We start from the raw sequence: 71,475 nt of genomic DNA on the forward strand, positions 1-71,475 counted from the left end.
ATATTTCAAAATGCTGACGTTCTAACTAGTAAAATAACCCGTTTGGTAGGCGAGAAAACGCAGGAAAGTTTCTTCAACCGTATAAACCAGGTTCAACAAAAAAAAAAAAAAAAACTGAAACTTAGAGATTATAAAGAACCCATTGCTCTGAAATATTTGCAGTTTCTTTATACAAAACCAGGAAAAATGAAAAAAGTTAAAAGGTTTACCTACGAGTGACTTTGTTCGTAGATGAATGGAAGAACCCTGGGGGGGTGGGGTGGGGGGGGAGGAGGGGGAGAGATGATTGAAGAGAAAAGAAAGACGGGTTTGTTAGAGTTGCAAAGACGAAGGAGGGAAGAATTTGAAAGAGAGTTTGAGTAGAATTTGGAGAGTGGTGAGTTTGAAATAAGTTTTTGGAAGAAAATGGAGTTTATTTGGAAAGAAAGAGGAGACGTCTGCAAAAATTAAGGCAAAATAGTTTTTGAGATTGACGGGTCAGACTGTGACACGTGGTGTGTCAGTGAATTTCTGATAACGTGTTTTCATTTCAAATCTTGGTAAATTCTGGGTATGCTCATGTTTTGACTTTTGAGTCATTTAATTTTAAAATACCTTTATACCCCTAATCTTATCTTGGATAAATGGGATAATTTTATCAAACCCCATGTTAATCGCCTAATCACTCAAACCCCCACACATAAAGGAAATGCGACCTCAGCTCCCATTTTGTTAGATTCTGTTAAAAAAAATATGTTGAGTGCAAAATGACAACTTTGCCACTATTCAAACTATTGTAAATTTCAAGAGATAATTACATATACCCCGTGTTGATTGTTTAATAACAATTAACCCTCGTACATATGATAAATGCGACCGTAACCGCTATTCTGTTAAAATTTCAAATTTAAAACAACCTCAAAAGAGAAATTACTCATTCTTATCTTACATTAAAAACCTTACGTCAGAATTCATCACCCAAATTCAAAATCAAATCTAACATCCAAAAACAATCAATAATCTCACCAATTCAACCTCTAAATTTAACAACAATCTCATGAATTTAATCTCCATAAGAATATATTAATTGTATAAACAATTTAAAACCCTAATTCTATTAAATCTAAAGCTGCCAGGGAGAGAAGAGGGAGAAAAGAAAGGTAAGAGAGGAGAAAGAACAAAAGAAGGAAAAGAAGAAGAGGAGGTGAAAGGAAGGAAAAGAAGAGCAAGAAGAAGTGGAGATGAGAGGAAGAAGAGAGCTGAAAAGAAAGAAAAAAAAATATGAGGGGGAAAAGATAATTTCACTTATGAGGCGTTTGGTTGCGGGTTATATAGGATTATTGATGTCATGTTATCTTATAATACTGTTGTCAAGTAATATAAGATTATAGTAATCTTCTAATATATTGTTAGTAATATTGGAAGTAATCGGATAATCTAAAATTTTATTAGGTATTGTAAAATTACTTAATTATCTTATTTTTATTACAATTTTATCTTTTATTAATAAAAATTTTAGGCAATAATGTCCTTATTTTAAAATCAATTTACATTAGTCTAGCTTTTACAATTTTACCCTTATTTAATTAAGTTTTTGAACAAAATTACCCTTGAATTCAAAACAAATTGCAAACCACCACTGCCACCCACCACCATTGCCGGTAGTTGGCTAATCACCGCCGCCAAAAGTCATCGAGAGTCCCTAAGAGTCATCGAAGGCTCCGATATAGCCGTTTTTTGCCATATTGATGGCTGAAAACAGCCATATCGAAGTAGATCTTGCTGGAAATGGCCAGAATAATCTAGCCATTTGCGGGTAGATCTTTGGCCATATTGGCACACTGTAATAACTACTTCTTACTCAAATACTCATAAAAATATGCATAATAAAATACATATATAATAACATAAGTAGTTGGGCTCAAATTTTTCTTTTATAAAACATATACATTCTTTATACAAAATTAGTATCATAAACAAAAACTATCAAAAACTATGTAGACAGTGTAGCCATTCCTCCTTGCGTGTTGACGTCCATCCGACCGTGTCCTCACTTAAATCCTGCAAAAACATAGAAAGGCAATGGGGTGAGCACAAATAATGCTCAGTAAGTAAACCCTCTAGTCATCTATCCCCGTAACTCTCTCTCTCTAAGTCTTTCCTTACAACTCTTATTTACTCTCTCTTTTATACTTCTCTCTGTTTTCTCCTTCTGTTTCTCTCTCTCTGTTTTCTCTTTCTTAGAACTCTTTTCTACTAACTCTCTTTAGTAAGTCACGGCCCCATCTTACCGGGGGCAAGGCCGGGACTCGCTCCTGCTCTTTGTGACTTCTACTTGTTCTTAGCCGATCGGACTCGGTTATGGATGGATTCGGAACCCTTGGCCATGTGAGTATATAATCTCTCTCTCGGGTACTCTCGGGTATAGCCCTCATCCGCATGCACTCTCACGGGCTACACCGCTTCTCTCTCTCATACTTATGCCGCTCTCTCATACTTATGCCGCTCTCTCAATGCGGCGTACATGCGGGAATACTCTACCCATTACTTACGAGTTCCCCATCGCACAACCTAATCTATTCTCTTTTTCTCTCTTTTCTCTTAATAAAGTTCACACTCAAAGTTCTCTACTCTTTTTCTACTCTTTCTCTAATGCATAATTAATGTATATGGATGATTCATGCTCATTAATGCACTCATGAAATGCACATATGCAATGTTGCATCAAGATAATCATTCTACACAGGCCACACTCAAGAAGGCATAACTTGAGTTATACATATCGGATTACTATGATTTTGGTCTCGTTTTAAAGCTTAGAGACAGGGCTACAACTTTTATGTTTTTCTCTCAACCCAATTCAATCTATAAGATTCTCAAAAATCACTCAGAAGGTCACAGCTAGGACAGGGTAGTTTTCACTTAGGCATTTTATCAAACATAATGCATGCATGCTTTAATTCTACTTTTGATAAATCTCTACTTCTTTCTTTAACCATCCATTCATGGAGCAAAACTCCTCCACAATAAATCTAAACATCAGGGCCGGCTTAAGGGGTAGGCAGGTGAGGCACTTGCCTAGGGCCCCCAAAAAATGGGGCCAAATTTTTTATAATTTTTTTTTTTTTTTTAATATCTTTCAAAATGAAAGTGGTTCATAATTTCTTATTAAGCCAAGGGGCCCCTCCCCCCAAAAAAAAAAAGCCAAAAAAAGTCCAAATTTATTATAAACTTTTTACATATATTTCCACCCAAAGTTTGATAAAATAGTAAGTTTGTACCTCTAGTTTCATATATTCTAATTTATACACCTAAATTAACACATTGAATATCTTTTAACAATGAAAGGCTAAAATAGTCATTTACATATCTCAAATTACTCATCCCTAATTCAATCCCAAAATTTGACATTCAAATAAATCATCTTTAGCCCTCTCCTGCCACTAGTGGTTTGGAGTTGATTTCGGTCGATTTTCTTACCAAAATCGATCGAAATCATCATTTTATCATTTCCCAACCTTGATAGCCCTTGATTTGGCTGATTTTTGATGAATCTCGCAACCCAACTCCACCACACGACAGCCATTTCCAGCCTTTTCGACATGTACCCAACATTATTGGCCTTTCCCGACACCACCATCTTCCTCCCCTTAGCCCTCTCACCAAAACCCCTATCATACCTCATCCGTTTACTCTGCGAATCGCCAGCCACTGATACCTTTTGGGCCGTGACTTCTCAAGTCTTTTCTTATCAATCTTGGCATTGGAAATCACCCATTTCACCACCCATCACTTCTCCAACATTTACTCTCCAAAACCCCCCACCAACCTAACCTTGTTAGCCTGTCGATTGCTATCCACCTCTGTTAGTGATTTTTCATCTCAAAAGGCAAAAAAAAAGAAAAAATAAAAAAATAAAATAAAATTAATATATGCTTATATTATTAGAGGCCCCAAAGTAACTCCTGTCTAGCGTCACAAATGTTGTAGAGACGGCCTTGTAAACATGGCCAAGAAAACACTTCAAAAATTCTACTTAAATTCTTTCTAAATGTAACCAAACTTCACTTGGTTACCACAACTTGATTTCTACTTCTCATAGCTCAAATCTTCTCATCAAAAGCCATCAACTCATCAATAATATCATTCTCAACAATCAATCTCAAGTTCATAAATGTGAGCATACATATCAATCATTTGATTGCTTGAACCTTATGGGTAAATGGCTTCTCTAGCACTTCTCCTTCCCTTTTGTATCTTGTATTCTATCTACAACTTTAAACAATAACAACATAAGACTTTAACAAATTATCAGCAAATTCTTATTTAAAGCAAGAATCCTTACCTTAGGATGCTTTAGATTAAATCTCTACTAAAAACTACCCCAAAAATCCTTAGAAATTCTTGGAAGATTGAGTGGAGGATTGAGAGAAATTAGGGAATGAGAATGGCGGTGGAGATGGTGAAGAATGAATGGCTTTCAACACTTAAAACCCTTTTTAGCTCAACTTACATACAATCATTCCCATTTTGCCCTTGCTCTTTCTTGAAAATTTCATCTATGTCCCTTAATCAATTACAATAATGCCCTCATTTTTATTACATTCTCCATGAAATTCTATCTCTTTTCACTACCCAATTTTTCAACTAATTTTGAGTGAAAAGACAATTTTACCCCTAATGAAAGTTTAAGGGATTTTCTTCACATTTTTCTCAAAAAGACTTTAACAAAATTCAACTAAGGGCCAACCAACAAAAAACAACAACATGCAAGCTCAAATGAGAACAAATCAGTAACCATTCAAGCAATGCAACAATAATTTAACTACATACCTCAAGTGGGGCATTACACACACGGCCATTTCTAACCTTCCATGCACCGTTAGGTTGCCAGCTGGAGGCGGCTGGCGGTGGTTACCGATGACAGACAGTGGTTGGGTTGGTGGGGTTGATTTTCCAAACTTTTTATTATATGGTTGTTTTTGCTAAGTTTTTAAATGTAGGGGGGTTATATGAATAATCTAAAATATTAAATAATAATATTTAATTTGAGGACAATTTAGTCATTTAAATAACATCCCCACAAATTTATTCCTTTCAATCAGACATATTAATATAACATACCTACAAATTTATTCAAACCAACCAAACACATTTCTCTAAGGGGCGTTTGGTTCGCGGTAATGTCAGATTATTGGGGTAATGTCATCTTATATTACTTGATTACCACGTTTGGTTGTCAAGTAATATAAGATTCCGGTAATCTTCAAATACCAATAATAGTTACTATTGGTAATATTGGAGGTAATCTAATTACCTCAATTTTCTTAGGTATTCTGAGATTACTAGGGTTATCTTTTTTTCTTATAATTTTATCCCTTATTAATGAAAATTTTGGACAATAATGCCCTCATTTTAAAATAAATTTACATTAATATCTAATTTCAATTTTACCCTTGTTTAACTAAAATTTTAGACAATAATGTTCTTATATTTAAAACAATTTACAGACCACCACAGCCACCCACCTCCACCGTTGATAGCGGCCAAGCACCACGGACAGCCGTCGAAAACTCGTCAGAGTCCCTAAAAAAGAATGAGTTTTGGTGGGAGGCTCTGGGAGGCTTCAATATGACCGTTTTCGGCCATATTGATGGCCGAAAACGACCATATTATGCTAGATCTAGCCGTTAATGGCCAAATCTGTGACCATTATCGGCCAGATCTATTCTGGCCTAAATAGATCTGGCCGATAATGGCCAGAGATCTGGCCATTAACGACTAGATTTGGCTTGATATGGCCGTTTTCGGCCATCAATATGGGAAATTATAAAAATGTTATCAAACAATAATTCTGTTAATCATAAGAAAATAAAATTATAAAAAATGGAAAATTTTCAAATAGGTAACTAATAATAACCAGTGTTATTATCAGATTTTACCAGATCTTACTACTTCGATCAAATTTTAGGGATGAAAATGACGAGTTAAAATGTTGAAATTGTGGAGCAGTCAAATTGATGATTTGGCATACACCATTTATTTTGGACAGCCCATATGATAAAGACGGCTTAAATTTATTGTTGATGGGAAATTCGCTATAAAAGCGTAGTTCTAGTAGTAAAGGGGGAAAAATTGTATGGGCTACATATTAGCGGCCTAATTATTAAGGCCCATATGAGGTTGTTTTATGAATTCGATCAAATTCAAGATTTAAAAGACCAAACCACCCTCATAAAGGGTTTCGGAAATTTTAAGTTATCTTTGAAAAAAAGAAAAAGAAAAGGTGTTATGTACAAATAAACAAGAAGAATGTTACATGTACAAACTAAATTTATAAATTATTCCTTATAAACTGATATAACCATCTTGCATATTTAATAAATCATCATCTTTAGTTTATTAAATTTATTCCTAATTTAAAATCATCAAATCACATTAAAACACGTAAATTTGTGTGTGTAAAATGAAACAATGTTAAAAACCCAAATTATTGAAGATATATGTATTTATTTTAAAATTAATGATAATTAATTAATTTATGATTACCTAGATAAGACCACACGACATCCACGTGACACGATGCTATTTCTAAATGCATAGGCCCTGCACCAAGACCTGTGGAGCGGACCCCATTGTGTTCAAGCCTGAGGGATTCCAAGGGGATCAGTGAAGGTGATAAAGTAGGGTGGAGATTTGTCCCATTTGGTTCAGGTAGAAGGTAATGTCCTGGGGCAGGCTTGGCCTTGAGAGTCATGGCATTGTCAGTTGGGACCTTGATTCAATGCTTTGAATGGGAAGAGGCCGAGGAAATGAAAGCCGACGTGATTGGGAAACTAATATGAACAAGCAAGAGGAAAGGTCAATTAAGATCAAAATTTAAAGCTCGTAAAACAATCCTGGAGACTCTTGCTAAAGTTGTCAGTAATAATATAGAAAATAGTGAAATATCCAAGTCTAGATTCATTCTGTTTTTTCTTTGAATGAAATCCTTCATTTCCAACAGGGAAAATGAAATTTAATATAGAAATTGAGTTGATAGTGATTTTATAGCCTTTTAAGTACGGTCCTGAAGACAACATTAATGTGGTGTCGGTTCTGCATAATAGTAGATCATGTAAGGAACCGTTCAGATGTTAAGACTAAGACTCAATATGTTAAAGAGTCCTGAGAGAGTGAAGCCAAGAAGATGAATAGGAAATATTCAGGATCTTTGATGTGAAAATAGAAAGATCCTGGAATGTCTTGTTCCTGGGGAAAGAACCGACAAGATTAATTATTTCCATGTAAATGAAAGTTCGTAAAACCTTTTTCTACGTTGAGTGCAAAACGTGTAGTGAAAGGAGCAAAGCCTTGATACTCGTACTAATTTCACTGTCTTACTATAAATATGGAGTTTCTGGATTCAATTCTGCATTGCACAAAAATAACTAGTTTAAAAAAATGGGATTCTCATCCCTTAAGAAATTACTCTCCTTTGTTTCCCTGATCCGTTTTCTTGTGTTACATTTTCAACTCCACGTTGCTTTTGATTCTGCTCAAGAAGCACAAATCAATCATCAATAATATCATTCTCAACAATCAATCTCAAGTCATAAACGTGAGCATACATATCAATCATTTGATGCTGAACCTTAAATTGGGTTGGATTTATTACCTTATGGGTAAATGCTTCTCTAGCACTTTCCTTCCCTTTTGATCTTGTATTCTATCTACAACTTTAAACAATACAACATAAGACTTTAACAAATCATAAGCAAATTCTCATCTAAAGCAAGAATCCTTACCTTAGGATGCTTTAGATTAAATCTCTACTAAAAACTACCCCAAAAATCCTTAAAATTCTTGGAAGATTGAGTGGAGGATTGAGAGAAATTAGGGAATGAGAATGGCGGTGGAGATGGTGAAGAATGAAGGGCTTTCAACACTTAAACCCTTTTAGCTCAACTTACATACCTCATTCCATTTTGCCCTTGCTCTTTCTTGAAATTTCATCTATGTCCCTTAATCAATTACAATAATGCCCTCATTTTATTACATTCTCCATGAAATTCTATCTCTTTCACTACCCAATTTTTCAATAATTTGAGTGAAAAGACATTTTACCCCTAATGAAAGTTTAAGGGATTTTCTTCACATTTTCTCAAAAAAACTTTAACAAAATTCAACTAAGGCCAACCAAACAAAAACAACAACATGCAAGCTAAATGAGAACAAATCATAACCATTCAAGCAATGCAACAATAATAACTACATACCTCAAGTGGGGCATTACACACACGGCAATTCTAACCTTCCATGCACCGTTAGGTTGCCAGCTGGGGCGGTTGGCGGTGGTTACCGATGACAGACAGTGGTTGGGTTGGTGGGGTTGATTTTCCAAACTTTTTATTATATGGTTGTTTTTGCTAAGTTTTTAAATGTAGGGGGGTTATATGAATAACTAAAATTAAATAATAATATTAAATTTGAGGAAATTTATAGCATGCCGACGTCCATCCGACTGTGTCCTCACCTAAATCCTGCAAAAACATAGAAAAACAACGGGGTGAGCACAAATAATGCTCAATAAGTAAACCCTCTAGTCATCTATCCCCGTAACTCTCTCTTTCTAAGTCTTTCCTTACAATTCTCATTTACTCTCTCTGTTATACTTCTCTCTGTTTTCTCTTTTTGTTTCTCTCTCTCTATTTTCTCTTTCTTAGAACTCTTTTCTACTAACTCTCTTTAGTAAGTCACGGCCCCATCTTACCGGGGGCACGGTAGTGACTCACTCTCGCTCTCCTTGACTTCTACTTGTTCTTAGCCGATCAGACTCGGTTATGCATGGATTTGGAACCCTTGGCCATGTGAGTATATAATCTCTCTCTCGGGTACTCTCGGATATAGCCCTCATCCATATGCACTCTCACGGGCTACACCACTTCTCTCTCTCATACTCATGCCGCTTTCTCAATGCGGCGTACATGCGGGAATCCTCTACCCATTACTCACGAGTTCTCGTCGCACAACCTACTCTATTCTCTTAATAAAGTTCACACTCAAAGTTCTCTACTCTTTTTCTACTCTTTCTCTAATGCATATGGATGATTCATGCTCATTAATGCACTCATGAAATGCACAAATCCAATGTTGCATCAAGATAGTCATTCTGCACAGGTTACACTCAAGAAGGCATAACTTGAGTTATACATATCAGATTGCTACGATTTTGGTCTTGTTTTAAAGCTTAGAGATAGGGCTACAACTTTTCTGTTTTGTTCTCAACCCAGTTCAATCTGTAAGATATCCAAAAATCACTCAGAAGATCACTATTGTGACAAGACAGTTTTCACTTAGGCATTTCATCAAACATAATGCATGCATGCTTTAATTCTATTTTTGATACATCTCTACTTCTTTAACCATCCATTCATGGAGCAAAACTCCTCCACAATAAATCTAAACATGGCCAAGAAAACACTTCAAATATTCTACTTAAATTCTTTCTAAATGTAACCAAACTTCACTTGGTTACCATAACTTCATTTTTACTTCTTATAGCTCAAATCTTCTCATCAAAAGCCNTGCACTGCACAGTAAGTCATTTACACGGACCAATTCCTGCTTCTAAAACAACCTTTCAGGTTCGGCGAAACGGTGAGCCAAAGTTGGTGTGAAAAATAACATGAACAAGCCAGAGGAGAGGCCTATTAGGATCAAATGTCAAGCTCGTGAGACAATTATGGAGGTCCTTGCCCTACTTTGAATTAAATGTGAATTGCTTCTAGGATTAAGTAATATTCTTAATTTATAAGATGTTTCTGTAATGTTTGAATCAAATCATTAACATTGCAATTCTGGACATGGACAAATTAATTGAAACTTCTTTGTTCTTTCATTTGTAGTACGGTAGTAAGGAGTGTTCAAATGAACCGATTGGAATTAGAACCGACGGATACCCGGGATTTGGTTCCGGTTTCTACTCGGAATCGGCCGTCAATGGGTAGGTTCCGGTTCCAAATTTTTGGAACCATTATTGTGCTATTCCGGTTCTGGTTCCTGTAGTTAGGAACCTGAATCGGAATTAGGAACCGAGACTAATATAAATAAAATTAAAGAGTAGAGAGGTTAATAAAAACTTTTGTAGAAAAAATAATGTGAATACATTTATATTTATATTTCATAACATTTAAAGTAAGTTGGTTTGAGTTTTGAGAATCTATCTTTACAAAGTAATGGAGTTTGTAATTTGTAATTTTATTTTTGTTAATAAGTGCCAGGTGGGGGGTATTTGTAAGTTTTTAAGAGTTTTTTTGTCATTTTAAAAACTTTTGGGGGGTCACAAATTTTACAGGGTACCTAAAACCGAAATCGGAGCCGTTGTTACAGGTTTCGGTTTTAGGTACCTAGGAACCAAAACCGTCGGTTCTGATTTCAGTTTCAAATTTTAAGGAACCGTCGGTTCTGGTTCTAGCAAAAAATATAGGATACCCAGAACCGAACACCCCTAGACTAGTAGTAGTGACTTCATTGACATGAAACTAAAATTAAAACAGGAGATGTTAGAGGGAAATTTTTCTAATTAGTGGCAATTATGAATAAAAAAAATATTGTTAAACATTATAAAATACAAGATGAAACCGTGACTACATAATAATAAGGGTAAACGACATGTTCCCACTCAAGGTTTCACAAATCTACAATTCCCACCCTAGTTTCATAAATTCTAGATGCTCACTCTTAAATCAATACTTCAATGAATTTTGGGTTCTAACACAGTATAGAGAATTGTATCACCACCACCTTGAAATAAATTAATAAATAACTTTTTAACCATGAAATTAGTAGAATTAAAAATAACCCATATTATTTTCAAATTGATTTCAATAACACCCTTAGCATAGTTTAGAACAGATTCCAGCCAGTATTCGCACCGGAAACGATTGGAATCACCACCCTTAGCCCATCCTCACAAGTCTCAAGCCGATTAACTATCCATTTGACCGGATTTTGGCCATTCCCGCAACCATTTCCAAGCTGTGCGCCACTTCCTTTTTCAAGCCGATTTAGCCCTTTTTTGGAGATGGCGACCTTCCCCAACACCACCCACAACACCTTTGTCCATCCACCACCAAAACCTCACCCTCTTCCCTCACGAACTCACCCACCATTCATCGGCCACTGCCGATTTTCTTTAGCGCAACGCGCAACTGTCCCAATCCGAATTCTAACTGATTTCGACAGCCTTAACCCCTCCCACCACCAACCCTTGACTCACCGACACCCCCTCTCCAAAATCCCCATCATTCCCGACCACAGTATCTCGTTGCTCACGGGCTACACCGACGGTTGATTTCATTTGATTGTTTTATTTCTGGGTTTTTTTCTTTTGATTTGTTGATTGATTGTTTGGTTTTGTGAGGAAGTTTGATTGTTTGGTTGAGGGTGACGAATCCTGTCGATTTGGGTGAGAAATCAGGTAGGGATCCACGGAATACGGCCGACAACAGTGACGACAATGGTGGTGTGTTGAGAGAGGGTGCTTGTGAGAAATTTGAGATGTAGGAGGGTTATTTTAAAATTTTATTTTCATTTCAAATTTAATTAATGCAAATGACCACTTTACCCTTTCAACATTACATTAAAAAAATTTCTATTAATTTAAGGCGAAAATCTGAAATTTAAGAAACTAGGAAAGGGAACATGTCGTTTACTCTATTAATAATAAAAATAATTTTCCAAGAGATATAGATATTTAAAATTCTATAGACCAAAAATATGACTTTGAAATCTACCGAAAAGCCACCATAAACTAAGTTTTTTGTTACAAATTTATTCTCATAATCTACTAAAATTTAACAATAATTAAATTTTAAAAATTCAGCTATGACGTAAAAATCTCATGTATGGTTTTGAAATAGCGATGGAAACAATAATATTATCACTAACTATGATTATCTAACCATTCAAGTATAGTTGATATAGTTGGCGCACAGTCAAAAATTTTTTGGATGGAATTTGTGGCATTAACCCATAGAGTTTATGGCATCTCTAATTTCTTCCCTAATGGAATACGAGAGATTGCCTTTTGATTTACCAGAAACCGAAGAATAATTAGTAGCAGGTTATAATAACAAATTGGAAATGATAGAAGAAGACTTGACTCAAGTCTTTTGAGTCTCGCAAATCAGTTATAATTCCATAATGTTGAGCCCCGTGTCTTACGGAAAGATAAATGTTTTCAAACACGCATTTGGAGAAAATGTATACAGTACGAAAAAGACCCAGATTGACTAGACCGTGAACTAAGCAAGTTTAAGTACTTTCTTTACATTAATATCTTATTTTATGAAGAAATCAAGATGTTATCTAGTGTGAAAATATAATCGAGAAGTGTTATTTTCTTGATGAAAGAAAAATTGCATAAACCTTCTTGTACGTTGAGATGACTCAAAAAATCAACAAAAACTTGGAGTGAAAGATGGTGCAAAGACTTTTTTTTTCCAAGCCTTGACAGTTCTAGATTCCATTATCTTGTATATAGATATGGAGTTTCTGAACCACTCTGTGCGCTGCACAAAATTAACTAGTTTAAACAATGGCATTCTCATCCCTCAAGAAATTATTCTCCCTAGTTATCCTGTTTCTTGCGTTACATTTTCAACTCAATGTTGCTTTTGATACAACTCAAGAAGCTCAAGCTCTTCTCAAATGGAAAGCCAACCTTCAAAACCAGAATATCCTCTCTTCATGGACTCTATATCCTGCTGATGCCACCAATAATTCTACCCACCTCAAAACCAAAATGAACCCTTGTACTTGGTTTGGAATTTCTTGTGACCATGCGGGAAGAATCCATAGATTTAACCTGTCTAATTCAGGTTTAAAAGGTACGCTCGATGAATTGTCATTCTCATCATTTCCCCATCTTGCATATCTTGATCTCTGCATTAATGAACTCTTTGGCTCCATCCCATATCAAATTGGTGTCCTTTCCAAACTAAAGTACCTTGACTTGTCAACTAATCAGTTTTCCGGGAAAATACCCTTAGAAATTGGTCTCTTAACACATCTGGAGACACTTCACTTGGTTGAAAATCAGTTGAGTGGTTCAATTCCTGAAGAACTAGGCCAGCTAAGTTCTCTTAATGATCTTGCACTGTATAGCAACCGTTTGGAAGGTTCAATTCCTACTTCTTTGGGTAACTTGAGTAACTTGTCTTGGTTATATCTTTATAATAATTCACTTTCTGGTTTCATTCCTCCAGAGATAGGAAACCTCTCTAATCTAGTTGAACTATACATGGATACCAATAATTTAATTGGTTCCATCCCTTCCAATTTCGGGAGACTTAGAAAGCTAACCGTGTTGCACATGTTTGAGAACCAGCTTTCTCGTTCCATTCCTAAGGAATTAGGGAATTTGGAATCCGTCATTGATATTAGCCTTTATAGCAACAATCTTTCAGGTTTAATTCCAGCTTCTCTATGTGGTTTAAGAAATCTCAACTATCTTTATTTATATAGTAATTAACTTTCTAGTTCTATTCCCATAGAAATACGAAACTTGAAATACCTTATTGATTTAGACTTAAGTGAAAATAAACTTAATGGTTCAATTCCTGCTTGTTTGGGAAAGTTGACCAACTTGTCTCTATTGAGTCTTCACCATAATTTATTTTTTGGTTCTATTCCACCAGAAATGGGAAACCTTTCTAATCTAGTTGTACTTTACATGAGTGCCAACTATTTAACCGGTGCCATTCCTTCTAGTTTTGGGAAACTACGAAAGCTAAGCGTGTTGTACATGTTCAAGAACCAACTTTCCGGATCTATTCCTCAAGAATTCGAAAATTTGGAATCTCTCACAGATATGAGTCTTTATGACAACGATCTTTTAGGTTCGATTCCAACATTTCTAGGTGGTTTAAGAAATCTCAGATATCTTTATTTATATCACAATCAATTTAGTGGTTCAATTCCCTCTTCTTTGGGAAATTTGAGTGACTTGTCTCTATTGATTCTTAATGAGAATGCACTTTCTGGTTTCATTCCTCAAGAACTTGGAAAATTGAGAAACCTCAAAGTTCTTCAATTGTATGGTAATCAACTTAGTGGATCTATTCCCACAGAAATAGGAAATTTGAAATCTCTTCATATTCTGTTCTTAGGTGAGAATCAACTTAATGGCTTTATCCCTCCTTCTTTTAATAATTTGAGCAACTTACATAAGTTGACTCTTCGTGATAATAATCTTTCTGGTTTTATTCCTCAAGAGAGTTGAAATTATTCATTGAAGATGCAGGACTTGTTGGAACTCCATCTAGTCAAAGAAGGTAGTATCATTTTAACATCTGAACTGTCTTCAATCATGTACTTCATAAAACTAAGTTCCATGTTCTTATTATTCAAGGATGATGCTAATAAAACTTTAAGCTGATGTTATTCTTATTATTACAGTTTTAAAATTATGCTTCTTAAGTTTATATTTCAAATCTGATAACTTGTTTTGATTTAAAAATCTGGGGAAATGTTTGGTATGCTCAGTAACGTTGCTCAAGTTAATATGTTGGAGTAATAAAATTGTTGACGTGGCATGCACCGTTTACATTGGACAATCCACATGATAAATTGAGAAGGCTCAACTCATGAGTCACTGTTGAATGAGCATTTTTTGCCATAAAAGCCTAATTGCAGTAGCAAAGGGAAAATGTATTTTATGGGCTACATGTAAGAGGCCTAATAAGGCCCATGTGAGATCAAGCATTTTGAAAAAAAAAAAAAAAAAAAGTCTGCATGACATTTTAACCCCCAAATCTTTTGTAAGAAAACATTTCCAGGGGTTAAAATTTAACCATGAAAGGGAAATTTTGACAATTCATAATGTTAGACTAGGTTTTCTGTTTTCATAATGTGATATATATATAAGGTGAATTGACAATATTATCTTTTTATAATATAGTTTAACACTTAAATTCAGAAAATAAAGATAATGTTGAGTATTTCAGAAACTAAAGAGGAAATGTTTTTTTACGATAAATTAGGGGGCGTTTAAATAAACTGACAATTTTGTAATACCAAACCACCTCCACTAAGGCTTATGGAATTTTTAAATTATCTTTGAAAAACAAAAATCATGAACAGATAAAATAGTTGAGACAAAGTCCACAACCCAAATTAGAAGTCTCAGCCACCCTAGAAATCTGGATAGCTCCAAACTTTGATACTATTATGTATTTTTGTCATAATGTATAATATAAATTAATTCATTTAAACTAATTTAAAATTCGAGAGACAATTATGGAGGTCCTCTTTCAACTTTGATTGTAAAAATTTTCTTCCAGGACTAATCCTAATAAGACGCTTTTTATATTAGAAATTATAAGTTCTGGTCTTCACTTAATTGCATGGCAATACCAATCACATTGTAAATGTATTAATTAGTTGCACCTCCGTTTACATTAAAGTAAAATTTTAAACAAATCCAACCAAAAGCTGCGATTCAACAATTTCTTTTTTTTTTTTTTTTTTGGTTACAAACCCATTCTTATAATTAAATAATTTTTTTTTTTGTTGACAATCCCATAAAGATTTTTCAATATAAAGAATGCTCTAAACATACCCATAATCTCTTTTTATTTTTATTTTTAATTTCTATTTTAAGTAAAATATTAATTAAAAATGATAGAAGAAGCCTAAAGTTGACCCAAGTCTTTGGAGTTTCTAAAAAGTTAAAATGCCACAGTACAAAAATATTGAGCCCTACCTTAATTATAGGGCAGAGAAAATTCATCCTACGCACACTTAATTCACACCTAATGCCACAATTCGATATGTAATCTTAAGTCAAGTCTTAAGAGGCAGCATTCACATTGCACTAAATCTTACTCGTATTGAAATATATAGTAACGTTGAGTTCCCACTTGATAGCTCTGAATTCCATTAAATTGTTTATAAATATGGAGTTTCTCAGTTAAACTCTGCATCGCCAATAATGTTGAGAATATCGTAAATTTGTCTTAATATATATTAAAAGTTGCTAAACAATTTTAATTATAATTTCGTGTTTTGAAATACGAAATTGAAATATAAGATTTCAGAATTGATGCCTAGCTATTAGCCGGTAAAATTTCAACACAACAATGTAAATTGAAACCAAATGTTAAAAGAGATTATATGGGCCTCCATAATTCACCATATTTTCAACATAAAGAAGAGTCATTTACCAAGAGGAACATAACAATCTCTTTACGATATTCAACATGCATTTTGAAGATGTTTAAGTAAAAGACAAAGACCTTATATTAATTGACTTAATAGTGACCATAAGGTTTTAAGTCATGACGGCAACGTTTGTGGTGTTGCATAAAGTAGATCAATATGAAAGCATCCGTTTAGTTTTGTATAGGTCAATGACCTTAATTGACTTGACAGTTCCAAGCCTTGTTTATAAAATATGTGAGTTCTGAATTAGGCTCTGCATTGCATAAAATTAAGTAGTTTCAACAATGGCATTCTCATCCCTCGAGAAATTATTTCCCCTTGTTCTCTTCATGCTCTTTATTGTGCTACATTTTCAGCTTAGTATTGCTTTTGATTCCACTCTGTAGGAATTAACTGGAAGGGGTATTTATGTAATTCAATAGTTATCAGTTAGCTGGTTTGTTAAGTTGTTAATTAGTCAGTTTTAATTAGTTGGATTAGTTGCTTAAGTAGTTAGTAAGTCAGTAATTAGTCAGCAAAGACTTGTATATAAACTCTCTTGTAAATAAATGAAAGTTAAGAGCATTATTCAGAAAAACTCTCTCTTCCTCTGTTCGTTCACACTCAAGAAGCACAAGCTCTTGTCAAATGGAAAGCCAGCCTTCAAAACCAAAATCGTTCTCCCCTGTCTTCATGGACTCTTTCTCTTGTAAATGCCACCAATATTTCTCTACTCAACTCGGAAACAGAACAAGCCCTTGTACTTGGTCTGGAATTTCTTGTAACCTTGTCGGAAGAATCTATAGATTTAACATGTCTATTTCAGGTTTAAAAGGTACGCTCATGAATTGTTGTTCTCATCATTTCCCCATCTTTTGTATATTGTTTTGGCATAAATGAACTCTTTGTTGTTATCCCGACACAAATAAGTGATCTTGCAACACTTTATCTCCGTAACAACAATCTTTCCGATTCAATTCCTCAAGAAATTGGAAATCTCAAGAACTTGTCTGTATTGACACTTGATGACAACCACTTCACTGGTTTTTTACCCAAAAATATTTGCTATAGTGGTTTACTTGAGAACTTCACAGTGAAAGGCAACCATCTTCGAGGTCCAATCCCTAAAGGCTTGAGAAATTGCACAAGCCTGAAGAGACTCCGCCTGAAAAAAAAAATGAATTTGTCGGTGATATATCAAAAGATTTTGGCATCTATCCACACCTTGATTACTTAGATCTCAGCCAAAATAAGTTTCATGGTGAAATCTCGTCTAACTGGGCAAAGTGTCAAAAATTAGGCATCCTAAAGATTGCAGCTAATAAAATTATTGGTAGCATTCCAACTGAGCTTGGAAACTTAACAAAACTTGGTAGAATTGATCTTTCTTCAAATCTTCTAGCTGGAGAGATTCCAAAAGAACTTGAAAAGTTGAGCCTGCTAGAGGTGCTAGTTTTGAATGGAACAAACTTGTTGGAAATATATATGAAGATTTTGGCATCTAACCAAAGCTAGAAATGTTAGATATCAGCAATAATGAATTTTATGGTGAAATCTCAAAATTACTTATCCTACAGACGCAGGGAACAATATTGCTAGCAGCATACCAGTTGAGCATGAAACTTAACTCATCTTTCGGGAATTAAATTTTATGGTGAAATCTCATGTAGCTTGGGAGAGTGTATTACTTAAACTTTTTGTATTTTCTAAATTACCTATTAATGAAAGTATCATCTTTTGAGAATAAATATTGTTAAGACTTGAGAGGGACTAGCATCCCAAATTCCCCATTAGTTATTCATTGGAAGAATGCAGTTGACACTAGATACAAAGTTACTAGATTTTATTTTAAAAATTGTTTTCGTATGAAAGATTTTTAAGGCCCCATTTGGAGTTGTTTCTCATAATTTAAAAGTGAATTCTCAAAGAACCTAAAGTTGATTAGGCATTTAGTAAAATATTTTAACAGCCATTATTTTATAATGTAATATTCCAATTGTCTATTATTATATTGGAAATGGAGATCTAGTAATAAAAACACCAAAATGCCTTTTTTTATATGTACAACCAGACTAACTTAAGTACCAGTAAAGATTCCACATGACAGTTGATTGTGAACCTGTGACTGACTCATTGTGCTGGCTATACAAGCTGACTATGCTAATTAAATTTTATATTTAAGAATAAATCTTATGATAAATTAAATATTTTAATCATACAATATAAAAGAAAGAGTAAGAAAGGAGAGGTATGTTGCAGACATTAACCTAAAGTAAAAAAGTTATCCGTATGCAGAAAATCCAAAAATTGCCTGCTTTATTAATGCAATCAAGAAAATTTCTGTTAATTTATTGTCATAAACTTTCTTTATAAAGGAGATCACTGTCTACTTTTCAAGCCGATTAGACTGTGTAAGTGGGATGAAAAGAAATTGATATCCTTCAACCAATGGAATTTGAATTAGTAAAAGCTACAATTAAAACTAAGCCAATAGAGAATGATGGATCAGGACTTAAACCCAAAGATACGACATTCTTCACAAAACTACAAATATTTCATTTAATAGTATATGATTAAAATAAACAAAATCATTAATTAAAATAAATAAAAAGAAAAACCTTTCAGGCCAGCTAAGTTCTCTTAATTATTGGCCTCTTAACACATCTAGAGACCCTCCACTTTACCTGGTTGAGAATCAACTGAACCATTTTGTTGATTTTCACTAAGGACTTTATTCCTTTAGCTGATTTAATCTTCATCGTAGTAATATACAAGATTGTGCGTTATTATACATTGAGTTTCATAAGGCGAAAGCTCTGCTTTCAAAGAGTTAATTCAGCGAAAAATTTAGGCCATATATATAACACAAGGACAAAGGAAATGATATTTACCTTTGTAACATAATTGGAGTTATTTATCCTAAAAGAAATACATCTAGTGTCTATGATCTAATGGTTTAGATGAGGTAACATTATGTTGATACTATAGGTGGATCTACCCTTAGGTCATGATCCAAAGGTTGACAATAATATCTTAAATTATATAGTCCGAGTTTATGTAACTGACACTAGTATTTCCAAGAAAACAAAATTCATCAAAAAGCATAGTCATTTACGGAGAGGAACATAACAATCGCTTTACAATATACAAACACGCATTTTGAAAATGCGTGCCTAAAGTGCAAGACAAAAAGCTCAATTGACTAGATAGTGATACTCACATGATATGGACCACGAAAAGTATGAAGGTCTACAACAATGAGAAACATACTTGCCCCATTAGCATGCATATAACGGAGCAACCAGCCCCTTTCAACATCTTTCATAACGTGTTCTACGCTGTTGAAAGATAGATCCACATGCGTTGTGTGATGCATAGCTGAAAAAATGCCAGTCACTATCTGAATGACTAAACAAATACCAGCTAACCAGTAACTAAGATTGCTCTAGGGGTGATAATCTATCAAATACTGATTAAGTGTGGAGGATATAGGTTATTTAAGCAGAGAAAATCGTTGGTTCCATATACTCATTTCTCTTTCCTATCGTGACAACTAAGCATTAAGTCTTGAAGGCAACATTTGTGGTGTTGCCTAAAAGTAGATCACGCAAGCATCCGTTTAGTTGGGGTTAGGTCAATGACATTGGAGATTACAATAAGTCCTGAGAAGTGAAACAAAGATGAATTAAAGTGAAACAAAATCTTAAAAGTATACGATTGTGATTAGTTAAAAAGATAAAATAGGAAAAAGAACATTATCTACAAAGGTTTAGGAAAATTCTGATTAATAAAAAAAAAAAAAAAAAAATCCTATTACTGGGATATCATTGAAGAAATATGTCTAGTTTAGCAAAAAATGGTTTTCCAGTCTCACACACGACATGTCTCAATCAACTGAGTCTTATAAAAGCCTTTGGATCCTATACAACAAGGAGGGTTGGGAGCGATTCTGTCAAAGACATTAATGACTTGATAGTGATCTTAAAACTTTTAAATCAAGCCTTAGAAACTTTTATGGTGTTGCATAATTGTGGATCCAGCAAACATTCGTTTAGTTTGGACTAGGTCAATGATAAAATTAGAGATTTCTATTGTTAAAAAGAATCCTGTGAAGTAAAATCAAGATGAGTATAGGTGAAATGAGATACAAAAATCTGCATCTATCAGTTAAAGATGTCGATGAATTTTGTATAGAATCTCGAACAAAATTGAGATTCTTTTTGTGGGGTGAAAGAAGAGAAAGTTAATATTCTGTTTGCTTTGTTCTCTTCAATACATAATCCTGGTGAACAAATCAATAGTCACTGTAGTGAAAATATAAGATCCTAGAACATGAAGGTTAATTATTTCCATATCAAGGCATGTTGCATGAAACCTATTTCTACGTAGAGATGACTCAAAAGCAACAAAAACCTTGAGTGAAAGATGGTGCATTGACATTTTCCAAGCTTTGAGAGCTCCATATTCTGTTTATAAATATGGAGTTCCGAATTAGGCTCTACATGCATTTCACAAACTTAACTAGTTTAAGCAATGGCATTCTCATCCCTCAATAAACTCTCCCCTATTTTCTTCATCGTCTTTGTTCTGCTACATTTTCAACTTAATGTTGCTTTTGATTCTACTCAAGAAGCACAAGCTCTTCTCAAATGGAAAGCCACCCTTCAAAACCAGAGCCATTCTACCCCCTCTTCATGGTCTCTTTATCTTGTTAATGCTATCAATAATTCTACTCAACATAGAACCAAGATAAGCAATTGTACTAATTGGTTGGGACTTTCTTATGATCATGTTGGAAGCATCCACATATTGAACCTGTCTATTGCAGGATTAAAAGGTACGCTCAATGAATTGTCATTTTCGTCATTTCCCCATCTTGATCTTAGCTTTAATGAACTCTTTGGAGTTATCCCTTCATAAATTGGTAATCTCTCAGAACTGAAGTATCTTGACTTGTCAACTAATAAGTTTTCTAGGAAAATCCCAACTAAAATCAGTCTCTTTACACATCTTGAGACCCTCCACCTGGCTAGGAATCAATTGAATAGTTTAATTCCAAATGAAATAGGGCAACTAAATTCTCTTAGTGAACTGGCTCTATATAATAACAGCTTGGACGGTTCAATTCCTGCTTCTTTGGGAAATTTGAGCAACTTGGCTTGGTTGTATCTTTTTAATAATTCACTTTCGGATTCCATTCATCCAGAGATGGGAAACCTTTCAAATCTAGTTGAACTTCACATCGATACCAATTATAACTTACTTGGTCCAATCTCGTCAAGTCTTGGAAACCTTAGAAAGCTGAAAGTCTTGTACATGTTCCACAACCATCTTTCTGGTTCCATTCCTTAGGAATTAGGAAATTTGGAGTCTCTCATTAGTATTAGTCTTCTTAGCAACAATCTTTCGGGTTCAATTCCAACATCTCTTGGTGGCTTAAGAAATCTCTTTCGTCTTCATTTATACAATAATAAACTTTCAGGCTTTATTACCCATGAAATAGGAAATTTGAAAAATCTTGTTGATTTAGAGTTAAGCACAAATAAACTCAGTGGTTCGATTCTAGATTCCTTTAAAAATCTGAAGAAATTAAAATTTTATACCTTCGTGATCACCATCTTTCTGGTAACATTCCCCAGGAAATAGGAAGTTTCATGTTCACTTAATTGAAATTAGACACTAACAACTTCACTGGTCAGTTACCCTATAATATATGTGTTGGTGGTTCACTTCAAAACTTCACTGTGAATGGCAACAATTTTTTCGGTCCAATTCCCAAAGGCTTGAGACATTGCATGAGCCTAAAGAGACTCTGCATGGAACAAAACCAATTCGTTGGTAACATATCTGAAGATTTTGATGTCTATCCACATCTAGAATATTTAGATCTTAGCCAAAATAAGTTTTATGTCAAGTATCATCTAGTTGGGGAGAGTGTCCAAAATTACTCACCCTAAAGATTGCAGAGAATAATATAAATGGTAGCATACCAGTTGAGCTTGGAAACTTAATTCAACTAGGTAGACTTGATCTTTCTTCAAATTCTCTAGTTGGGGGGATTCCAAAAGAACTTGGAAACTTGAGTCTGCTAGAGGAGCTGGTTTTGAATAGGAACCAAAATTTTTGTGCTATACCTTCGAAAATTGGATTCCTTATTGGAATTACCTGTCTTGACTTGTCCGCAAATAAGTTGAGCAAATCAATCCCTAAAAGTCTGGGGAACTTGTTGCAAATGTACATATTGAATTTGAGCAACAACCAGTTTACCCAAAAAATTCCACCTCAGTTGGGGAAGCTAAGTCAACTTACAGAGGTGGATTTGAGTCATAACTTCCTCAAAGGAAAGATACCTCCTCAAATATGTGATTTGGAGATGTTATAGAAGCTAAATCTCTTCCACAATAGTCTCTCTGGGTTCATTCCGAGAGAATTTGAAAACATGGTTGCCTTGTCAAGCATTGATATATCCTACAATGAGTTGGAGGGTCCAATTCCAAACTCTGCAACATTTAAAAATGCTACAATGGAAGAATTACAAGGGAACAAAGATTTCTGTGGTGATGTTAAAGGGTTGCGATGTCATTGCAGAACTTTATTACCTGCGGCAAAACATGGGTTGCACAAGGGTTGGATAATCTTTTATATAGGTTTTTTCCCTCTTCTAAGAGCTCTTGTTCTTTCGCTTGCGATGATCCGTATACTCTTTAGTTCCAGAAGAACAAAGAGACACTCAGAAGATAAAGAAAATGGGATGAACAATGAAGAATTTCTCTTGGTATCAACTTTTGCAGGAAGAAAGATGTATGGAAAAATCATAGCAGCGACTAAGGATTTTGATGCCAGTCACTTAATTAGGAAGAGAGGTCATGGAAGTGTTTACAAAGTTGTGTTATCACTAGGGAATATTGTAGCAGTTAAGAAAATCCATTCGCTATGTACTGGTAATATAGCTAATCAAAAGGAGTTCCTGAGTGAGATAAAGGCATTAACAGAGATAAGACATCGAAATATTGTGAAAATTTTTGGTTTTTGTTCCTATTCTCAACACTCATTCTTAGTCTATGAGTATCTTGAAAGGGGTAACTTAGCCACAATGCTGAGCAACGAAGCAAAAGCAGTAGAACTAGATTGGAGTAAGAGAGTGAATATCATAAAAGGTGTGGTACATGTTTTGTCTTACATGCATCATGATTGCTTCCCACCAATTGTCCATCACGACATATCAAGCAAGAATGTATTGCTAGATATGGAATATGAAGCTCATGTCTCAGATTTTGGAACTGCTAAGCTTCTCTAGCTAGATTCATCTAATTGGACTCAACCTGCAGGCACATACGGATATGTTGCACTAGGTATATAATTCTTTCACTATCAATTTTTCCAATACCCTTATTGGATAATCAATGATAAAGATAGCTTGTTTCTTTCACTTCGCAGAGCTTGCTTACACAATGAAGGTGACCGAGAAATGTGACGTGTATAGCTTTGGAGTATTGGTACTGGAAGTCATCCTAGACAAGCATCCTGGAGATGTTCTTGCCCCATTTTCAGGTTAATCTGTAAACATGAACGTAGAGCTGGATGATATGTTGGATCCAAGGCTTCCATTTCCCTCCCTAGAAGTTCAGAATAAACTGATTTCCATCATGGATGTGGCCTTTTTATGCTTAGATGTAAACCCACAGTCTAGAACAACCATGCAGATTGTGTCTCATCTTTTTTGCAACTAAATCTTACACTTTCTGAAGTAATCACACAAGATTATAGATCTCCAACAGACTATTTTGTAAGTTTTTGAATCAACTGTTTGTAAGGTTGGTCTAGTTTTACAAGGAAAATCTAGTTTCTCTGTATTTATTTTTATAATTTAGCAACATTGGGACCTGAGAGTCATTGGTTACATAAATTCTCCATTAGCTGTTGAAACAATGCAGTTGGCACTGGCTACAAGTTTCTGATTCATATTTAAAATTTGTGTTTTTTATCTGCAAGCCCATATGTCTGATGTAAGTGCAATAGATATATTCCTGAAATTTTGATGTCTGATGTAAGTGCAATAGATATATTCCTGAAATTTTGAAATTCCTTTTTAAGTTTATTATTTATTTTGTTATAAAGTTTTAGTATATCTCTTCTACTTGTACTTCTACTAACAGGGGTATACGCTGGACAAAATGCTATTTTAATCATGTGAATAAAGTAAGGATTTTCAGATAAACAAATGGGAGAGTTCGTAGCAACTATGAATCTTGCTATTTCCTCTCGTGCAACATTTGCATTGTATTGCCATGTTGAGAGAGTTAAGGACTATGGATAAAAATTAAGTTGAGTTAGAATTTTTCTACCTAATCCGGTTAAAGATGTACCGAGCAACTGCCTTATTTAGGGGTGCTTCTTCTCCATGTGTCGTCGCATCATCAAAGTCCCCTTTTTAGTGCCAATAATGGTTCCATAGAAATTACATATCCCACATGATTCTTCCCCCTCCCCATTTGTCTTTGGCCGTTTTGATTTGATGAAGTGTCGCCATATATCGGACATGACCCTCTTTGACGGTCGGGAGGGTTGGGCTATGCCCGTGCCCGTTGACTCGTAGCTCACATGTATTTGGCTACACCTCGTCTCGATCGAATGTGTTTGTGGAATTGCAATTGCTGCTTTTGGAGGAAAGGATGAAAATGGATTGAACCCTTCCATTTCTTCAGTGGATGGAACGTAAAACTCATTTGGGGATAATCCTCTGAATGCATCATTTCGGGAATCTATTATAAATTTATGATAAAATAATAAATAATTAAAATGAAAAGAAATTAAATAATAATATGAATAAGGGATGATATTGAAAAATAGAAAAAATTGAATAATATGAATAAATAAATAATATAAATAAATTATAAATATAAATATAAATTATAGAAAAAATTGAATAATATGAATAAATAAATAATATAAATAAATTATAAATATAAATATAAATTGAATGACAATTTGATTGGAGATTTGGAGTAGAGAGATTGAAAGAATGAGAGAATGAGAAAATGAGAGATTGAGTGGTGTGGAAAACATGAAAGATTTTAGGGTTATTTATAGTGTAGTTGTGGGGGCCAAATTAAAAAAAAAAAAAAAAACAAACAAACAAACAAACCTTTGTAGTTTATGATCTAAGAAATGTACTGTGATAGTTAAAAAATCGGTTTTTGATCTACAAGCCCATATGTCTGATGTAAGTGCAATAGATATATTCTTAAAATTTTGAAATTCGTTTTTAAGTTTATTATTTATTTTGTTATAAAGTTTTAGTATATCTCTTCTACTTGTACTTCTACTAACAGGGGTATATGCTGGACAAAATGCAGTTTTAATCATGTGAATGAAGTAAGGATTTTCAGATAAACAAATAGGAGAGTCCGTAGCAACTATGAATCTTGCTATTTCCTCTCGTGCAACATTTGCATTGTATAGCCATGTTGAGAGAGTTGAGGACTATGAATTAAAATTAAGTTGAGTTTGAATTTGTCTACCTGATCTGATTAAAGATGTATCAGGCAACTGCGTTATTTAGGGGTGCTTATTCTCCACGTGTCGTCGTATCGTCAAAGTCCCCTTCTCAACGCCAATAATGGTTCCATAGAAATTACATATCCCACACGATTCTTCCCTCTCCCCATTTGTCTTTGGCCGTTTTGATTTGGTGAAGTGCCACCATACATTGGACACGACCCTCTTTGACGGTTTGGGGAGTTGGGCTATGCCTGTGCCTGTTGACTCGTAGCTCGTATGTGTTTGGCTACACCTCGTCCCGATCGAATGTGGTTGTGGAATTGCAGTTGCTGCCTCTGGAGGAAATGGTGAAAATGGATTGAACCCTTCAATTTCTTCAGTGGATGGAACGTAAAACTCATTTAGAGATGATCCTTCGAATGCATCATTTCAGGAATCTATTATAAATTTATGATAAAATAATAATAATTAAAATGAAAAGAAATTAAATAATAATATAAATAAGAGATGATATTGAAAAATAGAAAAAATTGAATAATATAAATAAATAAATAAATAATATGAATAAATTATAAATATAAATATAAATTGAATGAGAATTTGATTGGAGATTTGGAGTAGAGAGATTGAGTGGTGAGGAAAAAATGAAAGATTTTAAGGTTATTTGCAATGTAGTTGTCTCTCTCTCTCCTTTTCTCCCCCGCCCCCCCCCCCCCCCCCCCCCAAAAAAAAAAATTTGTGGCTAGTGCCAACGGCTATCAAGAAAAGTAAATTTTTTTTTTTATATAAATTTTATAAAATTTTATTTTAACCTCTATAATTTAGGAGATTTTATGTAATTGTACAAGAGACTAAATTGAAATTATTAAAAAAATTTTGGGCCCAGGCCTGGGACTTGGAGGAGGGCCTAGTGGAGAGAACGGGCCCTCCTCCTTAGGTCTGGTCCCGTTTTGGAACCAAACCTCCTAGGACCGATCCTCACCGATCCTAGGATTGAGTTTTTAAGCTAGGTTTTTAGACCCAGTCCCAAATGTCCATCTCTAAAAGATAGCTTATTTTGAGTTCAATAAACGCTTTTAAAATATAATAAAACAGTATGAAAAATATAAGCCCCTTTGACTGGTAGATAAACTTTCTTTGCGAGTGGGGACTCTTTTACTTTTCAAACGGAATAGATTATGGGTAAAGAAAATTTAATTAGTAATTGGAATTTGGAAGTAGTACAGTTTTAATTATGCCTCCATATCCAGTGGGGACCTTAAAGAAAAGTTGATGCCCATCTGACCAATGAGAATAAATTAATAAAGCTTCTATTAATACTGAGTCAATTGAAAATGATAGATCAGGCAAACCCAAATCTATGGCAGTCTTCACGTAACTACAAATATTTCATTTTATATGGCTAGGAATAAAGAAAATCATTATTTAACCAAAAGATAAAAAAGTTACTTTAAAATGTTGAAAAATCATATAAACTTGTCTTAACATATATTAAAAGTTGCAGAGCAATTTTAATCAGAGTGATGTTATTTAAACCCCATATTTTATCTAACAATACCCCACTTCTAATTAAACCCCACAAAAAGTTTTAAATTATTTATTAAAATTTCCCCAATTTAATTACAAAAGAAATTTATAATTAAAATTATATATTCAATAGCAGTGTACAAAGCGATGATTATAAATACCTATTTGAAATTCTTTCATAATCCATGATGATTAAGTAAAACCGTTAAAAAAAAATTTATGATTGAAAAAAAAATAATTGCAAAATAATTTTTAAAGGAAAAAAATGGTGTACAGGTACTTTGAAATTATATTTGCCTTTTAATGTAATTTTGATTGAGGATAATATTGTAATCTAAAAGAATTATTAACATGGGTCTTTTAAGAAATTTAGTGGGGTCAAATAGCATCACTCTTTAAATTATTATTTCTTAAAAACTTATCGTAAAACAGATCAATTAAAAGGTTTTTGTCGTTCTTTGAAATATAAAATTAAATAAAAATGAAACCAAATAGGATATAAGAGGCTCCCTAATTAACCATATCTCAAACACTATATTGTTAATTTTTGCAATTGACCAAATTCGTTTCTAGAGTAAAATAACTTATTATTTTTGAGTTTCTAAAGGCAAAAGTTTTGCTTTCGACTAGTAAATTCAGGGGAAAATTTAGGCCATATATAACATAAGGAGAAAGGAAATGATATTTACCGTTATAAAATTATTGGAATTAATTATACTAAAAGAAATATTTTCAGAGTACTGAATAACGAGTATTATAATGATTCAAAGGTTGATTAGGATATTTTTAGACCATATGATTCGAGAGTATTTAACCCGTTAAAATACTAGCTAGTGGTAGAGTCATTTGCGGAAAGGAACATAACAATCACCTTAAAAAATTCAAACATGCATTTTGAAAGTGCAGGCATTCAGTGCAAGACAGAGACCTCAATTGACTTGGTAGTGATTTTGATGCTTAAAGTCTTGAAGGCAACATTTGTGGTGTTGCCTAATTGTTGATAATGCAAGCATCCGTTTAGTTTGGATAATTAGGTCAATGACACAAATTGTACTCACAAAGACTATACGCTTAAGTCCTGAGAAGTGTAGTCAAGATGAATAAAAGGTGAAACAAGTTTAAAACTATATGATTGTGATTTCGGAAATTCTAATTAGTAATAAAGATAACTAGAAGAAAAAAATTCTAAAAAAGCTATATCAGAAAACTATCCAATCCCTGGGATACCGTTAAAAAAATATGTCTAGAGATGATTATCCAATGATTCATATCAGTAATATTACTCCGATACTGTAAGTTAACTCATAAATTACAGTCCAAGGGTTAACTTATTTATCTTCCCCTGCTAACATTACCAGCTACACTGGTGTTTTCCAGCTTTACTTCACTAATAATTTACGGGGAGGAACATATCAATCTCAGTACAATAGTCACACACGCATTTTGAAAATGAATATAGTACAAGACAAAGAACTAAATTGATGACTTGATAGTGATTTTGTAGCTTTTATTTACGTCAAGTCTTTATAACTTAATTGTGCCCAAAAAGAGTGAAGACTCGGAAATGCTGACAAGTGAAATTAAGATGAATAAAAGTGAAATGTGGAATCAAAATCTGCTGTCAATGAATTTTATACAAAAACCCTTGTCTTAAACAAGTTTGAGATACAAATTGAGAGGTGAAAGAAAGTTAACGTTATTCTTGCATATTTTCTTTACTTCAGTATATATCCTGGTGAAGAAATCAAAATTTTCTGTTGTGAAAATATGAGATCCTAGAGTGTCCTTTATCCTGGATAAAGAACAAAGAAGATTAATTATATCCACATCAAAGACTTGCATGAAACCATTTTCTACGTAGGCTTTGAACGAAATAGAGACAACAACAGGAACAAAATAATAATAGTAAAACAAAACAAACAGTAAACAAAGAAAATAATACGCACGATTTACCCTGGTTCACCCAATGTAGGCTACGTCCAGCTGAGTCTATATTATTGCAGTATGCCTCACCTCTCTTGTTTACAATGAATGAATTGCTCTCACACTCATAACAAGAGAAACGTATGTTTATATACTAGGTTTAAGAGATTAAACCTAGTTTTACAAGGATTCTTATTCCTAAGCCCAACCCAAAAAGGAATTAATAACTTAAAAGAAATCCTACAGCAGTTATACATGGAAAAGCCCAAAACCGCCTACGGGCTCAGGGGTGTTGCCCCCGCGACCCCCGCCAGCTCACCGGGGAGCGGAGCACCCGCCCGCTGACCGGTCAAAGGGACCCCCGAGTGCGTCTCCATTACCCATTAATGCTGAAGTAGTCGACAACTCCAATAGGCTTGACTCCAAAAAGCAACAAAAACCTTGAGTGAAAGATGGTGCATTGACATTTTCGAAGCTCAAAGACTTGTATGAAACCATTTTTTACGTAGGCTTGACTCTAAAAAGCAAAAAAAACCTTGAGTGAAAGATGGTGCATTGACATTTTCGAAGCTCTTAGAGTTCCAAATTCTGTTTATAAATATGGAGTTCCCAATTAGGCTCTGCAGTGCACAAACTTAGCTTGTTTAAGCAATGGCAATCTCATCCCTCAATAAACTCTCCCCTGTTTTCTTCAGCCTCTTTGTTCTGCTGCATTTTCAACTAAATGTTGCTTTTGATTCCACTCAAGAAGCACAAGCTCTTCTCAAATGGAAGGTCAGCCTTCAAAACCATGGCCATTCTGTCCTCCCTTCATGGACTCTTTATCCTACTAATGCTACCAATAATTCTACTCAACACAGAAGCAAGATAAGCCATTGTACTAATTGGTCTGAAGTTTCTTGTGACCATGCTGGAAGCATCCGTAGATTGAACCTGTCTATTGCAAGTTTAAAAGGTACGCTTGATGAATTCTCATTCTCATCATTTTCTCATCTTGCATATCTTGATCTTAGCATAAATGAACTCTTTGGAGTCATCCCTGCACAAATTGGTAATCTCTCCAAACTGAAGTATCTTGACTTGCAAACTAATCAGTTTTCTGGGAAAATACCAACTGAAATCTGTCTCCTTACAAATCTTGAGACCCTCCACCTAGATGAGAATCAGTTGAATGGTTCGATTCCAGAAGAATTAGGCCAGCTAAGTTCTCTTATTGAATTGGCTATCTCCAGTAATCGCTTGGACGGTTCAATTCCGGCTTTTTTAGGAAATTTGAGCAACTTGGCTTGGTTGTCTCTTTATAATAATTCACTTTCTGGTTCCATTCCTCTAGAGATGGGAAACCTCTCAAATCTGATTGAACTTTACATCGATAACAATAGCTTAACTGGTCCAATCCCGTCACGTCTTGGAAACCTTAAAATCCTGGAAGTCTTGTATATTTTCTGCAACCAACTTTTTGGCCCCATTCCCAAGGAATTAGGAAATTTGGCGTCTCTCACTAATATTAGTCTTCATAGCAATAATCTTTCAGGTTCAATTCCAACATCTCTTGGTGGCTTGAGAAATCTCCTTAATCTTCATTTATACAATAATCAACTTTCTGGTTCTATTCCTCCTGAAATAGGAAACCTGACAAACCTTGTTGATATAGAGTTAAGCCAAAATCTACTCAGTGGTTCTTTTCCCAGTTTCTTTAAAAATCTGAGCAACTTAAAGATCTTATTGCTTGATGAGAACAGTCTTTCTGGTACCATTCCCCAAGAAATTGGAAATTTTGTGAGTTTGACTTTATTCGATATAAGCTTGAACGGCTTCACCGGTTCTTTACCCCATAATATATGTCATGGTAGTTCACTTGAGTGGTTCAAAGTGAGTGACAACAATTTTTTCGGTCCAATTCCCAAAGACTTAAGAAACTACACAAGCCTAATAAAACTCGGTTTGCGAGGAAACCGACTTGTTGGAAATATATATGAAGATTTTGGAATCTAACCAAAGCTAGAAATGTTAGATATCAACCATAATGAATTTTATGGTGAAATCTCATCTAGCTTGTTAGGGTGTCCAAAATTACTCATCCTAAAGATGGCAGAGAACAATATTGCTGGCAACATACCAGTTGAGCATGAAACTTAACTCATCTTACTGGAATTAAATTTCATGATGAAATCTCATCTAGCTTGGGAGAGTGTATTACTTAAACTTTTTGTATTTTTATGAATTACCTATTAATGGAAGTATCATCTTTCGGGAATTAATATTATTAAGACTTGAGAGGTACTAGCATCCCAAATTCTCAATTAGTTATTCATTGGAAGAATGCAGTTGGCACTAGCTACAAGGCTCCTAGATTTTTTTTTTTGAAAAATGTTTTCGTAAGAAAGATTTTTAAGGCCCCATTTGGAGTTGTTTCTCATAATTTAAAAGTGAATTCTCAAAGAACCTAAAGTTGATTATTTTTATGATGTAATTCTCCAATCTTATATTATTATATTGGAAATGGAGATCTGGTAATAAAAACACCAAAACACCTTTATTTATACATACAACCAAACTTATTAAACTACCAACAAAGATTCCATATGGCAGCTGATTGTGAACCTGTGACTGACTCATTGTGCTGACTGTACAAGCTGATCATGCTAATTAAATTTTATATATAAGAATTAATCTTATGATAAATTAAATATTTTAATCATACAATATAGAAGAAAGAGTAAGAAAAGAGAGATATGTTATAGACATTAACCTTAAGTAATAAGTTATCCTTGTGCATAAAATCTAAAAATTGTCTGCTTTATTAATGCAATAAAGAAAAATTATGTTAATATACCTTGAAATTTTACTATCATAAACTTTCTTTATATAAGGAAGATCTCTGTCCAGTGTCTACTTTTCAAGCCGATTAGACGGTGTTAAGTGGGATGCAAATAAATTGATATCCTTCAACCAATGGAATTTGAATTAGTAAAAGCTAAAATTAAAACTAAGCCAATAGAAAATGTTGGATCAGGACTTAAACCCAAATATATGACAGTCTTCACAAAACTATAAATATTTCATTTTATAGTATATGATTAAAATAAACGAAACCATTAATTAAAATTAAAAAAAAAAAAAATCCTTTCAGGCCAGCTAGATTTTCTTAATTATTGGCCTCTTAACACATCTAGAGACCCTCCACTTGATCTGGTGGGAATCAACTGAACCATTTTGTTGATTTTCGCTAAGGACCTTATTCCTTTTTCTGATGTAATCTTCACTGTAGTAATATACAAGATTGTGCGTTATTATACATTGAGTTTCATAAGGCGAAAGCTCTGCTTTCAAAGAGTTAATTCAGGAGAAAATCTAGGTCATACATATAACACAAAGACAAAGGAAATGATATTTCACTCTATGCTTGAAACCTGTTTGTGTTTTGATTTTGATTAAGAAATATTATTTGAATTATAATGAATTGATTGAATTTAAGTATTGCCTCGAGATTAAAGGATTTATGAGTCACATTGGACACAAATGAATGACTAATCAAAAGTTGAAAACTACTAAATGTATGTTTTCTTAATTTATTAGGGGTATGTTTATAAATTTTTAAAGTATTTTTATTATTTTTTAAACTAATAGGGGGTAATTGATTTTTTATAAGATAGCGGGTAAGTAAACAGAACCTGCATTTGGAAGGCATTAAAGGAGTTACAATCTATTTCACCAATTTCAAATACGAGTCATCTGAATCAAAGATCAGCAATCGCTACCACTTCACTCTCCACCCTTCGTTTTTACTCAACCGGTGACTTTCAATTACTTATTCCATTAACCTTCTTAAGTAAAATAAACCCTAGCTTTTTTCCGCTTTTTATCCCGTAATTTCTTATTTTTATGGATTAAGTTGTTACAGTGACTATGTTGGGGTATTGTGTTTAAGATTTCTGGGAATTGATACCGTTTGAGTGATTATTGGCTATAAAGCGCAGGAGTGCTTGTCTTGAGAATCTCATAAATGGGGTATATATTATGGATCCTCAATTTTCTAAGGTTTCGTTTGGGTTTTAACGCAATGATTATTATGCTTTTTGCAGTGTTTGTATTCCTTTAGTTGGAGGCTTTAAATGGTTATTTAAGTTTGTTTTGTTCTGTTTCTATTTGTGAGACAGCCAGAAGCTTCAGCAACTGAGTATTCTAAGGCTAATAAAGAGCTTCGGAAAATCAGGGGTTCAATAAAACTTATAAATGAATTGAGGACCAAACAGAAGGTGCACTGCTGTAACACCTTGAAGTCATTCATCCATTTAGGGAAATGTGATATGCCCACGAAAGTATGATATTTTTTTTCCTTGGATAAATTTTTTATTTTTCCCAAATGAAATTATGTAGGAGATTGATGGGTTGAAGTCACTGATGGCTGAATGTCCCGAGGATAAAGACTTGCTTGATATGGCAACAGATGAATTGAATCAAGCTGTAGAAAAAGAGAAAAAATTATAGAGTCTGCTGCTCAAGTCTTTACTTCCTAAGGATGATGCTGACGAGAGGTGCATTTTGGATGTGAGAGCCGGTAAGTGAAGACCATGTAGATAGGCAGCTCAATTGAGAAAAGCGAATGTTCAAAGCTTTCAGTAGGCTTCAGTCGTCCTCTTGCTGTTGTTGAATGTGAAGTTGTGATCAGCTTAGCAGTAAAGAACTTTTGTTTAGCGAAAGTTGTATTTGGATTCTGCTTGAGCGGCCTTCTCTCTCTGAGTACGGCAAAGGTAGTTCGGTCAGATTCGTAATCTAGTATGACCGAAGCATTAGCCCTGTCTCTATCCTTGAAAACATAGACTGGACTTAGTGCGGTGAGGTAGCTTAGGAAACCGTACCTGATGACATTCAGACTTTATTCTTTCCTGTTAGCATGTATCCAGTGAGCGCAGAATCTGTTTTCGGAATAAGCTTAAGCGCTGCTTTTGTTCCAACCTTCTCGTCTAGAAGCTAGAAGGAATTCCTTTTTGAGTGACGGATGAAATTCCTTTTTGAGTGAGCTAGTAATAAGCTGGGCAAGTCAAATCCATAAAGGCGAGGAAAAACTAGTTTGAAAGTAGTCCTCCTTGAAGTTCCTTTTGTTGCAAATTTAATTGCATTTTGGTGTCAATCTGTGCCCCCTGTTTTTCAGGCATTTCTCTCTCTCCCTCTATTTACGTTTTTCCCCTTCTTTATTGTTTTTGACAAAGTTTTAATCAGGAACAGGCGGGGAAGATGCCTCTTTGTCTGCAACGGACATATTTAAGATGTAAGTTTCTACAAACCTGACCTGGTTAGCATCTTTAGTCATAATTCTTGCATATCAAGGACCTTTTGAAGAATTGCAACCTTGTTTGAATTACACAGGTATGAGAGATACTCACAGAAGAAAGTTTGGATTGCAAGTTTGATGTTATAGATGTAACGGAGTCTGATATGAGAGGATACAGGGTATGTCTTCCATCCTGTGAATTTTCACGTGTCCCTTTTTATTAGATGGGTATTGTTCAGTTGTTAGGTATGGGTTACAATCTATAATATTTTCCAATATACCGTTTTCGTTTTACAAACTATGGAATTACCTCATCACTGTTTTATAAATCTTCGGCTTGTCCTTTTACTAACGAGGAAGCTACTGCAGCAATCTCAGGAGCTGTTGAAGATGGTGATAATTTGCTGGAAATGCAGAATTATTCAGTTAAGGTTTCAAACAGCATTTTAGCGCCAAGTGCTCATGTTTCTGTTCAGGTGCAGTAGTTGATGCTGCTGAATTTGATACAGTATGGTGATGTTTTTCTGACATGTTTAGTTGAGTTTAGCTGAGATTAAGACATGTTTTGTTGTAAGATTATATTTAAATTCAAATATGTAAAATCTCATCCACTGCAGAAGGTTGTTTAGGTAAGAACAGTGGACTGTTTTTGTATATATGTTATCCATGTTCAATAAATGAAAATAGAGCACTCATTTACAGCATCAGCCGTCCCTTTCCATTGAAAATTTCTCTCCTTTATCACTCTCCAGTTGAACCATCTGAACTAACAGGAGCTGGTGTCTATGGGAAACTTAAATTTAAGAGTGGAATTCATAGGGTTCAGGTTTCAGTACTACCTATTTGACTTACAATGTATGATTCATAGCAGAAATTACAAACAGTTGTCATCTTGCAGCGCGTTCCTGTGAGGGAGAAGTCTGGACAAGTTCATACAAGTGCTGTCTCTGTTACTATCCTTCCTCAGGCTGATGAGGTGCAAAACGAATTGCTGTTGATTCAATGATAATATTTGTTATGATGCCACAATTGCATGGTCATTTTTCTTTGCAACTGTCACCATTGTAGTATTGGAAGTATTATAATGTTTTCTGATGCTCAATCTCATTGATCTTTTTTGTTTTGAGGCTTTGCAGGTAGATGTCCAGTTGAGGAATGAAGATTTGAGGATTGATACTCATGGATCTGGTGGTTCAGGTGGTCAGCATGCAAATACCACCAATAGTGCTGTCTGAATAACTCATATTCCAACTGGGATGACTGTGTCCATCCAAGATGAACGATCTCAACACATGGTAAAGATTTTTTACCAACATTCCTGAATAATCAATTAAAAAATGCCAGCTAGATCAGGTTATTGATCACCATTCCTTCATAGAATGTCATAGTAAGACCTATGTTCGAGTGTCATGTTTCCTTCAATTTTCATTGTCCTGCTATGGAACATATACTTGTTAAAGTTTTATTGTATGTGTTAACTTAATGAAAATACGAAAAAAAGGGGTTATTGAACAAGTTTTTATCATTACAACTATGTATTTCAATATTTATCTAAATTATCCACAATGTAACTTTACAGGCAATGGATCTTGAACTATTACGCTCTAATCGTGTGCAATTTATTAATATCAAATCTGTAGTATAGCTGCGTTACAGTATCATCCCTCAGTATTTAGTAAGCAACATATAGTAATCAGTAGGCTGGGTACTTTTGCGTCATCTGTTTTGGTTTTTCTTCCCTTATGGTTGTTCTTTTGCCTTTTTGATCTTTATAACAGAACAAAGCTAAAGCACTAAAGTTGCTCTGTGCGAAGCTGTATGAAATGGAAAGGTTAAGAATTCAGATGAGTCAATCAAAACTTTGATCCGAGCAGGTGAAAGTGACTGTGAGATGAAGATGAGCAAGTTTACTATTGCTTTTTGTTTCTTATTTTCCAGAACAATGAAGAGATCTTATCACTGTAAACAGATTGGTAGTGGTGATAGATCGGAGCTTATCTGTACTTACAACTTCCCTCAAGGGCGTGTCATGGATCGTTGAGTTAGCATCACTCATCATGCTATAAATGATGTGATGCAGGGAGAAAATATAGATATCTTCATAGATGCTCTTCTTTTACAGCAATTGCCTCATTCAGTTCTAGTCAGTGATGCTGGTGAAGAAGGTCTTTACCCAGGGCCTAATTTTGATCATATTTTTGAATGGTGTTAAGGTTTACGTAGATTATTTATTTTTAAAATTTGCCATGGTTTAGCCTCATAATTGGTAGTATTTTTGTAACAATATACCAACTTTCTGGCTCTATTCCAACGGAAATAGGAAACTTGAAATCTCTTTTTGATCTTGAGTTAACTATGAATTTACTAAGTGGTCATATTCTCTCTTCCTTTTAAAATCTAAGCAACTTGGAGTCCTTATTCCTTGGCAACAACAAGATTTGAGGTTACATTCCTCAAGAAATTGGAAATTTCATGAGATTGAAGATATTGGATTTATTATTTGCAGCGGTGGTTCAGGTCTATGCAAGTGCCAACCATTTGTTAGGCCAGGTCCCTGAAAGCTCGAGAAATTGCAGAAGCCTGGTTAAACTCCTCCTAGGACGAAACCAACTTGTTGGAAATATATCTGAATTTCTTGGTTTCTATCCAAACCTGAGGGATTTCGAGCTGATCTATAACAAATTTTATGGTGAGATCCCATATGTGGAAATTTTCAACAATTAGGCACTCTAAACATTGCAAAAAATAATCAACTTCACCACCAGCTGGTGCAGATCACAGCAAGGATTCCACATGACAGCTTACAACATGAAGCTGTGGCTCAATTGTCCTGACAGTATAAGCTGACCATGCTAATTAAGGGTCTGTTTGGTAAAACTTATTCAAATAGAGTTTATCGGAATTGAACTTACGAAAATATAAGCCTTGTTTGGTTAGAAAAATGGAAAAGAGCTTTTGAGCATTAATTTACAAAAAGAGCTTTAATAAAGAAGAACAAGTCAAGTCAAATTTATAAAATATAATAAAGATACTTAAAAGTTTATTGAATTCAAAATAGCTTTATTTTGAATTTATTTTGAATTCAATAAACACTTTTAAGCTTTGACGGGTAGATAAACGTTCTTTGTGAGTGGGGACTCTTTTACTTTTTCAAACGGAATAGATTATGCGTCAAGAAAATTTAATTAGTAATTGGAATTTGGAAGTAGTACAGTTTGAATTATTCCTCCATATCCAGTGGGGACCTTAAAGAAAAGTTGATACCCATCCAACCAATGAAAATTAATTAATAAAGCTTCTATTAATACTGAGTCAATTGAAAATGATAGATCAGGCAAACCCAAATCTACGACAGTCTTCACAGAACTACAAATATTTCATTTAATAGTATATGGCTAGAAATAAAGAAAATCATTATTTAACCCAAAAAAAAAAAAAAAAAAAGTTCCTTTAAAATGTTTAAAAATCATATAAACTTTTCTTAATATATATTAAACCCCATTTTTAATCAGAGTGATGCTATTTAAACCCCATTTTTTATCTAACAATACCCCACTTCTAATTAAACCCCACAAAAAGTTTTAAATTATTTATTAAAATTTCCCCAATTTAATTAGAAAAGAAATTTATAATTAAAATTATATATTCAATAGCAGTGTACAAAGCGATGATTATAAATACCTATTTGAAATTCTTTCATAACCCATGATGATCAAGTAAAACCGTTAAAAAAAAAAAAAATTATGATTGAAAAAAAAAAATAGTTGCAAAATAATTTTTAAAGAAAAAAAATGGTGTACAGATACTTTAAAATTATATTTGCCTTTTAATGTAATTTTGATTGAGGATAATAGTGTAATCTAAAAGAATTATTAACATGGGTCTCTTAAGAAATTTAGTGGGGTCAAATAGCATTGCTCTTTAAATTATTATTGATTTATTTCTTACAAACTTATTGTAAAACAGATAAGTTAAAAGGTTTTTGTGGTTTTTTGAAATATAAAATTAAACAAATATGATATAAGAGGCTCCCTAATTAACCATATCTCAAACGCTATATTGTTAATTTTTGCAATGGACCAAATTCATTTCTAGAGTAAAATAACTTATTATTATTGAGTTTCTAAAGGCAAAAGTTTTGCTTTCGACCAGTAAATTCAGGGGAAAATTGAGGTCATATATAACATAAGGAGAAAGGAAATGATATTTACCGTTATGAAATTATTAGGATCAATTATACTACTAAAAGAAATATCCTCAAAAGTATTGAGTAACGTTATTCTGATATTACAAGTGTATCTACCATTAGCTCATGATTCAAAGGTTGATTATGTTCTTTTAGACCATATGATTCAAGGGTATTTAACACGTTAACGATTTGTGGTGTTGCCTGATTGCTGATAATGCATTTTGAAACACGTTAACATGATTCAAACATGCATTTTGAAAATGCAGGCATTCGGTGAAAGACAGAGACCTTAATTGACTTGGTAGTGATTTTGATGCTTCAAGTCTTGAAGACAACATTTGTGGTGTTGCCTAATTGCTGATAATGCAAGCATCCGTTTAGTTTGGGTAATTAGGTCAATGACACAAATTGTACTCACAAAGACTATACGCTTAAGTACTGAGAAGTGTAGTCAAGATGAATAAAAGGTGAAACAAGTTTAAAACTATATGATGGTTGTTGAAAAATGTCTTTTAGCAAAATCACATGGGGTAGATATGATAATGGAGAAAGGTTTAGGGACTTATATGTAATAGGCCAAGAAAAGGTTGTTTGTCCCATATTGATTAGGATTGAAAAGTGGGAAACTTTTGGGGCCTATATATAAGGACCTAAATCAATGTTAATTGTATCCCAAGTTGTAATTCCATTATACTTCTTTTGTTTAGGGTTCTTTCTTTAAGGACCCTTTAGTTTGCAAGTTTTGTTGTATCTCCCCTTTGTTTTGGGTATTTGTTGTATTGCCCAAATATTTGTAATATTGTTTGGAGATAGTGGAGCTTTCTTTTGCAGCGCCCGAGGACGTAGGTTTTAATACCGAACCTCGTTAATTCCTGGTATTCTTTATTTTTGCATTTAATTTTGGCAATTTATTTATGCTTTACTACTTGTATTATTATATTCAATAAGCTAGCGTTAGAGTTTATGTTTCCGTTGCATAACAATGGTGATTTCTGAAATTCTGATTAGTAAAAAAGATAAATAGAAGAAAAAAATTCTAAAAAAGCTAAGAAAAACTCTTATCAGAAAACCATCCAATCCCTGGGATACCGTTAAAAAAATATGTCTAGAGATGATAATCCAATTGTTCATATCAGTAATATTACTCCGATACTGTAAGTTAACTCATAAATTACAGTCCTAGGGTTAACTTATTTATCTTCCCCTACTAACATTACCAGCTACACTGGTGTTTTCCAACATTACTTCACTAATCATTTACGGGGAGGAACATATCAATCTTAGTACAATAGTCAAACATGCATTTTGAAAATGAATGTAGTACAAGACAAAGAACTGAATTGATGACTTGATAGTGATTTTGTAGCTTTTATTTACGTCAAATCTTTATAACTTAATTGTGCCCACTAAGAGTAAAGACTCGGAAACGCTGACAAGTGAAATTGAGATGAATAAAGGTGAAATGAGGAATCAAAATCTGCTGTCAATGAATTTTATATAAAAACCCTTGTCTCAAACAGGTTTGAGATACAAATTGAGGGGTGACAGAAAGTTAACGTTATTCTTGCTTTTTTTTCTTTACTTTAGTATATATGCTGGTGAAGAAATTAGGATTTTCTGTTGTGAAAATATAAGTCTTTTATCCTGGATAAAGAACAAAGAAGATTAATTATATCCACATCAAAGACTTGCATGAAACCTTTTTCTACGTAGGCTTGACTCTAAAAAGCAACAAAAACCTTGAGTGAAAGATGGTGCATTGACATTTTCGAAGCTCTTAGAGTTCCAAATTCTATTTATAAATATGGGGTTCTGAATTAGGCTCTCAGTGTACAAACTTAGCTAGTTTAAGCAATGGCAATCTCATCCCTCAATAAACTCTCCCCTGTTTTCTTCAGCCTCTTTGTTGTGCTACATTTTCAACTAAATGTTGCTTTTGATTCCACTCAAGAAGCACAAGCTCTTCTCAAATGGAAGGCCAACCTTCAAAACCACAGCCATTCTCTCATCTCTTCATGGACTCTTTATCCTATTAATGCCACCAACAATTCTACTCAACACAGAAGCAAGATAAGCCATTGTACTAATTGGTCTGAAGTTTCTTGTGACCATGCTGGAAGCATCCATAGATTGAACCTGTCCAGTGCACGTTTAAAAGGTATGCTTGATGAATTGTCATTCTCATCATTTCCTCATCTTGCATATCTTGATCTTAGCATAAATGAACTCTTTGGAGTTATCCCTGCACAAATTGGTAATCTCTTCAAACTGAAGTATCTTGACTTGTCAACTAATCAGTTTTCTGGGAAAATACCAATTGAAATCGGTCTCTTTACACATCTTGAGACCCTCCACTTGGCTGAGAATCAGTTGAATGGTTTAATTCCAAAAGAAATAGGCCAACTAATTTCTCTTAGTGAACTGGCTCTATACAGTAACCGCTTGAACGGTTCAATTCCTGTTTCTTTGGGAAATTTGAGCAACTTGGCTTGGTTGTATCTTTCTAATAATTCATTTTCTGGTTCCATTCCTCCAGAAATGGGAAACCTCTCAAATCTATTTGAACTTTACATCGATAACAATAGCTTAACTGGTCCAATCCCTTCAAGTCTTGGAAACCTTAGAAAGCTGGAAGTCTTGCACATGTTCATAAACCAACTTTCTAGTTCCATTCCCAAGGAATTAGGAAATTTGGAGTCTCTCACTTATATCAGTCTTCATAGCAACAATCTTTCAGGTTCAATTCCAGCATCTCTTGGTGGTATGAGAAGTCTCATTCGTGTTCAGTTATACAATAATAATCTTTCTGGCTCCATTCCTCCTGAAATAGGAACTCTGAAAAATCTTGTTGATTTAGATTTAAGCAAAAATCTACTCAGTGGTTCTATTCCTGATTCTTTTAAAAATTTGAACAAATTAGAGATTTTGTACCTTCGTGAAAACCATCTTTCTGGTACCATTCCCCAGGAAATAGGAAATTTCATGTTCACAAAATTGGAATTAGATACCAACAACTTCACAGGTCAGTTACCCCATAATATATGTGTTGGTGGTTCACTTCAAAGATTCACTGTGAATTGCAACAATTTTTTCGGTCCAATTCCCAAAGGCTTGAGAAATTGCATGAGCCTGAAGAGACTCCGCTTGGAACAAAACAAATTTGTTGGTAACATATCTGAAGATTTTGGCGTCTATCCACACCTAGAATATTTAGGTCTCAGCCAAAATAAGTTTAATGGTCAAGTCTCATCTAGCTGGGGAGAGTGTCCAAATTTAGGCACCCTAAAGATCGCAGAGAACTATATAACTGGCAGCATACCAGTTGAGCTTGGAAACCTAACTTAACTAGGTAGACTTAATCTTTCTTCAAATTATCTAGTTGGGGAGATTCCAAAAGAACTTGGAAACTTAAGTTTGCTAGAGGAGCTGATTTTGAATAGGAACCAACTTTCTAGTGGTATACCTTCAGAAATTGGATTCCTCACCAGAATTACCCGTCTTAACTTATCCGCAAACAAGTTGAGAAAATCAATCCCTGAAAGTCTAGGGAACTTGTTGCAAATGAACAACTTGAATTTGAGCAACAAGCAATTTACCCAAGAAATTCCACCTCAGTTGGGGAAGCTAAGTCAACTTACAAAGGTGGATTTGAGTCATAACTTCATCAGCGGAAAGATACCTCCTCAAATATGTGATTTGGAGATGTTGCAGGAGTTAAATCTCTCCCACAATAGTCTTTCTGGGTTCATTCCGAGAGAATTTGAAAATATGGTTACCCTATCAAGCATTGATATATCTTACAATGAGTTGGAGGGTCCAATTCCAAACTCCACAGCATTTAAAAATGCTATCATGGAAGAATTACAAGGGAACAAAGATTTGTGTGGTGATGTTAGAGGGCTGCAACATCCTTGCAGAACTTTATTACCTATGGCAAAACATGGGTTGCATAAGGGTTGGATAATCTTTTTTAAAGTTTTTTCCCCTCTTCTAGGGGCTCTTGTTCTTTCGCTTGCAGTGATCCGTATACTCTTTAGTTCCAGAAGAACAAAGAGACACTCAGAAGATAAAGAAAGTGGGATGAACAATGAAGAATTTCTCTCGATATCAACTTTTGAAGGAAGAAAGATGTATGAAAAAATCATAGCAATGACTAAGGATTTTGATGCCAGTCACTTAATTGGGAAGGGAGGTCATGGAAGTGTTTACAAAGCTGAGTTATCACCAGGGGATATTGTAGCAATTAAGAAAATCCATTCGCTATATACTGGTAATATAGCTGATCAAAAAGAGTTCTTGAGTGAGATAAGAGTATTAACAGAGATAAGACATCGAAATATTGTGAAATTTTTTGGTTTTTGTTCCCATTCTCGACACTCATTCTTAGTTTATGAGTATCTCGAAAGGGGTAACTTGGCCGCAATTTTGAGCAACGAAGCAAGAGCACTAGAACTAGATTGGAGTAAGAGAGTGAATATCATAAAAGGTGTTGCACATGCTTTATCTTACATGCATCATGATTGCTTCCCACCAATCGTCCATCGCGACATATCAAGCAAGAACGTGTTGCTAGATATGGAATATGAAGCTCATGTCTCAGATTTTGGAACTGCTAAGCTTCTCAAGCCAAATTCATCTAATTGGACTCAACTTGCCAGCACATATGGATATGTTGCACCAGGTATATAATTCCCACACTCTCATTTTACAATACCATTATTGGATAATCAATGATAAAGATAGCATATTTCTTTCACTTTGCGGAGCTTGCTTACACAATGAAGGTGACCGAGAAATGTGATGTGTATAGCTTTCGGGTGTTGGCATTGGAAGTCATCCTAGGGAAGCATCCTAGAGATGTGCTCACCCTATTTTCAAGTTCATCTACAAACATGAACATAGAGCTTGATGATATGTTGGATCCAAGGCTTCCATTTCCCTCCTTGGAAGTTCAGAGCAAACTGATTTCCATCTTAGATATGACCTTTTTATGCTTAGATGTAAGCCCACAGTCTAGACCAACCATGCAGATTGTGTCTCATCTTTTTTGCAACTAAATCTTATTCTTTTTGAAGTAATCACACTAGATTATAAATTTCCAGTAGACTATTTCATAAGTTTTTGAATCAATTGTTTGTAAGGTTGGTCTAGTTTTTGAATCAATTGTTTGAAGTAATCACACTAGATTATAAATCTAGTTTCCTTTTTTTTTTTTTTTTTTTTTTTTTTTTTTTAAGTTTAGCAACATGGGGACTTGAGAGCGATTGGTTACATAAATTCTCCATTAGCTATTGAAACAATGTAGCTTGCACTACAAGTTGCTGATTCTTATTTAAAATTTGGGTTCTTATCAATGACTAAGGCAGTATTAATTTGGGCTGGGTAACTTTTCATAATCTGAAAGTGGATTCTCAAAGAATCTAAAGCTAATTAATTATTTATTTAAAAACATTTTAAAGTGGTTAAATAATTTAATATTATAAAAATACTAACCCACTAGCTGCGTCCGACGACAATCACATAAACTTGACTTGGCAATAGATTGTATAAGAGTTTGAATTAAGTCCTGAAAATTTCAGGCACAATATTGTTGATTTTGAATTATTAATGAATTCAAAGAACAAATAATTACTTTCAAAGAATGTCACCTCCAGAGAATAAATGGCTGAGAAAATTCATACTGAAGCATATCCATCAAAGTAGTGCTGAGCTCAAGTTTTTGAAGGGTGGCCCAAGCAAAATTGAGAAAGTCCATTTTTTGTAGATGATTATTTTAGAGTTAGGTTTTGTATCAACAAAATAAGAAAAGACAGAGGTGAAGAGGAGATCAGCTGAAGGTGAGAAGAAGAAAAGGGGAAAAAAGGGGGTTAGCAGTCGATTCGACCAAGCCTTGGATGAACAACCTCCCACGGTCTAATTCAGCTGCAATATTACTAGTATGTTCTTGACTCAAGCCTCTTCATTTTGGACAACAAAGATTGAATTTGAAGCAGGTTTGTTACAGTAAATAGTGCATGGATAGTATATCTTTGTGAGATTTCTCCATTATTTTGATGTATGGGTGTTTGATTCCAAGCGGTATTGTCTTTCAGATTGTTGTGGAAGTATTCTTCATCTCACCTTTGGCTGCTACCCTTTTTCTCAATCAAATCATTTGTTATTTGCCTTGTAATATTTGCAGTGGTGGTTCACTCCAGCACTTCTATGCAAGTGGCAACCATTTCTTAGGCCCGATCCTTGAAAGATTGGGGAATTGCAAAAGCCTGATTAAACTCCTCCTAGGACGAAACGAACTTCCAAGCCGGAGGGATTTAGAGCTGATCTGTAACAAATTTTATGGTGAGATCCCATATGTGGAAATTTTCAACAATTAGGCACTCTAAAAAAATTCTTTCATAAGCAATGATGATTAAGAAAAACCATTAGTTTGTGGTTGCAAAATAATTTTTAAAGAAAAAAATGGATACTTTAAAATTATATTAGCCTTTTGATGTAATTTTGATAGAGGATAATATATATTGTACATCTAAAAGAATTAGTATTAACGTGGGTCTCTTAAGAAATTTAGTGGGGTCATACTTCTTGAAAACTTATCTTAAAACAGATTAGTTAAAAGGTTTTTGTCAGTTTTTGAAATGTAAAATGAAACCAAATGATATAGTCGCCGCCTTCTTGAAGTTGACATTGATGAATATCCCTCCTGGTTCTCGGCTTCAGACCGTAAGCTTTTGAAATCTGTGGCTAAGGACGATGATACACCACACGGTGTAGTGGCTAAGGATGGCAGTGGAGATTATAGTAGCATTCAGGAAGCTATTGATGCCTACCCAAAGTACTTATGAGGCCGATGAAATCTACAATGAAAGCATTACTTTGTCTGAAAAACAACAGAATTTGTTCATGTATGGTGATGGAAATAGCAAGACCATTGTTTCGGGTAGTAAGAGCAACGGCCAAGGCTTCAAAACCTAGAAGACTACCACATTCAGTAAGTTTCTAAACCTATAAGACCCTTGTAACGGCGCTAGGAACTGGGTTCATTGCCAAGAGTGTGGGATTCGTGAACACAACCGGCTCTGATGGACACCAGGCTGTGGCTCTTTGTGTTGCATCTGACTATTTAGCTATCTTTAACTGCATGATCGATGGTTAACAAACTTTTTTGTACGCCCATGCTTATTGACAATTTTACCATAATTGTATAATTTCTGGCACTATTGGTCACATTTTCAGAGATGCCACCGTCATTATTCAAAGTTCCATTCTCATCGTTAGGAAGTCCAATAATAACGTTGAAAAACATGCGGTGACAGCTCTAGTCAGAAGCATAAGACAACAAACCACTATAGTGGTTATCCACAATTGTACCATTATCCCTGATGAGAAGCTCTTCCCTTACAGGCTAAAGGCCCAAGTATACTTAGGCAAGCCGTGGAAATTACTATGCCACAATTATTTTCCTGGAAAATACCATGGGCGATTTCTTTGGTCCAGAAGGATTTATTAGCTTCAAGGAAAATTCTGCGCAAGACACCTGTATATAATATGAGTATGGGAATCACGGCCCTGGTTCCTAAAGAGGTAAGAGGTAAGAGGGTCAAGTGGTCTAGTGCCAAACAAAAGGATCAGGCCAAGTATACACTGTTTTGGAATTATTGAAGAGCGACCAATTTTTGGATGATGTTGGAATTCCTCACGATGGACTCATCTGTTCAAATACAACCCATGATAATAGTTTGATTGAGACCACAAGGATCGGGGTTTGGATTGTTTTCAATTAATTTCGTTCTCATTTTTTTTTCCCAATAGTAAATTCATTCATTTAATGAATTGATTGCATTCGTCTTTATTTTTATTTTTCAATATGCAATCTATTAATCTAAAAACAATGAGGCATATATGTTTAGTGCTTCTAAATATTTTATTTTGCTGATTCAAGAATTGCTTTAAAATATGTTCGCATAGTGATAGAACCCTAAAGAACTACTTAATACTTTTAGAAAATATATAGATTCATTAGAGATGAATTTAATTTTATATATCACTCTCCGACATCCATTGTTGCTGTCAGAAATTGGAGGAGTCTTGAAAGAATAAAAATCACCCTGATACGTATTGTTGGAATTGGGAGCAATTAAATCAATCTCTAGCAGGCTTCTAATATTGAAAAGATGAACTTATGCTAAAAAGGAAGAGAAAATTACATTCAACAATCTCAATTACATTCTCTTCAATGAGGAAGAGGAACAATCTCTCTTTTCTCTCTTCAAATTCATACATTCTTCAATCCCTTATTTATAAATAGATAAATAAAGGGATTAGATTACATAACTAACTTAACTGTTCAAACAACAATTAAATGAAATTCAAGTTCATGATTGAAAATAACTACAATCTTTTCATGTCGCGGCATTCTGTTATCTAGAAATATTCTAAAGCAGATTTCCTCTTGGCATTGTGACATTCATCTTCCGCCGTGCATGCTTTCTTCTAGACATCTTTAGAGTCCTCTAGCCGAGATTCTTGTCGACATTCTTGTTGCCATTCTCGTTCTACCAAAAAGATTCAATCTTCAACAGTTCCAAAACCCTTGAAGTCTGGTTGCATAATTTAAGGTTGAGTACGGGTAGCGGGTTGAACCGGAACTGGAACTGGAACATACCTGGAATTGACACTATGCAGGTAGGTTTCTGTTCTATTTTATTAGAACGACACTGTATGGTTCCGATTCCGGTTCCTACAGGTTTCGAAACTGGAATTGGAACCCAGGAAAATAACCTAAAGCGAGTACCCGGCTTGGAACTTGCTTGAAACCTGTTTGTGTTTTGGTTTTGATTAAGAAATTTTCTGTGAATTGTGATGAATTGATTGAATTCAAGTATTACCTCGAGATTAAAGGATTTATGAGTCACACTGGACACAAATGAATAAGTAATCAAAACTTGAAAACTATTAAATATAGGTTTTCTTAATTTGTTAGGGGTATATTTGTAAACTTTTAAGATAATTTTATCATTTTTTAAACTAATAGAGGGTAATTGATTTTTTACAGGATACTCGATAAGAAATGTTCCTTGAATTTAAGAACTATAAGCGACAGGTTCCGATTTTGATTCCTTCATTTGGGAACCTATACTATATAATTTCGGTTTTGATTGTTTTAAAAAATACAAGATACTCATAACTGTTCAGCATCACTGGTGCTAAATTGAATCCCGGAAGTGGAGGGGCCAATTTACATTATTAACAACCTTTAAAAAAAAGTAAAAACAAAAATCTATTAATAAAATAGATATACAGTACTATTCAACAACCGAAAAAATTAGTGTAGTAACAACTGATTAAAGGTTGTCTGGTTTGGTTTGAAAATTTGCCGTCGAAAAGTGAATGCAGGATTCATTTGGAAGAATATGTTTTTGGCATTAAAGGAGTTACAATCTATTTCAAATACGACTCATCTGAATCAAAGATCAGCAATCGCTACCACTTCACTCTCCACTCTTCGTTTTTACTCAACCGGTGACTTTCAATTACTTATTCTATTAACTTCTTAAGTAAAATAAGGGTTCTTAAACCAATAAACCCTAGCTTTTTTCCCCTTTCTATCCCGTAATTTCTTATTTTTATGGATTAAGTTGTTACAGTGACCATGTTGGGGTATTGTGTTTAAGAGTTTTGGGAATTGATACCGTTTGAGTGATCAATTGCATTTTGGTGTCAATCTGTGCCCCCCGTTTTTCAGGCATTTCTCTCTCTCCCTCTCTTTATGTTTTCCCCTTCTTTATTGTTTTTGACAAAGTTTTAATCAGGAGCAGGCGGGGAAGATGCCTCTTTGTCTGCAGTGGACATATTTAAGATGTAAGTTTCTACAACCTGTCCTGGTTAGCATCTTTAGTCATAATTCTTGCATATCAAGGACCTTTTGAAGAATTTTATCCTTGTTTGAATTACACAGGTATGAGAGATACTCACAGAAGAAAGGTTGGAAGTTTGATGTTATAGATTTAACAGAGTCTGATCTGAGAGGATACAAGGTATGTCTTCCATCCTGTGAATTTTCATGTGTCCCTTTTTATTAGATGGGTATTGTTCAGTTGTTAGGTATGGGTTACAATCTATAATATTTTCCAATATACCGTTTTCGTTTTACAAAATATGGAATTACCTCGTAACTGTTTTATAAATCTTTGGCTTGTCCTTCTACTAACCAGGAAGCTAGTGCGGCAATCTCAGGAGCTGGTGTCTATGTGAAGCTTAAATTTGAGAGTGGAATTCATGGGGTTCAGGTTTCAGTATGATATGACCCCACCCATTACTCACGTTTACAAAAGGGACACGAAGGCAAATCAGCGGGTGCGCACAAAAAGGAGTTAGTTATCCACGTGGCAGGAATCATGCTTTGGGTGTGACGTTGAGGAATATAAATTGTGGGATTTCAATTGTAAAAGCATGTTAAACTTTTGAGTAGAAAATTGGGAGGACTAGCCCCTCGAAGAGCTATACTATCTTTTATTTTCGGATCTGGTGTTTTTACATCATTCTATATTGTAATTTCCATTTCAATCATCCAATCAATACAATATCATTTTCACAGTCAAATTCATTCTTCGTTTTCTGCTTGATTTGAACATTGTTGCTTGAGTGTTGAGTTACAGTGAGTGGGTTGTTTGCGTTGAGGATCTAGGTTCTCAACACAGTACTACCTATTTGGCTTACAATGTATGATTCAGAGCAGAAATTACAAACAGTTGTCATCTTGCGGCGTGTTCCTGTGAGGGAGAAGTCTGGACGAGTTCATGCCAGTGCTGTCTCTGTTACTATCCTTCCTCAGGCTGATGAGGTGCAAAACGAATTGAAGTTGATTGAATGATAATATTTTTATGATGCCACAATTGCATGGTCATTTTTCTTTACGACTGTCACCATTGTAGTATTGGAAGTATTATAACGTTTTCTGATGCTCAATCTCATTGATCTTTTTTATTTTGAGGCTTCGCAGGTAGATGTCCAGTTTGAGGAATGAAGATTTGAGGATTGATACTTACAGATCTGGTGATTCAGGTGGTCAGCATGCAAATACCACCAATAGTGCTGTCCGAATAACTCATATTCCAACTGGGATGACTGTATCCATCCAAGATGAACGATCTCAACATATGGTAAAGATTTTTTACCAACATTCATGAATAATCAATTAAAATATGCCAGCTGGATCAGGCTATTGATCACCATTCCTTCATAACATGTTATAGTAAGGCTTATGTTCGAGTGTCATGTCCTTCAATTTTCATTGTCCTGTTATGGACTATAGAAAGATGACTTGTTGAAGTTTTATTGTATGTGCCAACTTAATGAAAATACGAAAAAAAAAAAAAAAAGGGGTCATTGAAAAAAAGTATCAAGTAAGCAACATATAGTAATCAGTGGGCTGGGTACTTTTGCGTCATCTGTTTTGGTTTTTCTTCCCTTATGGTTGTTCTTTTGCCTTTGTGATCTTTATAACAGAACAAAGCTAAAGCACTAAAGTTGCTCTGTGCGAAGCTGTATGAAATGGAAAGGTTATGAATTCAGATGAGTCGATCAAAACTTTGATCTGACAGGTAAAAGGGACTGTGAGATGAAGATGAGCAAGTTTACTATTGCTTTTTGTTTCTTATTTTCCAGAACAATGAAGAGATCTTGTCACTGTAAACAGATTGGTAGTGGTGATAGATCGGAGCTTATCCGTACTTACAAGTTCCCTCAAGGGCGTGTCATGGATTGTTGTGTTAGCATCACTCATCATGCTATAAATGATGTGATGCAGGGAGAAAATATAGATATCTTCATAGATGCTCTTCTTTTACAGCAGGAAATGGATGCAATTGCCTCATTCAGTTCTAGTCAGTGATGCTGGTGAATGTGGTCTTTACCCAGGGCCTAGTTTTGATCATATTTTTTAATGGTGTTAAGGTTTAAGTAGATTATTTATTTTTTAAATTTGCCATGGTTTAGCCTCATAATTGGTAGTATTTTTGTAACAATATACCAACTTTCTGGCTCTATTCCAACGGAATGGGAAACTTGAAACCTCTTTTTTATCTCGAGTTAACTATGAATCAACTAAGTGATCCTATTTCCAATTCCTTTTAAAATCTAAGCAACTTGGAGTCCTTATTCCTTGGCAACAACAAGATTTCGGGTTACATTCCTCAAGAAATTAGAAATTTCATGCGATTGAAGATATTGGATTTAAAGCAAATCATTTGTTATTTGCCTTGTAATATTTGCAGCGCTGGTTCACTCCGGCACTTCAATGCAAGAGACAACCATTTCTTAGGCCTGGTCCCTGAAGCTTGAGAACTTGTAGGAGCCTGGTTAAAGTCCTCCTAGGACGAATATATCTGAATTTCTTGGTTTCTATCCAAACCTGAGCCATTTAGAGCTGAGCTGAGCCATATGTGGAAATTTTCGACAATTAGGCACTCTAAACATGGCAAAAAATAATCAACTTCACCTTCTGTTGGTGCAGATCACAGCAAGGATTTCACATGGCAGCTGACAGCGTGACCCGTGGCTCAATTGTGCTGACAATATAAGCTGACCATGCTAATTAAGGGTCCGTTTGGTACTATTGGGATTGTAACTTATGAAAATATAGCCTTGTTAGTTGTTTGGTTAGAATTTAGAAATATGCAAAAGAGTTTTTGAGTATTAATTTACTAAAAAAGGCTTTACTAAATAAGAATAAGTCAAGGCAAATTTATAAAATATAATAAAGATATTTTTAAAATTTTAAGACTCTAAATAAGCTCAAAAAAAGATTATGTTTCCGAAAATAGCTTATTTTGAATTCAATAAACACTTACAAAATATAATAAAACAATCTAAAAAATATAAGCTTCTTTTGACTGGTAGATAAACTTTCTTTGTGAGTGGGAATTCTTTTACTTTTCAAACGGAATGGATTATGCGTAGATGTTAAATCTTGTAAAGAAAATTAAATTGGTAATCGGAATTTGGAAGTAGTGCAATGAATTATTCCTCCATATCTGGTGGGGACCTTAAAGAAAAGTTGATATACTGAGTCAATTGAAAATGATAGATCAGGCAAACCCAAATCTACGGCAGTCTTCACATAATTACAAATATTTCACTTTATAGTATATGACTAGAAATAAAGAAAATTTTTATTTTAGAAAAAAAAAGAAAAAAAAACTTATTATTTCTGAGTTTCTAAAGGCAGAAGTTTTGCTTTCGACCAGTAAATTCATGGGAAAATTTAGGCCATATATAACATAAGGAGAAAGGAAATTATATTTACCATTATAAAATTATTGGGATCAATTATGCTAAAAGAAATATTTTTAGAGTATTAAGTAATGTTATTTTAGTATTATAGATGGATCTACCCTTTGCTGATGATTCAAATGTTGATTAGGATATTTTTAGACCATATGATTCGAGAGTATTCAACCCGTTAACAATACTAGCTAAGGGTAGAGCCATTTGCAGAAAGGAACATAACAATCAACTTACAAAATTCAAACATGCATTTTGAAAGTGGAGGCATTCAGTGCAAGACAGAGACCTCAATCGACTTGGTAATGATTTTGATGCTTCAAGTCTTGAAGGCAACATTTGTGGTGTTGCCTAATTGCTGATAATGCAAGCATCCGTTTAGCTTGGGTAATTAGGTCACTGACACAAATTGTACTCACAAAGACTATACACTTAAGTCTTGAGAAGTGTAGTCAAGATGAATAAAAGGTGAAACAAGTTTAAAACTATATGATTGTGATTTCTAAAATTCTTATTAGTAAAAAAGATAAATAGAAGAAAAAAAATTCTAAAAAAGCTAAGGAAAACTCTTATCAGAAAACTATCCAATCCCTGGGATACCGTTAAAAAAATATGTCTAGAGATGATAATCCAATGATTCATATCAGTAATATTACTCTGATATTGTAAGTTAACTCAGAAATTACAATCCAAGGGTTAACTTATTTATCTTCCCCTGCTAACATTACCAGCTACACTGGTGTCTTCCAGCTTTACTTCACTAATCATTTACGGGGAGGAACATATCAATCTCAGTACAGTAGTCAAACATGCATTTTGAAAATGAATATAGTACAAGACAAAGAACTAAATTGGTGACTTGATAGTTATTTTGTAGCTTTTATTTACGTCAATTCTTTATAACTTAATTGTGCCCACTAAGAGTAAAGACTGGGGAATGCCGACAAGTGAAATTAAGATGAATAAAGGTAAAATGAGGAATCAAAATCTGCTGTCAATTAATTTTATATAAAAACCCTTGTCTCAAACAAGTTTGAGATACAAATTGAGGGGTGAAAGAAAGTTAACGTTATTCTTGCTTTTTTTCTTTACTTTAGTATATATCCTGGTGAAGAAATCAGGATTTTCTGTTGTGAAAATATAAGATTGTCTTTTATCCTGGATAAAGAACAAAGAAGATTAATTATATCCACATCAAAGACTTGCATGAAACCTTTTTCTACGTAGGCTTGACTCTAAAAAGCAACAAAAACCTTGAGTGAAAGATGGTGCATTGACATTTTCGAAGCTCTTAGAGTTCCAAATTCTGTTTATAAATATGGAGTTCTGAATTAGGCTCTGCAGTGCACAAACTTAGCTAGTTTAAGCAATGGCAATCTCATCCCTCAATAAACTCTCCCCTGTTTTCTTCAGCCTCTTTGTTGTGCTACATTTTCAACTAAATGTAGCTTTTGATTTCACTCAAGAAGCACAAGCTCTTCTCAAATGGAAGGCCAGCCTTCAAAACCACAACCATTCTCTCATCTCTTCATGGACTCTTTATCCTTTTAATGCTACCAACTATTCTACTCAACACAGAAGCAAGATAAGCCATTGTACTAATTGGTCTGGAGTTTCTTGTGACCATGCTGGAAGCATCCGTAGATTGAACTTGTCTATTGCAAGTTTAAAAGGTACGCTTGATGAATTGTCATTCTCATCATTTCCTCATCTTGCATATCTTGATCTTAGCATAAATGAACTCTTTGGAGTTATCCCTGCACAAATTGGTAATCTCTCCAAATTGAAGTATCTCGACTTGTCAACTAATCAGTTTTCAGGGAAAATACCAACTGAAATCGGTCTCTTTACACATCTTGAGACCCTCCACCTGGCTGAGAATCAGTTGAATGGTTCAATTCCAAAAGAAATAGACCAACTAAGTTCTCTTAGTGAACTAGTTATCTATAGTAACCGCTTGGACGGTTCAATTCCTGCTTCTTTGGGAAATTTGAGCAACTTGGCTTTGTTGTATCTTTTTAATAATTCACTTTCTGGTTCCATTCCTCCAGAGATAGGAAACCTCTCGAATCTGATAGAACTTAACATCGATACCAATAGCTTAACTGGTCCAATCCCTTCAAGTCTTGGAAACCTTAGAAACCTGGAAGTCTTGCACATGTTCATAAACCAACTTTCTGGTTCCATTCCCAAAGAATTAGGAAATTTGGAGTCTCTCACTAGTATTAGTCTTCATAGCAACAATCTTTCAGGTTCAATTCCAACATCTCTTGGTGGTCTGAGAAGTCTCATTTATCTTCATTTATACAATAATCAACTTTCTGGCTCCATTCCCCCTGAAATAGGTACTCTGAAAAATCTTGTTGATTTAGAGTTAAGCCAAAATCTACTCAGTGGTTCTATTCCTAATTCTTTTAAAAATTTAAACAAATTAGAGATTTTGCACCTTCGTCAAAACCATCTTTCTGGTACCATTCCCCAGGAAATAGGAAATTTCATGTTCACTATATTGGAGTTAGACACTAACAACTTCATTGGTCAGTTACCCCATAACATATGTGTTGGTGGTTCACTTCAAAACTTCACTGTGCATGGCAACAATTTTTCTGGTCCAATCCCCAAAGGCTTGAGAAATTGCACAAGCCTGAAGAGACTTCGCTTGGAAAAAAATGATTTTGTTGGTGATATATCAAAAGATTTTGGCATCTATCCATACCTCGAGTACTTAGATCTCAGCCAAAACAAGTTTCATGGTGAAATCTCGTCTAACTGGGCAAAGTGTCCAAAATTAGGCACCCTAAAGATTGCAGCTAATAAAATTACTGGTAGCATTCCAGCTGAGCTTGGAAACTTGACAAAACTCGGTAGACTTGATCTTTCTTCAAATCTTCTAGCCGGAGAGATTCCAAAAGAACTTGAAAAGTTGAGTCTGCTAGAGGAGCTAATTTTGAATGGGAACAAACTTTCTGGTGGTATACCTTTGGAAATTGGATACCTTTCAGACATCACTCGTCTTGACTTATCTGCTAACAAGTTGACCAAATCAATACCTGAAAGCCTGGGGAACTTGTTGCAAATGTACAGCTTGAATTTGAGCAACAACCAGTTTACCCAAGAAATTCCACCTCAATTGGGGAAGCTAAGTCAACTTACAGAGGTGGATTTGAGTTATAATTTACTCAAAGGAAAGATACCTTCTCAAATATGTGATTTAGAGGTTTTGCAAAAGCTAAATCTATCCCACAATAACCTTTCTGGACTCATTCCAGGAGGATTTCAAAATATGTTTGCCCTGTCTAGCATTGACATTTCCTACAATGAGTTGGAGGGTCCAATTCCAAATTCCACAGCGTTTCAAAATGCTTCCATTGAAGCATTACAAGGGAACAAAGATTTGTGTGGTGATGTTATCGGATTGCAACCTTGCAAATCTTCCAAAGCTTTCGAATCAGGGAAACATGGAGTGAGCAAGGGTTTGTTGATCTTCCTGGTAATTTTGTTCCCTGTTTTAGCAGTGCTTGTTTTTTCAGTTGTGGTAATCCAAATTCTCAACAGTTCCTGGAGAAGGAAGGAAGACTCGGAAGAAGTAAAAAACATTGAGAATGATGGAGACGTCTTTTCAATTTCAATTTTTGGAGGAAAAAGGATGTATGAAGAAATTTTGAAAGGAACAAATGATTTTCATTCTGATTATTGCATTGGGATAGGTGGTCAAGGAAGTGTTTATAAAGCTGAACTATCAGGGAACACTGTAGCAGTGAAGAAAATTCACTCTGTGTCTACTGATTATATAGTAGATCAAAAAGAGTTCTTAAGTGAAATACAAGCATTAACAGTGATAAGGCATCGAAATATCGTGAAATTTTTTGGCTTCTGTTTACATTCTCGATACTCATTCTTGGTCTACATGTATCTCGAAAGGGGTAGTTTGGCCGCAATCCTAAACAATGAAAAAGAAGCAATGGAACTAGATTGGAGTAAGAGAGTGAATGTCATAAAAGGTGTAGCTCATGCCTTGTCTTACCTGCATCACGATTGTTTCCCACCAATCGTCCATCGAGACATATCAAGCAAGAATATACTACTGGATTTGGAATATGAAGCTCATGTGTCGGACTTTGGAGCAGCTAAGCTTCTTAACCCAGACTCGTCCAATTGGACTGAACTTGCTGGCACATACGGATACGTTGCCCCAGGTATCTTTATATATAATCTCTTCACCATTACTTCTCTTAGTTAAATAGATCAAAACAAAAAATTTCTTGTGATATATATATTTCATTTTTTGTAGAGCTTGCTTACACAATGAAGGTAACAGAGAAATGCGATGTCTATAGCTTTGGAGTGTTGGTAATGGAAGTAATCCAAGGGAAGCATCCAAGAGATTTTCTCTCTCAAATTTCAGGCTCATCTGCCAACATGAACATAAAGCTTGATGATATGTTGGATCCAAGGCTTCCGTTTCCCTCCCTTGAAGTTCAAAACAAACTGATTTCCATAAAGGAGGTGGCCCTTTTATGCTTAGATGTAAATCCAGAGTCTAGACCCACCATGCATATTGTGGCTCAAGTACTGTGCAACTAAATCAATTCCTTGACAGTCATCACACTACATTACTTTCTACAAGATGAAGCCAGTCACATATAGTTTCTTTTTTTTTTTTTTTTTCCTGAATTTCATGATGTAGCAAGTACTATCATTCGGAGATTAATATCATTGAGACTTAAGTGATATGTAAAAATTGCACAAATTCTCCATTACTTAGCCATTGGAAAGGACCACAAAGGCACAAAGTTCTTGATTTACATAATTGATTGAACAATAGAATTTATTTTGAGACTAAAAAAATTATTGTTCAACCCATTGGAAGAGATGTCTTTAATAAGTTCAAGAAACTTTTTAAAAACTTATATACTTTATTATCAGAAAATTTATACTTGAAAATGGTGTAAAAATTGATGTAAGAGAAATGGAATGCAAAAATTTTGCATTTTGCTGGATTTGGAAGTGTCTCAAGCTTGAGTCATGTCGGCCCAGGGCCAGGGCCAGGCCCACCAATTGAAGCCCTTGGACCAGTTGACTTGGCCCAAACCCTTTTTTATTTTTTTTATTCAAACCAATTTTTAATATAATAATTAAAAATAAATTCAGCATTATAATTTCATTTAAAAATTTGAATGTAGTTAATAATTACATAGTACTAATTTATTTTTTAAAAAATAAATTTTATTTTATTTCCTTTAAATGATATTGAAAATATTTAAGACAATATCAAATGTAATAAAAAATAATTCTATATTAATTCCTTGTCACAAAATTTATATATATCTAAACGAAACGAAATGTTAAAAATGATTTTAAATTTGATGAATTCGAACTTGAAATTTTTACCTTCAATTACAAAATAGCCCTCAGTCATATATTTTTTTCTCTGCATTTCTTTTTGTTTGGCTTCTAGGACAATTGGAAGAAAATCTGTTGATTTTTTCTTTCTTTTCTATTTCTTATTTTTCCTTTTTTCATTAAGTCAGACTAATGATTGATTTGTTTTTCTGCTGTATATTGTATGGCTTACAGTTAAATTTATCTTGATTTCTACTTATGATTACAAAAGAATGGCATGTTATTGTTTTCATTATTTGGTTTCCCAATGCATTTAAACAAAATGAAGGAGTTTTTTCTTGTCTTTTCCCAGTAACCAAACACTATATATGCTACTCGGTAATACGAAAAATGGTACTCCCTTTTTCCTGACGTTATTTTTTTAATGCGATACAAAATCATCATGTGTTATATAAATAAAACTTGGCTAAAGTAATTACTTTCTATGTCCCAAATGTTACATCAAAATAGGTTAAGTAACAATTTCCAATTTATAATGAGATAGCTTCTTTATTGCTAAATAGAATCGTTTCATATATACTCTATTGTGCTTTGTTAAATTTATGAATAAGCTCATATTATTAACAAAGAAGTTTCCATTTTGTGGAAAAGACCACTAAAGGTCCGGTGGACAATGAAGGACAGAATAGAGCCCACAAAAGGCCCAATGGGATTTGGATTCTGACTTTTAGACAGAATCAAGTTCAAAAAAGGCAAGTAAAATTTTGAATAGTTAGGAGTCCATTCAAAATAGGAATAATTCTCAGTGGGGATGGGCATTTGGGGAATCCCCGAATTCCCAGTTTGGGTTTCCCCCCCCCCCCTTAATTTATACTTTTATTATTATTTTCTCCCAATTATATATACCAACAAAAAAAAAAAAAATTAAATATATAATATACATATTAAACGTAAAGACCATATCATAAAAAAAATAATAATAATAAATCTATAATATACATATTAAATATAAAAGCCATCATACTAAAGTAACACAATTATAATTTGTTATTGTATAATGTATAATTGATTTTCAAATAGTAAAATTATTATAGGTATATATGATTGATTTTCAATTATTAAAATTAAAATTGATATATATATCTATATATATATATATAAAATATACGGGCCGGGGACGGGGTGGGCAGGCCGGGGTAAAGCTAATCCGGACCCCGTCCCGCCCCCAAATTTTGCGGGGCAATTTTGGGCCCGAGCCCAACCCAAATCCCAAAAAATGAGGGGAAAGTCCGCCCCGTTTAGGGCGGGGCGGATCCTCACGGGCCAGGTTATGTGCCCATCCCTAATTCTCAAATGATGAACGTCTATTTGTTTTAGGTTACCTATCATTTCTCTTTAAAGTTGCAGCATTTACACTGCATCAACCAATCATCCTGCGCTTGTATTCAATAACATTCAAAATCCGGTCGATAAACCCTAAACAAGAAGCTGCCATTCATATTTTATGTTATGATAAAAAATATATTCTAACCAGGTTGTAAGAAGAAACAAATTAATTCATCATCAAATGTCCCAAAAATTGAAATTCACATTTTAATCATCTATTCAAGCATTTACATCCATCTTTAAAACAATTTTAATACAAAAAAAAAAAAACCGTAAATAAATAAAACCTACCGCAAAAACTAATCTGCCTCATTTCAATATGCTAACGTTAAGCCACCAATAATAATCCAAACAATATTGACAATTGCCATGCCATCACCACCACCACCACCACCAGAATTCATAAAAGGTACTGGAGCCGGACCTGGAGCAGGAGTAACTTGTAGGATCATATGAGCTACAAGACTAGTCGTGAGCAAATCGCAAGATTTCACAACGAAGAAGTCCTTGAAATCGCAGCTCCCAATTGCATTGCTGATGAAGTATCATGTACCAGTTTGACTCATCTTCATCTGGGTATTACCATCCTCATAATTGTTGATTGGGTTTGTAGTATTGCAATTTATGTATCAACAGAAATTCACCTCTGTGACTGTATACATCGAATCATATATAAACACTGCTCCAACAAGTCATATGATAGCACATTCAAACCATTATGATCATGCTAATTAATTCTTTGAATTTATTAATAAAACAAAGACACTTAGGGTTTTACTAAACTTCATGTTCATCTACAAACATGAAAATAGAACTTGATGATATGTTGGATCCCAAGCTTCCATTTCCCTCCCTGGAACTTTAGAACAAACTAATTTCCATCATGGAAGTGGCCTTTTTATGCTTAGATACAAATCCACGGTCTAAATCGACCATGCAGGTTGTGTCTCATCTTTTGTGCAATTAAATCTTGTCAGTCCAGTGCACTATTTCTTAAGTTTCTGAATCTAACGTTTTTAAGCTTTGTCCTGTTTGTACTAGCTTAACTAAAACCAAACAAATCTTTTTTTCTCAATAAAAGTTTTTTACTGAATTACATATTTAATAAAAGTTTATCATTTTTCTGGAATTTAGCTACATTGAGACTTGAGAGTGATTGATTACAAAAATTCTCAATTAGTTGTTGAAACAGTACAGGTGGCACTTAGCACAAACTACCAGTTCCTTATTCATATTTAGAAATTGCGCTCCTATCCGTGAATAGGGCTTTATTTGGGTAGCTTTTCAAGCACCATATTGTTGACTTTGCCTTAAAAATGTGTTCATTAATTATTAACGGCTTTCGAATAATAAATTTCAAGGGAAATCATCTTTAGCCAATAAATGGCAGAGAAATTTTTTCCACAAGCATATCAATCAAACAGGACCTAACTCTTTACAATAATCAAAGAGAAAGACCTTGACTTGGGATGGTTGAATCAGATATTTATTAATTTATAATTATGGTCATTGAGGAAGTCTAACACACTACTTTGAAAAGTGTCCTGGAGTGTCATTTTCTTTTGAAACATTTAGTAGTGAAATATGGTGCAAAGACTTTTGAAAAGTCTTGACGGCTGTTTTAAATATGATGGAATTTTTTTGGGGTCATTTGGTTCGGGAAATGTTAGATTACTGAGAATATTGGATTACTGAAAAAATAGATTACCTTGAAGATTACTGGAAATCTTTAGGAAAATGTGTTTGGTTAGTTGATGGGTATGTTATATTAATATGTTTAGTTATGAGGAATAAATTGGTGAGTATGTTATTTAAATTACTAAATTGTTCCCTTTTCAAATATTAATATAATATTATTTTTATTATTAATTTTTAAATAATTTTTTTTAACCCCCAATATTTCAAACTTAGTTAAAACATCTCCGCTTATATAAAACTTTAATTTATTATGAAATCACCCCCACCTCCTACCGCCAACGCAAACCACCGTCGGAAGTCTCTGAAAGTCACCGCCAGTAGCTCACCGTGACCAAGAGGCTCCGATATGACCGTTTCTGACCATATTGATGGTTAAAAATGGCCATATCAAGCCAGATCTGGCTGTTAATGGCCAGATCTCTAACCATTATCAGCCAGATCTATTCTAGCTAGAATAGATATGGCCGTTAACGGCCAGATCTGGCCGTTAATGGCCATGGATTTGGTTGTTAACGGCCAGTTCCATCGATCTAGCCATTTCTGGTCAGATCTGGCCTGATATGGCCTGATATGGCCTTTTTCAGCCATCAAGATGGCCGAAAACGGCCATATCAAAGCCTCTCGGAGCCTCCCACTGAATCTCGTTCTTTTTTAGGGACTCTGGCAACTTTTCGACGGTGGTGGCTAAGTGGTAGTGGTGGTGGTGGCTGAGTGGTAGTGGTGGTCTGTAATAGTCACTTTCTACTCAAATACTCATAATGAAATACATAAAAAATAATATAAAGAAATTGGGCCCAAAATTTTTCTTTTTATTACATATATATAGAACATATATATAATATATATATATATATATATATATATATATATATATATATATATATATATTATATATATTCTTTACAACATATACATTTTTACACAAAATTATAATGTGTACAAAAGCATCAAAAACATAATAGACAGTGTAACGCTTCTCCTCGAGGCCGACATCCATCCGACGTGTGTCCTCACCTAGATCCTGCAAAACATAGGAAAACAAACTGGGTGAGCACTAAAATAATGCTCAGTAAGTAAATCCTCTACTCATCTATCCCCGTAACTCTCTCTCTCTAATTCTTCTACAACTTCTCATTTAATTTCTCTTTGGTACTTCTCTCTCTCTCTTTCTCTAGAACTCTTTTATTACCTTTAATAAGTCACGGCCCCATCTTACCGGGGGCACGGCGAGACTCGCTCCCACTACATGACCTCTACTCATTCTAGCTGATCGGACGGTGTATGCATGGATTCGGAACCCTGGCCACGTGAGGGTATAATCTCTCTCTCGGGTATAGCCCTCACCGCAGTACTCTCACGGGCTACACCACTTCTCTATCTCATACTCATGCCGCTCTCTCAATGCGGCGTACATGCGGGAATACTCTCCCATTACTCACGGGTTCCCCATGCACAACCTATCTATTCTCTCTACTATAGTCTCAAGCTATTCTGAGTGTATAAAAATGCATATGTAGCTCATGCTCACTATGAAATGCCAAATACAAGATTTCCTCAAAACAGTCATTCTGCACAGGCCACACTAAAAAGGTCATAACTTGCGTTATATACCTCGGATTGCTACGGTTTTAGTCTCGTTTTAAAGCTTAGATACAGGGCTAAACTTCTATGTTTTGGTCTCAGCCAGTTCAATCCGTAAAATGCCCAAAAATTACTTAGAAAGTCACGGCAGTGACAGGGCAGATTTCACCTAGGCATTTCATCAAGCAACTCATGTGCTAAAAACACTCTACTAAAATTACTACTATACTTCATTCTTAGCCATCCAAAATGGAGGAAAACTCCCTCATATAACCATAATCCCTGTCAAGAAAAGCACTTCCAAAAAGGTTTACACATCCCTCAAACTCCATCTCAAACTCCATTTCATCACACATCAAAAGCACTTCTCAAATGCATATTCATCTCAACTCAATTCTCAACAACATAACATACTTATACAAGCATACATCTCTACTCAATCTCTAAATCTCTACTCAAAAACTTATCAAAACTCAAGTTGGTAGGATTTACTTACTTTGTGGAAAGGTGACTTCTTTAGCACTTTTCCTTTCCTTTGTTGTCTTGTCTTCTCTCTACAACTCAAAACAACAACAAGAACAATAACAACCAAATAAGACTTCACTATAACTATAAGAAAACTCACATCTAAAGCATGAATCCTTACCTTAGGATGCTTTAGATGAAATCTCTACTCAAATTTACTCAAAAGCTCTCTTAAATCCCTTGGAAATCTTGGAAGATTGGATGGAGAAATTGAGAGAAATTAGGCAAATGGAAGAGGCGGTGGAATGAATGAATAAAGGGTTTCTCTACACTTTAACTCTTTTAGCACATATTATAAACATCCTTTCCCATTTTGCCCTTGCCCTTCCTTAGAAATTCCATCTATATCCTTTGATTTTTTACAAATACACCCCTATCCAAACACAATCTCTACTAAATTTCCTTACATTTTACTCCCCACTTTTCCTACTAATTAAGGGTAGAATGGTCATTGTGCCCCAAAACAAGAATTCTCTAGAAAACTCAAGAAAATTTTTATTAGGCTCGTCGCCGCGGCGAAGCACTTTCCGTCGCCCCGGCGAAACAGGGGAGAACCTACCCGTGGGTGCATCTCCTCCTCGCCGCGGCGAAGCTTCTTCTTCGCCCCGGCGAAGATTGGATTTCTAAACTTCACCAAAATTCAACCAATTGCAAGGCAACCATTCAACCAACTCAACATACCATTTCAATTAAAGACTCACCAACCAACCCTGACAACAAACAAACTCAATTGAAACTGAAACAGTAAACTTTTAACTAATACAACAAATCTTAAGTACATACCTCAAGTGGGATATTACATAGTCTGTAAATTGTTTTAAATATAAGGGCATTATTGTCCAAAATTTTAGTTAAACAAGGGTAAAATTGAAATAGGATATTAATGTAAATTTATTTTAAAATAAGAGCATTATTGTCCAAAACTTTTATTAATAAGGGATAAAATTATAACAAAAAAAGATAACCCTGGTAATCTTAGAATACCTAAGAAAATGGAGGTAATCAGATTACCTCTAATAGTAACTGCTATTGGTATTTGAAGATTACCGAAATCTTATATTACTTGACAACCAAACGTGGTAATCAAGTAATATAAGATGACATTACCCTAATAATCTCACATTACCGCCAACCAAACGCCCCCTTCATATATTGGAGTCTCTCACTAGTATTAGTCTTCATAGCAATAATCTTTCAGGTTAAATTCCAACATCTCTTGGTGGCTTAAGAAATCTCTTTCGTCTTCATTTATAAAATAATCAACTTTCTGGCTTTATTAGCCCTGAAATAGGAAATCTGAAAAATCTTGTTGATTTAGAGTTAAGCATAAATAAACTCAATGGTTCAATTCCAGATTCCTTTAAAAATATGAAGAAATTAAAAATTTTATACCTTCGTGATAACCATTTTTCTGGTAACATTCCCCAGGAAATAGGAAATTTCATGTTCACTCAATTGGAATTAGACACTAACAACTTCACTGGTCAGTTACCCCATAATATATGTGTTGGTGGTTCACTTCCAAACTTCACTGTGAATGGCAACAATTTTTTCGGTCTAATTCCCAAAGGCTTGAGACATTGCACAGGCCTAAAGAGACTCCGCCTGGAACAAAACCAATTCGTTGGTAACATATCTGAAGATTTTGGTGTCTATCCACACCTAGAATATTTAGATCTTAGCCAAAATAAGTTTTATGGTCAAGTGTCATCTAGCTGGGGAGAGTGTCCAAAATTACTCACCCTAAAGATTGTAGAGAATAATATAACTGGCAGCATACCAGTTGAGCTTGGAAACTTAATTCAACTAGGTAGACTTGATCTTTCTTCAAATTCTCTAGTTCGGGAGATTCCAAAAGAACTTGGAAACTTGAGTTGCTAGAGGAGCTGGTTTTGAATAGGAACCAACTTTCTGGTGGTATAACTTCGAAAACTAGATTCCTCACTGGAATTACCCGTCTTGACTTGTCTGCAAACAAGTTGAGCAAATCAATCCCTAAAAGTCTAGGGAACTTGTTGCAAATGTACATATTGAATTTGAGCAACAACCAGTTTACCCAAGAAATTCCACCTCAGTTGGGGAAGCTAAGTCAACTTACAAAGGTGGATTTGAGTCATAACTTCTCAACGGAAAGATACCTCCTTAAATATGTGATTTGGAGATGTTGCAGAAGCTAAATCTCTCCCACAATAGTCTCTCTAGGTTCATTTCGAGAGAATTTGAAAATATGGTTGCCCTGTCAAGCATTGATATATCCTACAATGAGTTGGAGGGTCCAATTCCAAACTCTGCAGCATTTAAAAATGCTACAATGGAAGAATTACAAGGGAACAAAGATTTGTGTGGTGATGTTAAAGGGCTGCGATGTCGTTGCAGAACTTTATTTCCTATGGCAAAACATGGGTTGCACAAGGGTTGGATAATCTTTTTTATAGTTTTTTTCCCTCTTTTAGGAGCTCTTACTCTTTCGCTTGTGGTGATCCGTATACTCTTTAATTCCAGAAGAACAAAGAGACACTTAAAAGATAAAGAAAGTGGGATGAACAATGAAGAATTTCTCTTGATATCAACTTTTGAAGGAAGAAAGATGTATGAAAAAATCATAGCAACGACTAAGGATTTTGATGCCAGTCACTTAATTGGGAAGAGAGGTCATGGAAGTGTTTACAAAGCTGAGTTATCACCAAGGAATATTGTAGCAGTTAAGAAAATCCATTCGCTATGTACTGGTAATATAGCTGATCAAAAAGAGTTCTTGAGTGAGATAAGGGTATTAACAGAGATAAGACATTGAAATATTGTGAAATTTTTTGGTTTTTGTTCCCATTCTCAACACTCATTCTTTGTTCCCATTCTCAACACTCATTCTTAGTCTATGAGTATCTCGAAAGGGATAACTTGGCCGCAATTTTGAGCAATGAAGCAAGAGTAGTAGAACTAGATTGGAGTAAGAGAGTGAATATCATAAACGGTGTGGTACATGCTTTGTCTTACATGCATCATGATTTCTTCCCACCAATTGTCCATCGCGACATATCAAGCAAGAACGTGTTGCTAGATATGGAATATGAAGCTCACATCTCAGATTTTGGAACTGCTGAGCTTCTCAAGCTAGATTCATCTAATTGGACTCAACTTGCAGGCACATACGGATATGTTGCACCAGGTATATAATTCATTCACTATCAATTTTTACAATACCTTTATTGGATAATCAATGATAAAGAAAACATATTTCTTTCACTTCGCAGAGCTTGCCTATACAATGAAAGTGATCGAGAAATGTGATGTGTATAGCTTTGGAGTATTGGTACTGGAAGTCATCCTAGACAAGCATCTTGGAGACGTTCTTACCCCATTTTTAGGTTAATCTGCAAACATGAACATAGAGCTTGATGATATGTTGGATCCAAGGCTTCCATTTCCCTCCTTGGAAGTTTAGAATAAACTGATTTCCATCATGGATGTGGCCTTTTTATGCTTAGATGTAATGCTACAGTCTAGAACAACCATGCAAATTGTGTCTCATCTTTTTTGCAACTAAATCTTATTCTTTCTGAAGTAATCACACAAGATTATAGATTTCCAACAAACTATCTTGTAAGTTTTTGAATAAACTATTTGTAAGGTTGGTCTAGTTTTACAAGGCAAATCTAGTTTCTCTATGTTTTTGAATTATTAACAAATTTAAAAAAAAAATAATTACTTCAAAGAATGTCACTTTTAGAGAATTAATGGCAGAGAAAATTCATCTTGAAGCATATCAATCAAAGTGGTGTTAAGCTAAGGTATCCAAGGGTGGCCCAAGCAAAATTGAGAAAGTCCTTTTTTTTGTTGAAGATTGTTTTGGAATTAGATTTTGTATCAACAAAATAAGAAGAAAAAAAAGAGGTGAAGAGGGGAGCGGTCGAAGGTGAGAAGAAGAAAAGGAGAAAAGGGGGTTGGCAGTAGATTCGATCAAGCTGTGGATGAACAATCTCTCGTGGTCCAAATCAGCTGCAATTTTACTTGTATGTTCCTGACTCAAGTCTCTTCATTCTAGATGATGGAGATTAAATTTGGAGTAGGTTTGTTACAGTAAATTATACATGGATACTATATCCATTTTGTGAGATTTCTCCATTATTTTGATGTATAAGTGTTTGATTCCAAAAAGTATTATTATTTTTTTATTGTTGTGGAAGTGTTCTTCTTCTCATCTTCGGCCACTCCCCTTTTTCTCAATCAAATCATTTGTTATTTGCCTCGTAATATTTGCAGTGGTCATTCACTCCAACACTTCTATGCAAGTGACAACCATTTCTTAGGCCCGGTCTCTAAAGGCTTGAGGAATTGCAAAAGCCTTATTAAACTCCTCCTAGGATGAAACGAACTTGTTGGAAATATATTTGAATTTCTTGGTTTCTATCCTAACCTAAGGAATTTAGAGCTGATCTATAGCAAATTTTATGGTGGGATCCCATATGTGGAAATTTTCAACAATTAGGCACTCTAAAAAAATTCTTTCATAAGTGATGATGATTAAGAAAAACCGTTAGTTTATGGTTGCAAAATAATTTTTAAAGAAAAAAAATGGCATGCAGGTACTTTAAAATTATATTAGCCTTTTAATGTAATTTTGATTGAGGATAATATTGTAATCTAAAAGAATTAGCATTAACGTGGGCTCTTAAGAAATTTAGTGGGGTCAAATAGCATTATTTCTTCAAAACTCATCTTAAAACAGATTAGTTAAAAGGTTTTTGTCAGTTTTTGAAATGTAAAATGAAACCAAATGATATAGTCGCTGCCTTTTTAAAGTTGACAATGATGAATATCCCTCCTGGTTCTCGGCTTCAGACCGTAAGCTTTTGAAATCTGGCTAAGGACAATGATACACCACACGGTGTAGTGGCTAAGGATGGCAGTGGAGATTACAGTAGCAGTCAAGAAGCTATTGATGCCTACCCAAAGTACTTACGAGGGCGATTAAATCTACGATGAAAGTGTTACTGTGTCTGAAAAACAACAGAATTTGTTCATGTATGGTGATGGAAATAGCAAGACCATTGTTCCGGGTAGCAAGAGCAACAGCCAAGGCTTCAAAACCTAGAAGACTGCCACATTCAGTAAGTTTCCAAACCTGTAAGACCCTTGTAACGGCAATAGGAATGGGGTTCATTGCCAAGAGTATGGGATTCGTGAACACGGCCGGCTCTGATGGACACCAGGCCATAGCTCTCCGTGTCGCATCCGACTATTCAACTATCTTCCACTACAAGATCGATGGTTACCAAACCTCTTTGTACACCCATGCTTACCGACAGTTTTACCGAAATTATATAATTTCTGGCACTGTTGATCTCATCTTTGGTGATGCCACCGTCAAAGTTCCACTCTCATCATTAGGAAGTCCAATAATAACGAAGAAAACTACATGGTGGCAGCTCAAGTTAGAAGCATAAGACAACAAACTGCTACAATGGTTATCCACAATTGTACCATTGTCCCTGATGAGAAGCTCTTCCCTGACAGGTTAAAGGCCCAAGTATACTTAGGTAGGCAGTGGAAATTAAGACTATGCCACAACTATTTTCCTGGAAAATATCATGGGTGATTTCATTGATCCAGAAGGATTTATTAGCTTCAAGGAAAATTCTGTTCAAGACAACTGTATATAATATGAGTATGGGAATCACGGCCCTGGTTCCAAAAGAGGTAAGAGGTAAGAGGGTCAAGTGGTCTGGTGCTAAAGGAATCAGCAAGGATCAGGCTTAAGCATACACTGTTTTGAAATTATTGAAGAGCGACCAATTTTTGGATGATGTTGGAATTCCTCATGATGGTCTTATCTACTCAAATACATACCCATGATAGTAGTTTGATTGAGACCACAAGGATCGGAGTTTGGGTTGTTTTCAATTAATGTCGTCCTCAGTTTTATTTTATTTTTTTCAACAGTAAATTCATTCGTTTAATGAATTAATTGCATTTGTCTTTATTTTTATTTTTCAATATGCAATCTATTAATCTAAAAACTGTTGGGATATTGTGGCTCGTTTTCCTATTTGTTCCCATGTAAAATTTTATATCTTTAGGAAAACTCTTTAATAAAGAATACAATTCTAAATAGGAGTAAAATTATGAGAGTCCTATTAGGAATTGAAATATGAATCATATTAGGAATAAAATATCTCATATACTACCTATAAATATAGGGGTGAGAACCAATTCAAGGTTATGAGAGATTGAGCAAATGTGAGAACACTGGGTATTTGATGTAAGGGTTATTAAACACCATGGGTAGAGTGTCTTAGAAGCTGGGGTTGTTTCCGCTCTAGGTACTAGGTTGAGTGTGATAAGAAACTAGGATTTTTTTCGCTCTATTAATTGTACCGGGTTTATAGTGTTGTGTACTCTTGTATATCATGTTCATGAAACTATAGTGGATTTCTCTCATCCGTGGATGTAGGCGGGTTATGCTGAACCACGTAAATATTGTGTCTCTTTGTGTGGTATGATTTATTCCTATGTTGTTAATCTTGAATGTATGTTTTCCGCCGTGCGATCTCCCAACAACTGATATCAGAGCAAGGTTCAAGGAAGAAAGCGATGGTTGGAGAAGAAGGAGGATCTGCACTTAGGATCAACAAGTTTGATGTAACAAATTATGCATTCTGGAAGATGCAAATTGAAGATCATCTGTATGGTAGAAAATTATATCTACCTCTCTTAGGAGAAAAACCTAAAAAGATGTCAGATGAAGATTGGGCACTCCTTGATAGACAAGTATTAGGAGTTATTCAATTGACATTGACCAAGAACATGGCAAGTAACGTGGCGAAGGAGACAACTACAACAAGGTTGATGAAGATCTTGTCCGATATGCATGAGAATCCTTCTACAAATAACAAGGGATATCTTATGAAAAGATTATTTAATCTTAAGATGAGAGAAGGTGCTTCCATGATAGAGCATATGAATGATTTTACTACAATCATTAATCAATTGTCATCTGTAAAAATTGATTTCGATGAAGAAGTTCGTGCCCTAATTCTTATGGCCTCCCTATCAAATAGTTGTGAGCCTATGAGAGTAGCAATTAGTAATTTAATAGGTAGTGTGAAATTAAAACTCACAAATGTCAGAGATAAAATTCTCGTTGAGGAGGTTTGCAGGAAGGATTCAGGTGAGATAACATCGAATGCTTTGAATTTTGAAACAAGAGGCAAGGGCTATAATAGGAATTCAAACCAAGGCAAAGGAAGATCAAAATCAAGGAACGGAAGGAGCAAGTCCAGGTTTGGGAAAAAGGTTGAGTGCTGGAATTGTGGCAACAAAGGCCACATACAGAGGAATTGCAAAGAACCAAAGAAAGAGGAGAACAACGATAGTGACTCTGCCAATGCGATAACTAAGAAGGTATAAGATGCTTTACTTTTATCTGTTGATAATTCTATTGACTCTTGGGTTTTAGATTCAGGAGCTTCATTTCATACCACTACACACCGTGAAGTTCTAGAAAATTATGTGGCTAGAAATCATGGAAAGGTATACCTAGCAGATGGAGAACCTTTGGATATTATAGGTATGGGTGATGTTAGGTTGAAGATGGCAAACAAATCTATGTGGAAAATCCAGAAAGTAAGGCATGCACCAAAATTGATACGCAATCTAATATCAATTGGGCAACTTGACAATGAAGGGCATAGTATGTCTTTTTTGGGCAGTGCATGGAAAGTTACTAAAGGAGTCATGGTGGTTGCTCGTGGGAATAAAACTGGAACTTTTTACATGACTTCTAGTTACAGAGATTCAGTTGCATTCGCAGATGCTGGTGTTACCTCGAGTTTATGGCATTGTAGACTTGGTCATATGAGCGTGAAAGGCATGAAAGAGCTTCAATCAAAGGGAAAACTACCAAAGTTGAAGTCGATTGATCATAGTTTGTGTGAATTTTGCATCTTTGGCAAACAGAGAAGAGTAAGTTTTTCCAAAGTAAGAAGGGAACCAAAGGTAAAGAAGTTGGAGTTAGTTCATATAGATGTGTGGGGACTCGCTCCTGTGTCATCCCTTGGAGGCTCAAAGTACTATGTGACATTCATTGATGATGCAAGCAAAAAGGTATGGGTTTATTTTTTGAAAAATAAATCTGATGTTTTGATACTTATAAAAAGTGTAGACCAATGGTTGAAAATGAGACAAACCTAAGGGTGAAGTGCTTGTGATCCGATAATGGGGGAGAGTACATTAGTCAAGAGTTCAAAGAATATTGTGCTAATAATGGGATCAAGATGGAGAAGACCATTCCTGCAACTCCTTAACCAAATGGTGTTGTTGAAAGGATGAACAGAACCCTAAATGAGCATGCAAGAAGCATGAGATTGCATGCTGGACTACCACAAACATTTGACGCAATTACTACTGCAACCTACTTGCTCAATAGAGGACTGCTAAATTGTAAGATCCCATATGAAGTTTGGAGCAGAAAAGAGGTAAATTATTCTTTCTTAAGAGTGTTTGGTTGTTTAGCATATGTTCACATTAACTCTACTCTTAGAAGTAAGCATGATGCTAACTCTAACAAATGTTTCTTCATTGGTTATGGTGACGTCGAGCTTGGTTATCATTTCTGGGATGACCAAAACCACAAGATTATAAGGAGCAGAGACGTCATATTCAATGAAGAAGTGATGTACAAGAATAGGCTCAACATGAAGTTAGAAAATCCAAGCATTGAAGTGAAGAAGCAAGAGGTAGTTCCTTTGAAAGACTTTCCAATGAATGGCATGCAAGACAATGACCAGGAATATCAAGATAATATAGCTTAAGAAGTTGAATCACAAACGCCCATGTTTGAACCTAAAAGATCTTCTAGGACTATAAAACCACCATAAAGGTACTTCCCTTCTTTGCACTATATTTTACTAACTGATGGTGGTGAAACAAAGTGTTACGAGGAAGCAATGCAAGTTGATGACTCAATCAAGTGGGAGCTAGCCATGCAGGATGAGATGAAATCATTATTAAGAAATTAAACTTGGCAGTTGATGGAGCTACCACAAGGGAAGAAGGCATTGCAAAACAAGTGGGTTTATCGAGT

The 71,475-nt window shown here is 34.7% G+C and overlaps 7 protein-coding genes and 2 pseudogenes across 10 annotated transcripts in view; 8 read left to right on the top strand and 1 right to left on the bottom strand.

Moving 5' to 3' along the window:
- Positions 1–249, bottom strand: part of LOC116133772 (kinase-interacting family protein) — a 2,380-nt gene extending 2,131 nt beyond the window's left edge. Inside the window, exon 1 of the mRNA XM_031419461.1 lies at positions 210–249. The gene's annotated coding sequence lies outside the window, so the exon portion shown is untranslated. The remainder of the gene's footprint in view (positions 1–209) is intronic.
- Positions 250–12,559: 12,310 nt separating this feature from the next.
- LOC116133743 (probable leucine-rich repeat receptor-like protein kinase At1g35710) lies at positions 12,560–14,245 on the top strand. Its single transcript, XM_031419433.1, has 2 exons — positions 12,560–13,430; positions 13,518–14,245. The coding sequence occupies exons 1-2, from the start codon at positions 12,560–12,562 to the stop codon at positions 14,243–14,245; spliced, it is 1,599 nt and encodes a 532-aa protein (XP_031275293.1).
- An 8,358-nt stretch (positions 14,246–22,603) lies between these two features.
- On the top strand, positions 22,604–23,720 carry LOC116133744 (annotated as a pseudogene).
- Positions 23,721–40,433: 16,713 nt separating this feature from the next.
- LOC116133745 (MDIS1-interacting receptor like kinase 2-like) lies at positions 40,434–42,600 on the top strand. The gene is made up of 3 exons (XM_031419434.1): positions 40,434–41,601; positions 41,959–42,470; positions 42,574–42,600. The coding sequence occupies exons 1-3, from the start codon at positions 40,434–40,436 to the stop codon at positions 42,598–42,600; spliced, it is 1,707 nt and encodes a 568-aa protein (XP_031275294.1).
- Positions 42,601–42,609: 9 nt separating this feature from the next.
- Positions 42,610–45,421, top strand: LOC116133746 (MDIS1-interacting receptor like kinase 2-like). Its single transcript, XM_031419435.1, has 3 exons — positions 42,610–43,260; positions 43,323–43,614; positions 45,241–45,421. Exons 1-3 carry the CDS (start codon positions 42,660–42,662, stop codon positions 45,419–45,421), a joined length of 1,074 nt encoding a protein of 357 aa, XP_031275295.1. The 5' UTR covers positions 42,610–42,659.
- Positions 45,422–47,895: 2,474 nt separating this feature from the next.
- Positions 47,896–50,574, top strand: LOC116133763 (peptide chain release factor 1-like). Of its 4 annotated transcripts, none has more exons than XM_031419450.1 (7): positions 47,896–48,098; positions 48,389–48,437; positions 48,535–48,613; positions 48,791–48,869; positions 49,274–49,419; positions 49,579–49,738; positions 50,244–50,574. In XM_031419450.1, exons 1-6 carry the CDS (start codon positions 47,990–47,992, stop codon positions 49,600–49,602), a joined length of 486 nt encoding a protein of 161 aa, XP_031275310.1. In that variant the 5' UTR covers positions 47,896–47,989; the 3' UTR covers positions 49,603–49,738; positions 50,244–50,574. The 4 variants fall into 4 exon arrangements, with proteins under 4 accessions (XP_031275310.1, XP_031275311.1, XP_031275312.1 ...); XM_031419451.1 differs by having other exon boundaries at positions 50,275–50,574; XM_031419452.1 differs by lacking the exon at positions 50,244–50,574 and adding an exon at positions 50,085–50,230.
- A 2,655-nt stretch (positions 50,575–53,229) lies between these two features.
- LOC116133747 (MDIS1-interacting receptor like kinase 2-like) lies at positions 53,230–54,878 on the top strand. The gene is made up of 2 exons (XM_031419436.1): positions 53,230–54,782; positions 54,863–54,878. The coding sequence occupies exons 1-2, from the start codon at positions 53,230–53,232 to the stop codon at positions 54,876–54,878; spliced, it is 1,569 nt and encodes a 522-aa protein (XP_031275296.1).
- On the top strand, positions 54,485–56,529 carry LOC116133762 (MDIS1-interacting receptor like kinase 2-like). The gene is made up of 2 exons (XM_031419449.1): positions 54,485–56,056; positions 56,152–56,529. The coding sequence occupies exons 1-2, from the start codon at positions 54,937–54,939 to the stop codon at positions 56,442–56,444; spliced, it is 1,413 nt and encodes a 470-aa protein (XP_031275309.1). The 5' UTR covers positions 54,485–54,936; the 3' UTR covers positions 56,445–56,529.
- An 8,091-nt stretch (positions 56,530–64,620) lies between these two features.
- On the top strand, positions 64,621–65,763 carry LOC116133748 (annotated as a pseudogene).
- Positions 65,764–71,475: the final 5,712 nt, after the last annotated feature.

Source organism: Pistacia vera, unplaced genomic scaffold, assembly GCF_008641045.1.
Source record: "Pistacia vera cultivar Batoury unplaced genomic scaffold, PisVer_v2 Contig274, whole genome shotgun sequence".
Lineage (NCBI taxonomy): Eukaryota > Viridiplantae > Streptophyta > Magnoliopsida > Sapindales > Anacardiaceae > Pistacia > Pistacia vera.

What these genes read in the sequence shown, in the direction of transcription:
- LOC116133743 (XM_031419433.1), top strand. Translation starts at nt 12,560, where the DNA reads ATGGCATTCTCATCCCTCAAGAAATTATTCTCCCTAGTTATCCTGTTT. An exon ending in TTATAGCAACAATCTTTCAG is followed by an intron (nt 13,431 to 13,517) that starts GTTTAATTCCAG and finishes CTATTCCCATAG; the next exon opens with AAATACGAAACTTGAAATAC.
- LOC116133745 (XM_031419434.1), top strand. Translation starts at nt 40,434, where the DNA reads ATGGCAATCTCATCCCTCAATAAACTCTCCCCTGTTTTCTTCAGCCTC. An exon ending in AGATACCAACAACTTCACAG is followed by an intron (nt 41,602 to 41,958) that starts GTCAGTTACCCC and finishes CAAATTATCTAG; the next exon opens with TTGGGGAGATTCCAAAAGAA. An exon ending in ACAAAGATTTGTGTGGTGAT is followed by an intron (nt 42,471 to 42,573) that starts GTTAGAGGGCTG and finishes CCCCTCTTCTAG; the next exon opens with GGGCTCTTGTTCTTTCGCTT.
- LOC116133746 (XM_031419435.1), top strand. Translation starts at nt 42,660, where the DNA reads ATGAACAATGAAGAATTTCTCTCGATATCAACTTTTGAAGGAAGAAAG. An exon ending in ATATGGATATGTTGCACCAG is followed by an intron (nt 43,261 to 43,322) that starts GTATATAATTCC and finishes TGATAAAGATAG; the next exon opens with CATATTTCTTTCACTTTGCG. An exon ending in AGACCAACCATGCAGATTGT is followed by an intron (nt 43,615 to 45,240) that starts GTCTCATCTTTT and finishes CAAATGATATAG; the next exon opens with TCGCCGCCTTCTTGAAGTTG.
- LOC116133763 (XM_031419450.1), top strand. Translation starts at nt 47,990, where the DNA reads ATGTTTTTGGCATTAAAGGAGTTACAATCTATTTCAAATACGACTCAT. An exon ending in CTGATCTGAGAGGATACAAG is followed by an intron (nt 48,614 to 48,790) that starts GTATGTCTTCCA and finishes TCTACTAACCAG; the next exon opens with GAAGCTAGTGCGGCAATCTC. An exon ending in AATTCATGGGGTTCAGGTTT is followed by an intron (nt 48,870 to 49,273) that starts CAGTATGATATG and finishes AGGTTCTCAACA; the next exon opens with CAGTACTACCTATTTGGCTT.
- LOC116133747 (XM_031419436.1), top strand. Translation starts at nt 53,230, where the DNA reads ATGGCAATCTCATCCCTCAATAAACTCTCCCCTGTTTTCTTCAGCCTC.
- LOC116133762 (XM_031419449.1), top strand. Translation starts at nt 54,937, where the DNA reads ATGTACAGCTTGAATTTGAGCAACAACCAGTTTACCCAAGAAATTCCA. An exon ending in ATACGGATACGTTGCCCCAG is followed by an intron (nt 56,057 to 56,151) that starts GTATCTTTATAT and finishes CATTTTTTGTAG; the next exon opens with AGCTTGCTTACACAATGAAG.